General features: G+C 37.0%; 2 protein-coding genes and 1 non-coding gene across 3 annotated transcripts; 2 read left to right on the forward strand and 1 right to left on the reverse strand.

Annotated features, from left to right (window-relative positions):
- The first annotated feature begins 6470 nt into the window (after positions 1 to 6470).
- On the forward strand, positions 6471 to 6971 carry LOC112499954. Its single transcript, XM_025103215.1, has one exon. The coding sequence runs from the start codon at positions 6471 to 6473 to the stop codon at positions 6969 to 6971; it is 501 nt and encodes a 166-aa protein (XP_024958983.1).
- A 7949-nt stretch (positions 6972 to 14920) lies between these two features.
- On the forward strand, positions 14921 to 39145 carry LOC112499955 (U-box domain-containing protein 51-like). Its single transcript, XM_025103216.1, has 9 exons — positions 14921 to 15110; positions 15300 to 15391; positions 27900 to 28021; positions 28114 to 28287; positions 28766 to 29009; positions 29097 to 29198; positions 37539 to 37943; positions 38250 to 39023; positions 39134 to 39145. The coding sequence occupies exons 1-9, from the start codon at positions 14921 to 14923 to the stop codon at positions 39143 to 39145; spliced, it is 2115 nt and encodes a 704-aa protein (XP_024958984.1).
- Positions 15760 to 15832, reverse strand: TRNAA-AGC. Its single transcript has one exon. It is a non-coding gene; the product is annotated as a tRNA-Ala (tRNA).
- Positions 39146 to 72089: the final 32944 nt, after the last annotated feature.

A 72089-nucleotide genomic window follows, 5' to 3' on the forward strand; every position in this document is an offset into this window, starting at 1 on the left:
CATTTTCATGATTATTTAAATATAATAATCAAGAAAACCTGTTCATATTCCCCATCCCCCACCCCACCCCCACCTCCTCCCTACCTATAAATACCCTTCTTCAACCTCCATTTACTCTTTACGCCTCCTAAAACCTGCACACAGTCTTTGACGAATGAACTTACCTGCAACTTCCTACGCAATGGCTTCCTCCACATCACACGAGTCCAACAACAATGACAACCACGTTTAATAAACCGGCACCGACAGCCGCGCAATCGTCTTCCTCCCAATGAAGCCCAACAACCATGCCATTGAACTGCGAAACACCCTGTTCGACGACAGGTTTGCCGTCATGATCGAATTCTTCAAAAACTACATCCTTCAACAAGCATTGACCCTCACTGACAATGGCGTACCACTAAAGTACGTCCAATAGTACTGGCAGACCTGCGAATTCGACCCTGAAAGCCATAGAATAATGGGGGACATTGACGCCCCAAACGACATGATTTGCTCGTTCAAGATCTCGCGGGCAAAAGTATCTCGAGTACTGTGCATTCCCACTCGTCGAGAACTCGGATTGAGCAATATGCCGAGCCACCCACCACCTCCGACATTCTCCAGTTCATTCAAATGCTAGGTTACAATCGTGACCTACGCAACGCCTCCGACTTCAAAAAGCAACATTTACCGCCAATGTGGAACATGTTCTTCTCCATCTTGAACAGGGCCCTCACCTGCAAACTAGGGTCGATGGACCAGGGCAACATCAACATCATGACAATCATGTACGGACTCTTCTTCAACATCCCTCTCGACTATGCTTTTCTCATATACAATGAGATCCACACGACTGTAGTCAAGAAATGCAAGCTCCAGGCGACCGGCAAGCCCCTAACCTCTGTTCTGTTTCCTCATTTCCTAACTCTCTTCATAGGGGATGCGATGAGGAAACATGACCTCCCAGCCGAAGAACCATTCACCCCCGTCTTCAAAATGCATGGCCATCGACCCACTCTATCGAAGGAATGATACACCACCAACATACCTATCTCCAGAGCCATGCTCAGTGTCATTCCAGAGACATCTGAGATACACAGAACCTATGAACGCTCTCTGCTGTCCCATGAACCAAGGGCAGCTACCCCAGAGCGAATAGAGCCGTCCCCAGAAACAAGCGAGAGAGCACAGGAGGCATCTTCATCAGATGAAGATGATGATGATGACACTCCTCGTGCATCCCCCGGCCCTACTCAAACAAATCCCCCTCCCTCTTCCCAAAGGGCAACCACCACATCTACCCCTAGCGATCAAGGCCAAAGGGGTATTGAACAGGGACCACCCAGTCCAATCCCACAACCAGCCAGCCATCCAGAGGCCATTATTCAGGCCTCTGGAGATGATTTACCTGAGGAACCTTAATTTCCATCGCCCCTCTCCCAACAGAGAGGTGATGAAGACATAAGAGCCACATCGCCTCATGGCTCGACAGTACCACCCACACACCCAGAAGCATGTGTTGCTTCTGCCATTGATGAACCCCAAGATCGTTCAGAGCGATCTCCCTTTCGTGCACCACAACCCCCTTCGTTACTTGATCTAGCGAAGGGGAAACACACTTACTTCTCTTACTCGGCCTCTGAAGCCGAGGAAGAAGAAGAAGTTGTCGCAACATCTGGAGATAGCTCCTCACTTGAGTGCTATCAAGGACATGATGGAAGTCCTTCAAGGCCTACATTTTCACAAGGCATTGAAGGCACCTCAGGAGCAGAGGCTCAACCTGCAGCATCCGTTGTTGCAGGGGTTACCCCCATGGCAGAACTGGTCACAAAGGCCGAGTTCCAAGCCTTTGGTTGACTCAGTTCAGCGGTCCTTGGAAGACCTAAAACTCGTCATCCAAGGGATTGTTGACAACCCACCATCCATCGATACCACCACCCTTCAACAATCCCTTGGCACCMTTCAACAGACCCTTACCACCCTTGCCACCCAAACCCGAGACAATACCACCCGTCTCCAAATGCTTCAACAAACCGTCACCCAACACCACAACACCACCTCCTCCCTTGCCACCCAAAGAAACCAACTCCTCATCCACTCCATCGCCACTCTCACGGCCCAGGCAACTACGACCAATAAGAACCTAGCCTCCATCACCACCTAAATAAACACCATCTTCCAGACCCTTAACGCCCTACCAGCTACCATACTCTCCCAACTCCCTCAACAAACCCACCCCAAACAACTCCATCAATCGATGAAACCCTGGCCTCCCTCACCACCCAAATGACCGCCATACAAACCACCCTAACCCAACTCCCAGCCACTATACTAGCCAATATACCCCAACCTCCACCACCTCCACCTCTCTCTACAGGCCCATCCTTCGATGCAGCCTTCTCCTCCTTCACTGCAGAGGTGAGGAATCTCTTCGCCAATCTTCCAATCCTCCATCGACATCTACCACCACCTCTGTGCCACCGCCACCTACATCTAGCACGGATTTTGCCACCAGAGCCGATCTCCGAGCTCTGTCCAAGGCACTTATCTCATTGTTCAATGAGATAAGTGCAAAGTTTGCTGCCAGGTCGGTTGAGCCTACCATTGCGCTGAGGAAGAGTCTTACGCAATAGCAAGATCGAACCAACACTCTTCTTCGCACCATGAAACAACGGCACAACAAGGATCGAATGCACACCTTGGCCGACCACATACGGCTGTGGAAAAAGAACAGGTCCAGGGCCTCCTGTTCATCAAGTCACCCCCTCAAATGACGAAGGCATGAGGATCCAGACCCCGATGATCAAGGTCTCGGTCCTCATGAGGGGGAGAATCAGGCCACCGCTTCACAACCCATGGAATCTGCTGTACCCTCAACATCCCATCACCAAACACAAAACTCACCATCTCCACCACCCCAAACACAACAATCTCCATCAACCCAAGCAAGGAAACCAGAGGCTCAGCCCTCTGAAGATGTATTTAATGTACATGTTCCCCTTGCTACCACACCTGAACCCATCATGTTGAGTTCCTCAATCGATGAAAATCCATCCACCTCACCAACAGAAACCAACCCACCTTTTACTCCATCACCAACACCAAACCTACCATTAACCCCATCACCTACCCCTCGCGATACACAACCTTTCATCACCCAACCTAATGAACCTGAACCACCCCAAAATGAGCCAACCCAATAAACCATCCCATTGCTAGTCGATACACAACCCACGACCCAAATTCAACCCCCAATCGAACCAACCATGATGCAAGAGGACATTCCCTCTTCATCAAGGCACCCTCTGCAGAGCCTAGTCGATGAAATAATCGAGAACATGGAGTCGCTAAGGAGACGTCCAGAGATACCTCCCAGGGAACCCACTATGATGGAGAACATCCATCAATATCTATACCACGATCGCGATGAAAGCTTGTCTCTCAATCCTCCAGTTCTATCGCCATAATCCATGGACCTCCTACACCATCGGTTCATTAGACAAACTACCCAACCACCACAACTTGTCTTCTCAAACAATGGAATAAGGATGGTAATGGATATCAAGATGAGGACCTTCGCCAATAGAGCTATTAGATATATCGAGTACACGATGGAGAGAGCTCATGGTCAGGTCAGCATCTTCAACGACAATGACTTGATCAATTTCAACCCCTACGACTTGATCGACCTTTATGCATTCACAACTCAGAGACAGGATCAAGGAATAAGATTTGGGATGGCAAATAGAACGATAGTGAAGACGATGGAGACCCTGATGAAGCACAGATCCAAGTGTGAATTTTAAATTGCTCTTCAATTGGGTATCGAAAGACTCTCCTGCACCCCACCGAATGAAGACTTTCCTGGACTGCAGAAGAAGAGATATGCCTCTGTCTTAACTCAACCCGAGCTTGGACTTGTCTTCAAGAATGAGTTCGGGGTAAAGAAAATTTTCAAACTAACTAAAGCCTTCAAGTATTCAACTGATACACTTGAGTGGTTTCAGAAGGTTATCAGAGAGAGGCTGGGCATAACTCATGTGCCAAGAGAAGATGGGAAGCAACTCATTCATGAGATATCAACAGTCCTCAGCTATCGAAGACTGCTTCTGCGCTTTTGGGAAATATCTCAATGTAGATCATGATGAGTTGTAAATTTTTTGCCTTGATATGAAATGTCTTTTGCTTCCAGTATTGTAAGAATTCATCATCCAATGAAAATTTAGAATTTGATGCTTTTCTTTAGAYTAGTCTCTGTTCTTCAAAATTGTTCATAGATTAGTTTATGTTTGTTCTTTCATTACTTAGGGGGAGATTGTTAGACCCCATAATTTATAAGTGCAAAAGTAATGAAGAACAATAAGTGATGAAGAACCAGAAGACTGATGAAGACATTAAGGCAGAATTGACCAAGTCTGGAGAAGAACCAAAGGGTCGATGAACAACCAGAGATGCGATGGAAAGAGCATCTTCATCACCCCTCTGGTCAACAACACTTAGAGTTTTCTTCAGCAATTCAACCAAAGGCACACGATGAAGATATAAGGATAAGGTTGAATCATCATCCCATGAAAGACAGCAGGAAATGACAAATTGACAGCTGGATTTCAAGTTTATCTTAATTTATAGCTTATCCATAGTTTAGATAAACTTTATCCGTTAGTAGAAGATTAGCTAAATAGTCTCACTAGATAGTTATCTTCTAATTAGTCTTCTAGTATAAATAGGTGATTAGGCCTATTGTTAAAAATGTCGTTTTTACGTTTTTCATATTGAATAAAGTGAAATCATTGGCACTCAAGATTATTCTTTGAATGTTCATACATTGTTCTTGAGTGTTCACCATTTTGTTCATTAAAACACTATAATTTGGTTATTCTTAACTCGATTATTAGTGTTATTGAGAGATCTGGGATCAACATCTTGTTAAACTCAGAATCTAGTTTATCATATTTTTCTTTAAGCTTTTTAAATTCCCTCTCATTATATACTGCCATTTTCAGAAATAAGATTGATCACAGGATCAAATGCATTGAAATCAGTTCAAAGAAATCAAAAACGATTAAGCTAAAAAACAAATCAGAAAAACAAACACAAAAACTGTTGAGAAATTAGAAAATCAACGAAAAACTGTCAAAAATCAGTAAAAACAGTCAAAAAACTGTTAGAACGGATAAGAAACAGTTTACGCGATGCAAAACAGTTCAAGAATCTCAAAACAGTTAAACACAAAACAAAAACAGATAAAAAAAATGATCCAAAATAAATTAAAGAAAATAAAACTCAAAAAGATACAAGCCCAAGATATCTAATGTGCCTATGACCGAGTTACAACAAAACTGGACAAAAGATCTCTGTTTACAATCTAAACATTGGTAAGAAAGAATTCCCAATTTCTGTTTACAATCGGACGACTTCAAAACTTGAGTAAGATTGACAGCAATTCTCATGTAAATCCACAAGCTCCTTTGCAACTCCTTTTTCTAACCTCCCTCACCATTAGATGCAGACCCTGGATGGTATCTAGCTTTAGCAACAAGCTCATTATAGTCTTATCATCCCCTTGAAGCCTTTTGATTTGTGCGATTAAGACTCTAAAATCGACAAACGTGAGCGATTTACCCAAATCCGGACAAGGGTTGATCGATGTAGATGAAATTCGGAGAGGATAATGTGTGATTAGGCTTATGATCTTCGATGAGCGATGACAAGAGCTAAGTAAGAAATCGATGTAGAAAAATAAACTGGATGGACTTAGATATGACAAATGGGCTAGATGGGCCTCTTGAACGATTTCGGAAACAAAAACAAAAAAACTAACAAAAAATTTAACCAAAAATGGATCAAAAACACTGGTTTTAAAAAAATCAAGAACACAAAAAAATTTCAAAACACAAATTTTCATCAAAAACACGAAAAACAATGATTAAATTGTAAATCTTTGTGTATAACAAAGATTCACAATGAGATTATGCACAGATTGATCACAAATTTAACACAAAAACACAAATTTTTAAAAAAAATTGGATCAAAATCTCAAAAAAAATAAGAACAAGATGAATATTAAGAAGAACACAGAAAAATTTCAGCAAAAAAAATTCGAAAAACCGTGATTTCTTCTCCTGATTTCGAGCAAATCCTGCTCTGATACCAATTGTGAGTCCATAATCAATCAATCTTCATTAAATCTTCAATAACAATGGCAGATCTAGATTTACAATCAAGAACTTGAGAGGAGAGTTGAAAGGATTTGTCAACTTAGTCAAACTTTCATAAACGTATAGAATTTTACAAATGAGCTCTTACCTAAAATTACACTAAGGGGCTGTTTGTTTGGCTCTTAATGGTGACATTAAGAGCCAACCTCTGAATCGGTCAGAGGTGAAATGTGTTTGGCAAAAAAAAACAGCCCTCTTAATCGTTACACAGACCTCTTAACCATTTTGAGGGTGGGGGGCTACTCAACCATTCAGATTACCATTTCTTCCATGAATACCCTTCCACACCCTTTACCAAGTAGCCGCGCCCATCGTCTCCCCAAGTCATCGCCTTGCCGGTTATCGCCTTCCCCATCTTCTCCGGCGCCGGTGTCGTCAGTCGCCCTTTCCACAGCCCCTTCGTCTCCCCAAGTCGTCGCCTCGTCGGTTCCCGTCCTCCATCTTCGTCGTCGGTCTCGCTTCTGTCAGGTATGTCTCGCCGTCCTTCCTGTTTTGTCGTCGGTCGTTAGTCGGTTTAAGTCGCCGGTCGCCGGTCTTCAAATCCCTCCCCCCACCCCACGTCGCCGGTCTTCAAATCGCTCCCCCAACCCTACGATCGTCGGTCTTCTTCTTCTAGCAGGTCTCACGTCGCCTTCTTCCAGCAGGTCTGTCGTCGCCGCTCGTCGCTGCCTCTCGTCGCCGCGTCTCGTCGCCACCTCTCGTCGCCGCCTCACGTCGCCGTCTCCGGTCGCCTTCCACAGCCTCCTTACTGCTGCATCCTCTCCTGTCTAGGGTTTGGTTTAGGAAATTTTTAGCATTTTTCTTTGGAAATTGATGGTGTTTGTTGCTAATTTCATGTTTGTAACAATGTTAATGATGATTGGATTACCAACATTTTGCAATTTCTTGAGAATTTGATACTGAGATATGAAGAACAACATCTTTTCTATATATCCGGCAGTTAGAATTGATTGTATTTCTTGAGGGTTAAAATGGTAATTTGTTGTAATTCAGAGAACAATTACCAAACAACCTTGTTTCATTCAGCACTTAACCATTCTGAGCCTCTTAGCCATTCTAACCTCTTAACTATTCTGAACTAAATCATTCATCAACTGCCAAACAGCCCCTAAGACTATCTATATATAGGGTCAAAGATGAACACTTCAAAGTCAAAGTCAAAGTACATACAAAGTCAAATACGATGTCTATTTTAATTATAGACAATAGTAACTTTCAAGACGAATACAATTTAACACTGATTCTCAGTCCTAACATTTCTGAAATATACTTGATTCTTAAGGAATTACAATGCATGTTCAGCGATCACTGAACAGACTCAGTGATGATCATTGAAACTAAATACAGAGATAGTACACTTCGTAAGGTAAAAATGATCATTATCAAATCATTGAAAGAGATGATCTCCGACATTTTAAAAAAACTAATTAATATTTAGTAAATTATTAAATAGTATCTAATTATAATTATAAAAAAAATAAATTTTAAAATAACTATTATTTATTAATAATTTATTAATCAATATTGGTCCTTAACATTTGCAAACTTTAACGGATATTGTCCCTAAACTTCAAAAACTTGGATATAATTGGTCCCTCATGTTTGTCATTTCATAACGATTTTGGTTCCCCCTCTTAATGGTTTTTAACATCTTCGGTTAAGTCCAATTAAATTAAAGGTATTTTAATTGTTTTAAACATGTTTATGTTAAATTCATCGCCACCCGGTTGAATGAGGGGTATTTTAATCATTAGAAAAATGTTTAAAATGACTAACTTACCCCTGGTTTAATTGAACTTAACATAAAAAGTTAAAGGGTGTTAGGAGGAGGAACAAAACCATTATGAAATGACAAACGTGATGGACCAAATCCGAATCTTCGAAGTTTAGTGAAAACATCCATACATCCATACATTCATATGCATACACATATAGATATACACACATAAACATAGACACATACCGATGATATCATATACACATACAACATATATATACATAGATCCATCATTAGCAACCAAAACATATACATGCACAATATACCTATATACACATATATATACAACATATACACACAGGTACACATATACATATACACACATACATGTATAATGTATAACATGTGTATACATACACATACATATATAGTGTATAACATATGTATACATATACATATGTACACATACACACATAGCAAATTATAGAAATATCAAAGTAAAGTTCATAGGGATACAAATTTTTAAAAAAACATAAAAACTTGTTGGTGAGAATCCATATCCATTTAGGTTGCGGGATAATGATAAAAAAGAGGGAAGGGATAATTTAGACGTAGACATTTATTTAGAAAAATAGGAAAAACACAATATTTTTTCATTCCATCGGTAAATTTTACAATTTCCGACGGACTATACGACTGATTGAAAAATATTTTTTTAAAAAGAAATTTCCAAGTGGTTTTTGGTGACCCGTTGAACAATCCATCGATGATCCATCCGAAAATTTGCATGTAATCCGTCCGAAAGTGTAAAGTTCACTGATGGATTACCGACGGGATTTGTTTTCGTCAGCAAAAATAACAACGGGGGGTTTCCGTCGGTGATTCCTTGAAAATTACTGACGGTTTTTTTATCAGAGAAATTCGTGAGTGATAACTTGTTCTCTAGTAGTGGTTCTTTGCACAACAAATGATTTATGTTATTAGATAGTTTTCTGCATATGTCTTGATTAGTTGCTTATTATCACTACAAGAAAAATGACCTTCAGAGAAGGTATTGTTTTGTACTTAAAAGTCTTAAAAGCTTATCTAAAGCCTTTAGATAAACTTTTCAATTTTGTCAAAGACCTTCTCTGTGTGACGGTAGGTGAAGGTTTCAGAGAGGGTTTTCGGAGGGTGTGTTTTTGTTAGCCTTTAGAGATGCTTAATTGAGGCTTTAAATACACTTTTAAAACTTCTCTAAAGGTTAGTCAACTTTTTATTCAAAGCTTCTCTAAAAGTATATATTAGTGACACTTTTCAAGTATTTGTGACGGTTTATAAGAGTTACTAAAAGATCTCAATCACATGATCTCTAATGAAGAAGGTTCTACATCGAAACACTTAAAAGTTTCRATGCCAAAGTCTTCATCTCGAACATGGTATCAGAGCCGACGGTTGGATCAAAATCARCGGAAGGATAAAAAAYGGAAGCAAGAACAAACAAGGAGGAACTCGATGAGGATTCTGCAACAACTTCGCGAAACACGTACACGAATCAATGGAAACGATAAGACCGCAAAGTGTCAAAGCAGTCCATTCAACTCTCGTGAAAAAAGCGAAACTAGGCCGAAGAAACCAACATGCTATCGATGCATGTTGAAGGGGCATTTTGTGTGGGATTGCCCAAGAAAGATGGCATCCTCGAGGCAGAAAACATCGATCCTACAAGCAACGAAAATCGGAACAAGCAACAAAATTCGAAGTACTCGAACTCTTGGTCCGTTGCTGCCTTATCAACAAACACACACACCGAAAAAATGGTCATAAACGGAGATTATTTGGTTATAGGTACGGATATGGGATCTTGGAACARCATTTGGTACGTAAATACTCAAATCTCTAAGCACATGTCTCCTACAAAGGAGATGTTCGATAGCTTTAAGAAGTGTCTCTTCATCAATGATGAAGAACGTCACTTTGATCCTATATATGTGCATGGTATYGGTGAAATAAGTTTAAATACGAACGAAAGAACGTATGTCATACCTTACGTATCATTCGTACCAGAAGTTAACATCAACGTTTTGAGTATGAAGCAACTTATACTTCAAGGTTTCGAAGTTGAAGTAAGTGATTTGAAGTGCAAAATCACTCATATGTGTGATGATTCCAAGAAAGAAACAAGAGAAAAGAAGGAATTCGGGAGTACGAATTCGAAGAAATGTGACAAAGGGAAGAAGCAGATGATCGAGGAAGAAGAAATCGAGATTTGTGGGAGTTTTGTGCCAGTACATATTAAAACTCTCGATGATTTTACCACTTTCATGATTTTGGTCAAGTATGACCGAATTGCTTATGCAAATAAGCAATTTTTTGAAAAGAAATTCAACGAAGCACTAGTATGGTTTTTTAAGATCAAGGACAATGAAGAAATCATTGTGCCACCGAAGGTTTCGGGACTGGAAGTGTGTCTATTCGATCTTTACAAATCGATCTTAGGTTATGGAGGACACGAAATCATCACCGTGAATGGACTTTCGAACGAGATTGCAGAGAGTTTTGGTTTTCCAGAATGTTATGGTGAGACATTTAATAAATTGTTTATAGATTATCTTCTACACCCACACAAATACTTTATTTTTGCTCAGAAATGGTACGGAAGGTACACGAGTATTAAGAGTCAGAAGTTCGGGAGTGTACCCGACAGGACTCAAGACACAAAGGGTTGTCAGGTTGATGACGGCGTAGGTACCTCGGATGGTAGATGGACCAGGGGGAATGGTCAGGAAGACCGAAACGCCACTAAGACATCAGTTCAACTCAAGGACAGCAAGGTATCAGAAGGTGTGCAACCAGAAGACGAAGACCCGAACATTAATAAATGTTACTCAGAGGAAAACGAAGACCCGAGTATTGATGGCTACTACTCGGAGGGAGACAAGGAACCAAGCGATGACTCAGTTGAAGGTGAGGATTTAGTGATCATACTATGAAGACTCAATATTTGAAGCTACCTAAAGACGTTTTGACATTTAGGAGGGAGATTGTTGGAATTGTTAAATGTCAAAAAAACATGGATTATTTTTATGTTTTATTTATTGTTTAATTATGTAAGAAAAGGGTGTCATGGGACACGTATTATGCATGCATGTAAGTTAGTTATCAGGGAAGTTGTAGAAATCGGTTATGGCATCCCATGCCAACTGACGTTATGCTTATCCTTTGCACCGGTTCATCAAGTATATATAAGGATCAGATGCTTCATTGTAAAGATAGTCTTCATATATTAAAAGTTGGTACTCTTCCCAAATCTAAGTTCTTGTTCTATACTCTGTGTGTGTGTGTGTGTGAATTCAATGGGTTCTTCAACTTCTAAAGATCTCAATCACATGATCTCTAATGAAGAAGGTTCTACATCGAAACACTTAAAAGTTTCGATGCCAAAGTCTTCATCTCGAACAGGAAGTTGATAGTTATGATCTCTAGGTACATTGCTACTTCTACATATAATGTTTGCCAAACGTGTTAATAATGGGCATTTTAGTCGGTTTATGCCATCAAACTTCCAATTACCTTTTTGATCATCTTCTTTCCCTACTCGGATTTATTTCTCTCATTAGCTTAAGAACCATTTTGATCTGGACAAAAACTGTACAAACAGATTAGATACTTCATAACACCATCAAAGTTGTGTGTAGACATACTCYATCACTAACTATTATAAGCCCTAAAATATAACATAAAGTGCATTATCTGCCTACTACCTCAAAATATTAATTATGGCCACTTACAATAGTTGTTTTACAACCAAAATCATCTCACAAACAAGTTATCTAGTAAGAGATTTGATATTCTCTAAAGAATTGAGCGAACAAGTTATCTCTGAAGAGCAACCAATATCACTTTAAAAACAGAAATTGGTTGGTTACTTGTTAGAGCAATCTATGAGATGAGAGATTCAGCAAAAAGTCTACATCATGCAAAAAGTAGAGTTAGTATCATGTCTAACAAAAACAAAAAARWTTCAAACATACAAAATTCATATCTAAGCTACTGACAAGTATTTCAAACAAAAGAAAGCCACATACTCAAAAACTTTCATTTCACAAAACAAGAATGAAAGACTTGCTATAGACTTGCCAACAAAAGACCTGAATGATGCAGTATGCCAGTCCTAGCATCATGAATAATGATTCACAGAAAACAATTGAGATGAAAGGTGAAAGGAGATATATTCTTGTTCTCCGCTTCATATGCAATTGAGAAAAGAAAGGAAAAGGATATTAAAGCTCTGGTGATCCTACAATGACTAACAGCATAACCAATATCAGCAGCAATCAAATGATAATTCTTAGTTGTAAAGATCAAGGGAAATAAACTAGTATCATTCCACATCAATAGGACAGTGTAGATGAGTTCATGTCATACAAACAAGTCCCTTTTTGGTTTCATAAATTCCTTATCATTTATAATAACTGATGACTTTTCCACGGTCATCCTTTCTAAACTAGCGAGATACAGGCTATTGACACATATCAACCTACCCACCTGCTGATGAAGGAGATAATAGTGCACAAAGGAAAGAGCCTTTTTGCAGCAAATCTTCACATGTCTTAATCTCTAATACATCTTTTAAGATATGCTCTGTGACTTTGTCAATACCTCCAATCTGTGAAAGAAACAATCAATTGTAATTACTCGAAGTCGGTAGAAAAAAAATTGGAGATCGAAATCAATAGATATAGGAGAGAAACCATGAAATTGTAGAGCTCTCACACCCTAATTCCAAGAGAAATCGAAGGGAAATCAATGAAATCGGAAGAACTCTTGTGCCCTAATTCGGAAAATCAATGATATCTTAGAACTTTTCATCGATCTCAGAGAACGTATAAGGTTGATTTATTAAAAAAAATAAAGACCCTTTTAGATACGGTTTAGAAAAGTATAAAATAGTAATAAAAACTTTTTGTTTAATTTAAAAATAAAAATAAAATATTTTATCCTTTAGAGACGGTTTTAAAAGCGTTACTTAAACTTCTGATTCAACTTTTAGAGACATTTTACATAAAAAGCGTCTCTAAAAGATTTAGCGACGATTTTCATAGCGTATTATTTGGTTCAAAATCCTACTCTAAAAGTCATTATACCTTCTCTTACAATTTTCATTTTTGTCAAGTAATTTCTTCCCTAAAGGTCACCTTTAGATACACATTGAAATCCTTCTCTAAAACTTTCTCTAAAACCCCTTTCTCTTGTAGTGTATTCGTTCACATTTGCTTCGATGCTACTTTTAATTAGGATGTAATATAAATTTTTTGTTAGTATCGTTTTGTCTTAGAGGACGGTTAGGCAGTCAACATGTTTATCAAATCACGGATCTGACTAAGGTCTGACCGAGATGTTGACCAAGATCTTACCGAGACAACATCACATTCATGCTTACCTGAGTAAGATCCATTCTTTCCATTGCTGCCCTTTTTTGCGATTAGGTTTCACCCCTGCTGCGTGACATTCTCCTTCTCCTTCATCGGTCTTCCTCCCTCACTGACTCTCCTCCCGTTGCCGTTTGGTGATTCCTCCTCCATCGTCACTCTCGACACTCCTCCCATCTCCCTCGTCGGCCTAGTTCTTCCTCATGCCGCTGCTCGAAAAGGTGTAATTTATTTACTGATGGATTTGTCGATCTGATCGATTTTACTAATTTCATTACATTTGTTGGTTTTTTTGTTTTCTTGCTTTATCTTAAATTGTATAAATCTTTTCTTCATTTGGGTTTATGGGTCTATGATTTTCTGGGTATACACATGATATATATATATATATATATATATACACATGATATATATATATATATATATATGTTTTCATATTGTGCATCTCTAATCTGGTCATTGATTTTCTATAGAAAGTAAAGGAAAGGAACCCTCTACACAGGAAGGTACATCTTGAGTATGCAACCTATGCCAATTACAAGTGTTTAGAAAATCATAATGTTTTGTTGTTCTTCTGGCTAGGGTTAATTAGCTATCTTTCCCTCTTGTTCTTATTAAAATTGTTTTTTGTTTATTTTTTGAGATTAATAGGGGTTTAATGATTAAAGGGAAAAAACTATAAATATCTTACTACTTTTGTTGGTCATTTTATTAAAATAAGGTTTTAATGATCATCTTATTGTTGGTAAACACTTACCAAAAGCATTTGGTAAACACTTAATTACGAGAGATAACATTTACTCGGTTATGCACACTTACCCGAACAACATTTATCCGGTAAGAGTTGGTAAATGACCACCTACCTACTTTTTTGTCTAGTTGGCTTTAAAAGAATAAATTTTTACTTGGTGTCTAATTCGTAATTGTTATTTTGGATGGAGGTTTAGGTATTGATTAATTATTTTTATGACAAACCAATTACCAAAAAAAATATATGTAATCTAGGGGTTATAATCACACCGGGAACCAAAACCAAAAGCCGGATTGAAGTTTGGGAAAGCCGTTGGTAACTCGAATCTCGATACCCCGTCGGTAAGTTTTACTGATCCACTTTTTCTAATGAAAGCCGTCGATAATGCCGTTTCCAACGTTTTACCGACAGTTTTTGCCGTCAGTTATACCTTATTTTTTAACAACCTAGCTAACTGAGCCGAAGATAACAGGTCTCTATCAATATCATGATATGACTTTTTGATTTTATCGATCTAAACCAAGGTGTATCTACCATATTATTAGGTAATTAATATAAGAGCAATAAGCAAATTATGTGTTACGAAGTCAAAACCCTAGATTGAGATAATCAAGGAGAGAACACATTTGTGTTCATTTTGTTTGACGTGGAATTTCGCTCTCCGTACAAAAAAGTCTCCGGAACATAAAAAGAACCACCGATTCTTTCATCTCTTCGCTTCATCATTCAATGAAAATTCTTGGACATGATGCATGGTAGAGACGACCACAATTTGTTGGTGATGCAAAACCCTGATTAATTTGTTATGAACCTCAGCGATTCGAGTCCAACGATCAAGATAATGATTCATACCTCTTCCCATGAAAATGACGGTAGCTTGGGCATGCCCAACCCCCCAATGAACCAAGTTGCCGTTGGCATTGATGATGATAAGCATAGCCCTCATGCGGTTCGATATGCAATCGACAACCTCATGTTTAACAATTCGTCGATTCTCCTGGTTCATGTTAAGGTGCCGAGATTCAATTCTCGTAGGTACCCTCTCTTTTTTCGTCATTTTTCTCGAACATCTCATTTCTAAGTTTTTCTAATATACAATTTTGTTGATTAAATGCTTCTATATTTCTGAGATAATAACATGTTCTCTATTCTTACGACGGGATGCTACTGGAAACAAAGATTACCGGAAAATGAATAATATTTTCAACGACTTTTTGCAGATGTTTCGGCTGGGAATGGAAAATACGAATCAAGTGATTTCGAAACACAACAGCTTTTCAATCGTTTTCGGACATTTTGTACACTAAAACAGGTATGTATTCAGAAAAATTTACTACATTGTTTGGTGCAAGTTCTTTTATACGTAAAAGGCTTTTGAATGTTGACTTAATTTGTCCATTCAAGAAATTTTGGTTAGGCATTAGGGAAGGAGTTGGTATAGGTTATTTGCTGCTTTTAGTTCCATGATCAATTCCACATACATACCTTCTGATTATTTGACTTTATGTACCATTTATACTTGAAGGCAGATGAAGAAAAATACTCCAGTTGATTGAATTATCAACCAGCTGCAATCTCATATAACAGTCCAGACCATTCAAAGTTCAAACCCACTTTTACAATAATAACCTCTTATGTCTTTTATCTTTATTCCACTAAAGAGAAAGGAACTAAAAATAATGGAGATGCGGGGTAACGAACCCCGTACCTCTCGCATGCTAAGCGAGCGCTCTACCATGTGAGCTACATCCCCGTTGCAGACCGTTCAAACCTACTGATCTTATTTTTAAAGTTTGCATACTTATCAGGTAAATTTAGTGGTTTTATGATGAGAAAGAACATATATATATATATATATATATATATATATAAACTCAACAGATCAGTGTATAGTAGTCTCCAATTAAACAAGTGAAGATCAAAATTTTTGATCATACCAAGTTTTCATGAGACTGATTAATGTAGAGCAAAAAGAAAATGCATGTCATACTAACAATTCACAAAGATATCACGAGTAGCCACTTCTCCAAGCTAGATCCTATACCAAAATACCAGAAGCTAGTATTATGAAAAAACCTGATGACCAAAAAACCTAATCATGGAGAGCCTGAAAATTCATCTAGGGGGTGTATAGAAACAATGTAAGATAATTCAAAAAAACCCTTTTTAAGTATATATATTATAATAACATATCTCCTAAAATAGGTGTAAAAAAAAGTTGAAAAGCGTAAGTGAGCTAAAAAACCTAACTATTTTTATATTTATGCAAACAAATACAAGATGTATGTAGATAACCATGTAAATAAGAAAAGCCCTTTGAAATACATAAAATTTATTGTAATAAAATGTGTATTCAATAATATAAAACATGTTTATTTTAGAACCTTTAGAAAATTTAGTTTTTATAAACGAAGAAAATATTATTTAGAATCCCTAATTTATATTGTAGATTATTGAGAGTGAGGCTAGAATAGTGAGACTCTCCTTGTATAGATTCTTGTACACGGTTGCTTGCAAATGAATCAAAGAGATAATTACATTCTTATCCGCAAATGTTACAACCCCATAAATGGTAAAATTATCATCTCTCATCATGTTAAATGGCAATGCCTGAAGTCGTTACCTTATCCGCAAGGAGGGGGATGCCGAAGGCAAGACTAATGACTAGAGTGAAGTTGTAACAAGGTAGCCGTACTGGAAGGTGCGGCTGGATCACCTCTTTTTCAGGGAGAGATAATGATTGTTGGGTATTTTGGTTTGACACTGCTTCACACCCAAAAAAAAAGGGAGCTACGTCTGAGTTAAACTTGAAGATGAAAGTCATCTTTCATTTCTTGACAGTGAAATAATACCAAGCTTATGAGCTTATTATCTCAGGTCAGAACAAGTTGATAGGATTTCCCTTTTTACGTCCCCATGCCCTTTGTGTGGTGACATGGGGGCGAAAAAAGGAAAGAGAGGTGAGTCCATTTTTCCTTTCACTCGTCTTCATCCTCCTCCTTTTTGCTCTTACTTCTTTCTCGACACCAACCCGTCACCTTTGCTTTCCTCTCTCTAAAACCCACCAACTCCAACCAACCCCTCCCCCTTTCCACTTCTTTGTCTACGCCACCCAGTCCCCCTCACTCACACACTCAAACTTCCTCTACTCAAATCCCTCCCTCACTCATGACCCCAACCAAGACCACCACCCCACCCGTGACCACAGCCCCGCCCCCCTCATCAATACCCTCCCAAACCGTCCCTCCACCCAACGCTCCAACTGTCTCATCCACCTCACCAACTCAACCTCCCATAACTGTTTCCACTCACCATATGACTACCCAGGCAAAATCCGACACGTTTAAACCCAAACAACTCTTTAACCTCTCATCCCTTACGCAACCCTCACCCATACCAAAAATTCCCAAACTCGCTATGTTCGATCCAAATTGGAAAGTCATAATGTGTGACAAATTTACCGCGTTAATTGAGAATAAGACGTGGGAATTAGTTCTTCATCCATCCGATACTAATATTATTTGCTCTCTGTGGATTTTTCATCACAAATACAACTATGATGGATCTTTTGAGCGGCACAAGGCCCGTCTTGTTGGTCATGGCAGGTCTCAGCAAGTAGGCATAGACTACGATGAAACTTTTTAGCCCCATGGTTAAACATGCCACTATCTGGTCAGTTCTCAGTCTTGCTTTATCTAAGTTATGGTCAATTCACCAGCTTGATGTATAAAACGCTTTTTTGTACGGTAAGTTAAATGAAACCGTTTACATGCACCAACCGATGGGTTTTAGTGATTCACACCATCCTAACTATGTATGCCTATTGAAGAAATCGTTATACGACCTTAAACAGGCTCTACGTGCATGGTACCAAAGATTTGCTGATTATGACTCAACCCTCGATTTTTCTCATAGTAAATGTGATCACTCGCTTTTTATATATCGTCAAGGGAACGACATCGCTTATCTCTTATTATATGTTGAAGATATCATTCTCATCACATCTAGTGACCATCTCTGTTCCACTATTATGCGCTCCCTAAGCTCCGAATTTGAGATGAAAGACCTCGGACCCCTAAGTTATTTTCTTGGTATTGTTATTACTCGCCATAAAGATTGCATCTTTCTATCCCAACGGAAATACACGAAGGAAATAGTTAAACAAGCAGGTATGACTTCTTGCTCCCCATACACTACTCCGGTTGACACCAAGGCCAAAGTCTGATCCGATTCCGAACCCCAAATTAGTGACCCAACTCGTTACGCAGTCTTGCCAGGGCTCTACAATACCCCACCCTTTCACGATCAGATATATCATACACTGTTCAACAAATATGCTTACACATGCACGATCCACGAGATGAATATATGAGTGCGCTAAAGTGCATCATCCGATATATTCAAGGGACTCTCAATTTGGGCTTACACTTATACAAATCATCTTTTGACTCCCTGATTTCTTATATCAACGTTGATTGGGGAAGATGTCTTGATACCCGTCGATCCACATCTGGTTACTGTGTCTTCCTTGGGGATAACCTTATCTCATGGTCTTCTAAACACCAACCCACCTTATCCTATTCAAGTGTAGAGGCAGAATATCAAGAAGTTGCAAACGTCATTTTAGAATCTTGTTGGATTTGCAATTTATTGTTAGAGCTACATTATCCCATTCGGAAAGCCAATCTAATCTATTGTGACAATGTCAGTGCCATATACTTATCTGGCAATCATGTGCAACATCAAAGAACTAAACATATTGATATGGACATTCATTTTTTCCAAAAAAAAGTCTCCAGTGGAGAAGTTTGTGTACTACATGTCCCATCTAGATACCACATTACCGATATATTTACAAAAGGGGTTCCGCACATCCTGTTTGATGACTTTCGCACCAGTCTTAACGTACGAGAACCTCCTGTTTCCACTGCCAGGGTGTGTTAGCAATATTGTATTTATAGTAAATATCATTTAGAATCCCTAATTTATATTGTAGATTATTTAGAATCAGTGACTTATTGTTACTTTCCTAGAATAGTGAGGCTCTCCTATAAAAATTCTTGTACACTGTTGCATGCAAATGAATCAGAGAGAGAATTACATCCTTACAGTAATTAAGGTTTGGGACTATATCTAATTTTATTTTTGATATGGCTCCAAGGTGGCTCTGCCCCTACATAAAATTTAATATAAAACAATTTGTGCATTCAATTTTGGACATGCAGTCGTTACTACCATGATACTTTATGGATTGAACTAGGATCCCTCCATAGCGAAGCTATCGTTCCCCTAATCTGTTAGTTTGTTAAACGAAAGAAGAAACCAAAGGACCCTTAAGAGTTTACACCTTGATTTTGAGAATTATTTAGTTGGGTGAGAATTATGATGGTTCTAGGGTTTTTTTGTTGTTGGTATTGATGTTTGTGTTGATTATTATATCATAAGATCTAGGGTTCTAGTGATTTGGTTAGGCATTGCTTCTGTTACAGGTATTTTGTTGCGATTAGGGTTCTGATAAAAAAGCTCGTGAATAGTTGATAAAAACTGACAAATCACATGACTAATCACTAGGAATGTTTTTTTTGGTAAAGGGTTGGAACACAAACAATTTTTATAAAGAAATAGACACTTAGAAAAGGGATGGGCAACCCATCACAAAAGGTTACCCAAGAGATGCTACAGAAACATTGCTAAATCAGGTCTGGTGCTATAACCTAAATTGTTAACAAGAAGCCAAATGCTCTACCTAGCAATCATAGTTCTATGAACAAAAATTCAAGCACTCATAAAAGGATATTTGTAATGCGATCCATGATTCTTATGGATGAAATAACCATCCCCCAAATATAACTACATTATGATGGTTCATGTACTGTTAGAAATACCTCGCATTGGTATATACACAAAAATGGGTATGCATATTGGCCAAAAGAGAGCACAAAATATCATCGAATCATAACCCACACAGTACTGGTCAGAGAGTAACTAAAACAATCATATATCCAACCCCATCTGGTCTGGCAGCTAACAACTCATGACTAGTTTATGACGATCTGAGCGTGATCCTTAGTTTATTACGGTTTGAATGATGTGCAGTTCATTGTGCATTATACATGAGTGTAAAACTGTATCTTTACTCAAACTAATAGAACCATTATAGCACACATGAAGAATACGAGAAAGTGTCCATCAAGGTTGGAGAGAGATTTTTCATCCAAAGTACTTGTGCATATGCTTGAGCTGCCACGACATTCCACTTTGGTTGTGGATAAGACGACGAATTGTTGCTTCTTAAAAACAAAGAATAAGGAAAGGCTAATAAAGGCACAAACTCCACTAGTTGTCTTTATATCCACAAGAAATCCATCGAGTTCCAAGTCCATGAAGCATGCCATGTCTACATCCATTGCTTTTGGATACCACAAACCTGGTTAATTGATCCATTAATATATCATAATATACACTTTACGACCTCATAATGGCACACTTTTGGATTATCTTGAAAATGAGCACATACCAAATGTACCTTAGCATTCTTTTCTTATCAAAAGAGTCGACAATTTCATTCCTAGTTAACTTAATATTTGGAGTCATGGGATCATCCATCGCGATTAACATCTTAAAAGCACCTTTTTTAAGCATATTTGTATATATTTATATTGATTAATAAAAATCTCATCATTATACTGTTTATTAGCAAATCCGGGAGAAAATTCAAATCAAAATCGTATTCATTTCAAATTCAATATGCATTTTGAAAGCAAATTCTTTACAAAATCTAGCATTTGTAGAACCAAATATAATATCATTCACATAAATTTGTACAACAACACTATCATCATTCAATTTCTTAGCAAACAAAGTATTATCTATAGCTAGTTCTTAAAAAAATTAAACTGGGAGGTAATGAAATGCAAACTGTTGCATTTATAAAATAATTAAAAAAGCATTTTTATATCAATTTAAAATAACTTAATGCTTTTTTGCATTAGCAATAGCTAAAACATCCTAATGGACCTAATCTAGCAACTGAAGAAAATTTTCATCATAATCGATGTCTCCTTGTTGATAATACCTGCTCGCAACAAAACATGATTTGTTTTGAAATAGAAACATATTTGTAAATATGTATTTATGTTTTACCATAAATAGGTGCTAAATTAGTGATTAGTGATAGCTAGAATCATGGTACCTTGTTATTATATATAGGTTGTCATTATCAATAAAAAGGCAAAAATCAAATTCTTTCATGGTATTAGAGCCTTGGAGTTTTCTTTCTGATTTTTTCCTACTGCACTCTTCTTCTGAATCCCCAACCATGTCAACCTCCAACTCTATCTCCTCCAAGTCTTATTCTCATCCAACTCTCTGGCTGTTTCTAATATCAGAAACAACATCTCCATCACTCTCGAATTGGATAACATTCACTACCGCTACGTGGAAAAATTATTCAAGGTTCATGCCAAATCCCATCAGGTTCTACATGATATTCTTCCATTGGTCGTCGATAAAGAAAAAGAACTGAATACTAATAAGGAGCTTGAGTTATGGTCGACTCTAGATGCTACTATTCTTGGGTGGATTTTTGCCACCATTTCCTTTGATATTCTTCAAACCATTATCAAGCAAGATTGCATGGCTAAAGTGGCTTGAAATCGCTTACGCAATATCTTCCAGGATAACAAAAACTCTCGCGCTATCACACTTGAGTAGGATTTTTTCTTGTACAATTATGAAGGATGTTCCTACCGCTTCGACCTACTGTCAGCGCCACAATGAGTTGTATGATCAACTCAAAAACGTTAGGGCACCAATCTCTAATGAACATCTTGTTCTTCAATTGGTCGTTGGACTCATCGATGGTTATAGTGGGTTTACAACATTGATTTGACAAAGCAACCCCTCCCTCATTTCTGTCAAACAAGGTCCATGCTCACTCTCGAAGAGGCCGAGTTGCAGATAAAGGACAATATTCTCTCATATGTCGTCGATAAAGCAAAAGAACTAAATACCAATAAGGATCTGGAGTTATGGTTGACTCTTGATGCTACTATTCTTGGGTGGATTTATGCCACCATTTTCTTTGATATCCTTTAAACCATTATCAAGCAAGATTGCACAGCTAAAGTGGCTTGAAATCGCTTATGCAATATCTTACAGGATAACAAAAACTTCCGCACTATCACACTTGAGTAGGATTTTTTCTTGTACGATTATGAAGGATGTTCCTACTACTTCGACCTATTGTCAGCGCCTCAATGAGTTGTATGATCAACTTAAAAACGTTAGAGCACCAATCTCTAATGAACATTTTGTTCTTCAATTGGTCATTGGACTCATCGATGGTTATTGTGGGTTTACAACATTGATTCGACAAAGCAACCCTTCCCTCATTTCTGTCAAGCAAGGTCCATGCTCACTCTCGAAGAGGCCGGGTTGCAGATAAAGGACAATATTTTCCCATCGATCGTTGATAAAGAAAAAGAACTGAATACCAATAAGGATCTTGAGTTATGGTCGACTCTTGATGCTACTATTATTATGTGGATTTATGCCACCATTTCCTTTGATATCCTTCAAACTATTATCAAGCAAGATTGCACAACTAAAATGGCTTGAAATTGCTTACGCAATATCTTCCAGGATAACAAAAAGTCCTGCGCTATCACACTTGAGTTGGATTTTTCTTGTACAATTATGAAGGATGTTCCTACCGCTTCGACCTATTGTCAGTGCCTTAATGAGTTGTATGATCAACTCAAAAACATTAGGGCACCAATCTCTAATGAACATCTTTTTCTTCAATTGGTCGTTGGATTCACTGGTGGTTTTAGTGGGTTTACAACATTGATTCGACAAAGCAACCCCTCCCTCATTTCTATCAAGCAAGGTCCATGCTCACTCTCGAAGAGGCCGGGTTGAAGATAAAGGGCAATATTCCCGGATCCACCATGGTTGCTCGGGATGTTGTTGACTTAGAACTATTTTCGGACGTTTCACCTTCTCTCGCCCTTCCTTCTACAACACCCAATTCGCAGTAAAGAGAAAAATCATGGGGGTCATACTTCTGGTGGTCGCCTAAATGGGAAAGGAAAAATTTGTGGTGGTTAGCATGCAAGTGGTCTATAGGGGGTTCAAACTCCACATCTCCTCCACCATAGACACAACCTTTGGGTGTTGGAACCAAACAACATTGGGGTTGGAACTGGACTTGGGAAATAACCCCATGTCCTTACCCCTCCACTCCCACTCACAATTGGGTTAGGCCCAATTTTAATCCATCCAAGCAGTAGTTGGGTATTTTTAGGTCGAAGTTGTACCAAGCATATTTGCAACCGCACCTCCTTCTCCAACCAACATTGAGGTTGCAATGCATACACTTAGCCTTAATCCTTCACCCCAACGCTAATTGGTACATGGATACCGATACCATATCTCACATGACATCCACGACAAGTAACATCACATTTTATTTCAATTCGAGCAATACTAACGTTATACTTGTCGGTAATGGCCATCCAATTCACGTTCGTGGTTTCGGGTATACACACTTATCTCCACCGCACCCCCATTGTTTTTTAAAAATTTCATCCATGCCCCTTGTTTGATTAAGAAACGAGTCTCTATTAGACATTTTACTAATGATAACTTCGTTACTGTTGAATTTGATCCTTTTGGCTTTTCTCTAAAGGATTTTCAGACGGGGATGCGTCTAATGAAATGTGAAAGTCGAGGCTAATTTTATCCTATCAAAATTTGTATCCAGTTTGGTCATGCCATCCACTTTGGCTGCCATCGTTCTCGTTCTTTGGCATGCATGCTTAGGACATCTGAGGACGAATGTTTTTAGTTCGCCTGGGGAACACAACTTAATAAAGTATAATCCACTTCTTGATTCACACCTGTGTTAGGCATGTTCTCATGGGAAACATATTACGTTACCTTTTGTTGCTTCACATTCTTACACATTAATGCCATTCGATATTATTCATACCGACTTATGGACCTCTCTGGTTGTAAGCTCTTCGAGCTCTCAATATTATACGCTTTTATTGAATGACGATTTAAATTTTTTTATAGACATTTCCATAGAATAGAAAATCTGATGTTTATTCCACATTTCTAAAGTTTTATGCGTTTGTATGTACTCAATTTGAAAGAGACATAAAAATTGTACAATGTATTAATGAGACGAAATATGATAATCAAAAATCTCGAGACTTCTGTAACACTAATGAGTTATCATTTCGTTTTATTGTCCTTACAATTCCTCTCAAAATGTGAAGGCCGAGCATAACATCCGTACTATCAACAATATTGTTCATACCTTACAAGCCAATGCTTCTCTCCTGTCGTCTTTTTGGTACCATGCACTATAAATGGCAACATATCTTTTTAATATTCTCCCAATCAAGACTATAACCTATCAGTCTCCTCTAACAATTCCATTTAAAAAACAACCTACTTATTCTCACCTAAAGGTGTTTGGTTGTTTGAGACCCCCTATTTCCTTCCACCATCAACAACAAACTTCAAGCACGCTCCACTCCTTGTGTCTTCTTAGGCTATCCATGAAAACAACATGGATACAAATGCTATGATTTGGCCTCCCGTAAAATAATCATTAACAGTCAAATGTTATTTGACGAAACACAATTCTCATTTTCCAAATTACACACACCCATAAGTCGCTCCTACGAGTTCCTCGATTATGGTTTAATCCCACACACCATCGGTCACTATACCCAACTGTCACACTCTTTGGGTCCTCTTTCCATTTATGTCTAGTCACCTTCAAGTCCTTAACATCCAAACTCATCATCCAGCCTTCCTTCACAACCTCCCGATCTGCTGTCTCATGCGTCTCCAGGATATCCAGGACCCTCACCCGGCTGTCCACCCATGATTTCATCAATCTCGACAACTTTTGAACACATCTACGCCTAGTCCCTTCCTTCACCATCTCGTCGTCCTGTTACGTAGAGTCAACATGGCATCTTTAAACCAAAATCACAGTTTAATCTTCATACCAACATTACTAAATCTTCTCTACATGTTAACCCTGTGATGGCCCTTGCTGACAAGAATTGTAAGATGGCTATAATTGATGAATATAATTTATTAAAAATAGGATGTCTGAATTGGTGCCCTATCCACCTAGGGTTAATATAATTTTTTCCATGTGGATTTTCTCTCATAAGGAAAAATCTAATGGTTCCTTTGAGCGGCGTAAAACTCGTCTTGTAGGTGATGGCAAAACTCAACATGTGGGCGTTGATTGTGGGAGACATTTCGTTCGGTTGTTAAATCATCAACGATCAGAATAGTTCTTGGCCTTATCTAAAGTTTGGCCAATTCATCATCTCAAAAAATTCTTTCTTACATAAAAACCTCAAAGAAATAATATATATGCACCAGTAATCGGGATTTTGTAATCGGGATTATTCGACTCATGTATTTCTGTTGAAGAAGTCTCTGTATGGACTTAAATAGACTTCGCGGGCATGGTACAAAGCTTTTATGGAAAATGTTTCTTCTCTTGGTTTCTCTCACAACATGTCAGACCATTTCCTTTTTATTTTTTGTCACGGGAATGATATGCTATCTGTTGTTATACGTTGATGACATTATCTTGACAACATCATGAGATATTTTTTGCATGTCCATTATTTCTCTTTTAAGTTCAAAATTTTCTATGAAGGATTTTGGTCCTCTAAATTATTTCTTGGGCATTTGCGTCACACATCATCCTGGGGGTTTATTCAATTTCAACGCAAATATGCCACTAAAACCATCCTTCGCTCAGCTTGAGACAAAGCCCATAATGAGTTCCAATGAGAGTCATCCGTACTTGAATCCCTCTCATTACCACAATCTAGCATGTGCTCTTCAATATCTTACATTTACGCGACCCAATATTTCTTATGCCGTCCAACAAGTGTGTCTGTTTATGCATGATCCCAGGGATAAACACATTAATCTCTCAGAAGAATTACCTGCTACATCCAGGGGACGCTTGACCATGGCCTCCATCTTTATTCCTCATCTACCTCCACTCTCTTCTCTTATATAAATGAAGATTGGGGTGGGTGTCCTGACAAACGACATTCGATCTCAGAATATTGTTTTTTTGCAATAATTTGGTTTCATGGTCGACTAAACATCATGCTGAGTTGTCTCATTCCAGCATCGAAGCTTAGTATCACGGAGCTGCGAACGTTGTCTTAGAATCATGTTGGTTATGAAACCTATTGCTTGAACTTCATTGTCTAATCCAAAATGCAACCTTGGTGTACTGTGACAATATTAGAGCAATCTATCTCTCCGAGAATCCAATTCAACATCAACACACAAAACATATTGAGTTGGATATTCATTTTGTTCGAGAAAAGGTGGCTCATGGCCAAGTCCATGTCCTCCACGTTCTGTCTCGCTACCAGATTGCCGACATCTCTACAAAGTGACTTCCTTTGGTATTATTTGAAGACTTTAGGAACAATCCCAATGTGTGTCCACCTCCCAGCTTTGACTGCGGGGGGAGTAATAGACACATAGTTGTAAATATTCTTTATTTATGTTTTTACCATAAATAGGTGTTAAATTAATGATTACTGATAGCTAGAATCATGCTACCTTGTTATTATATATAGGTTGTAATTATCAGTAAAAGGCAAGAAATCAAATTCTTCCACTATGACTCATCATTCTCATCTACCTTGTTTTAATAACACCTTTTATGCCTATAATAGGTATGGCTACTAGGAAAAGGTAAGTCGCATACATTATTCTTAGTAAATTGATGTAACTCCCTTTACATTGCTATAATTTAATCCTCATCCACTACTAGAAAAAAGTTTGTCTTTAATTCCATCTAAAAGTTACTGTCGGTGAAATCTTGGTCGGAAAAGCATTTCCGACAGAGTTAAAACTTCTGGTGGTAATCTGTCGGTGTTTGTGTTCATGACTAGTGAGTAATCACAAAAATATTGTGTTTGTGTTCATGACTAGTGAGTAATCACAAAAATATTGTGTTTGTGTTCATGACTAGTGAGTAATCACAAAAATATTTTGTTTTCATCATCATTGAAACTTTGATTTTTAGTAGTGTATTCTAGCCCCTCTTTGTGATTTTTGCAACTCTATGGTTGAGAAAATTGCATGAAAAGCACCATAGTTATCAATTTTAGATCATATGGTTCTATAACTTGATCTTATTATGATTTGATATATGGTATGACTTCTCATTGTTCTAATTAAGGTTAGACGAGAGTTGGATTTTACATGTTGGAGTTGAATCAATGATTTGCTCATTATGGTTTGAGTAGATTGTAAGTTTAATTGTCCTATTGATAACTTATTCTTTACACAAATTATCATCCACTGAAAGGTGCATTAGGTTTAGAAGGGCTTCATCAAAACTAACAATTAAGAATCTCTCAATAACCATAGTAAAACTGTTTAAAACTCTATACAGTTGTATTTTCACTAAAAAATAGAGATTATACGACCAAAGTGTAATCTCACAACTAAGCAAACTATCTATCGACAATGTGATGCTCTCACTCACTAGAATGCTATCAAAATGTTTCTAAGGCTGTGTTTGATATATGGACTCGACAAGACAAGACATAAGAAAAATCATTGTTCCATGTTTGGCACAACATGAGACATGGAGAAAACCCATTACTCTATGTTTGGCTTAGATTTACTTTTCTTTACTAAGTAGAAACCCCAAAGCAGTAACATAATGCATTGTATGCTCTATATTAAGGTAAAGCAATATGATCAATTACAAGTAATCATATTTGTGACTATTTCAGATTCCTGTGACAAACGTCTTGCTTATTGATAATGACGTTCCTAAGGCAGTTGTAGCTTATGTCAGGGAAAATAAAATCGAAAATCTAGTGCTTGGTGCCTCGACAAGAAGTGGTATAGCAAGGTTCCCCTCTGATCTCTCAATCTCTCTCACACACACCGATAGCACCACACATGCACATACACTAAGTTATTATTAATGTAAAGTTGTTACAGGAAGTTCAAGAGCTCTCATGTGCCATACACGATAATGAAACGTGTCCCAGATTTTTGTTCCGTGCTTGTGATTTCAAAAGGGAAGGTTGTAGAAAGGCGGTTAGCAACACGAACTCTAGTCAATCTTTCAGCTCCGCCTAAGTTATCAACATCTTCTAATCTAGAAGAAGACAGGTACATATAAAAAATGCAACTCTATGGGTTAATGTCCTCTGATAGTAGAAATGAAAATAAATGGGAAACATGTTTCTTTCATACTTATCAAATTGTGCTGCAAGCTGAAAGCCACAAAATCATTGCTCTAAAATTTTCAAGATACATGCAATTTGCATCATTCATCTTTTCCATGAAATCTGCATCATCCATCTGTTCCATGGAATCTGCATCATTAATCTGCTGCATGCTAAGGGAACTAAAAAAAGTAGGCACATGTAATTGCTCTCTAGCTATAAGTTCCCTTCCATCTGATACTTTAAAAACATTGTTGTCATATGTCTAATAATGTTTCACGAGTTGGTAATTTTTCCATAGAGAAGGTTTGAAAGTTATATCTTAATGAATTAGCTTGCAGCAACAGATCGGTTAAACATGTTTTGAAGATTGAGATTATGTTATAATTGAAGTTTCAAATTTCCATTTTCTGGGAGAACAGGCCAGCACCTATGAGCGGAGACCATAAAAATTCACCAAATACGAACAGGCCACAGAAAAGTACCGGCACAGTGTCAACCGAAAATATTGAACTTCCTAAAGGTGGGAAAAGTCCTAGTGCATTGCTAGGTGTAGAAATACCAGCTACTGTACCCTTTGGATCAATGGATCTCATAGGCCATGATTTGGATTTCAATTTGGCATCAAACTTTAATGAGAGTAGAAGTTCAACATCATCATCACCGGTAAGTACAGATTATAGGCCACAAAGAAAGAGCTTAACACTTTAAATATCTGGATGTTCTACTAAATTTAATAATTTGTAATTTCAGAGTGACATTGAAGCCGATATGAGAAGACTTAAACTTGAGCTAAAGCAAACCATGGAGATGTATAATGAAGCTTACAAAGAAGCAATTGCTGCCAAGAAGCAGGTAAGAGGCCATATGTTGTGTTTATAAATCCATTGATTGAGTGCTTGATTATGTTACTTATATACTAAATTCTCATCAAGTGGGTAATGAAGTCCATTAAGAAACATAATCAGAAGGGAGAGAGTAACTAAAGCACAAATACAATTAACATTGCATAGTTCCTAGAATGCAAGTTTTGGATGAACTTTATCTAATTCTTGTGTGGTGTTTTTGTTTTATATGGTTTCGGATCGTCTATAACCCTAGAAGATATTACCTGAGACTTCACATTGGAGTCTATGCAATGTTAATACTCTAAATTATACTCTAAATTATATAAACTACAATACTGTATACTTATTAAGGTAGACAAATAAGCGTATTGTTGTGTTTATTATTCAGGGATGACCTTGAATATACGAAGTCTAAATATGGAGTACAATATTCACCCATTGTCCATAACCAGATAAAAACAATAAACACAACCAAATTGTTGCCGATGGTGGATCCAGAGAAATTATCATTGGGGGAACCATATAGAATAAAATAGTAATTACCCCCCTCCCAAAATAAATATCTACAACTAAAAATGCACACAATTTTAGGAATTTCTATTTGTTACATTTTTTAATATCTAAGAGGACAATTTTACCCTTAAATATAGAGGGAGAAATGTTCTACATCTCATGATTAAGGTTATGATGTAGATCAGTTAGCCCAAAAGATCGACGAGCAACGAGACCAAGCAAAGCCACGACAACGAGCCGCACCTTGACCCACACCGGTTGAACCTTTGATTATTTTCAGATTTATTTCCTTTTCTTTGCTTTATCATTATTTAGTAATTATCTAGCTACCACAATTATCTAGCTACCATAGTTATTAGTTTCCTAGATTAACTATGCTTCTTAGCCTATTTAAACAATCCTTATCCTTGTTAGTTATTCATTCCATTATCAATTCAATAAAGCTTAGCCTTTTTTTCTAGAATTCTTACGAATTCTTGTTATTTTCCTAAACCATACGCTTGTAAGGTTTAATCCCTTTTCCGGGTTCCGACGATTGTCAACCCTTCCAGGTTTCCTACTGCGTCAGTTGGTATCAGAGCACGGAATCCCTATCTCTTTTTCAACCTAACGATGGGAGATAACTAGCCACTCACTCGAGCAGATCTTGAAGGTATCACCGCGGCCTTCAACACTCTCTCAACACTACTCTCACCACCCTCACTACCACCTTCACTGAATAAATCGGTGCCTTAATCGACGACTGGCGGAGAAGAGACAGGCACACTGATCGTTATCGGCCACCTCGTGGCGTCCAACCCCGTCCCACCGCCAATTCTAGTTCAGATTCCGAAGCTGAAGAAATAGCTAATCAACCACACAACGACCCCGACTACCGGATGAAAACCGACATCCCTTATTTCAACGGGAATGAAGGCGCGGAAGAATTCCTTGACTGGCAGATCGAGGTCAACAGGTTCTTCGATATCATGGAGATACCGGAGCACAAAAAAGTCAAGATGGTCGCTTTTCGCCTAAAAAGCACAACCGCTGTTTTGTGGGATAAGCTAACCACCCAACGACAGCGCCAACGAAAAGGTCCCATACGCTCTTGGAGGAGGATGAAGCAGTTGATGACTGAACGGTTCCTACCAGAGGATTACGAGCAGATCCTCTACTGAATATATCTGGATTGTTCACAAGGACCCAGGTCCGTGACCGAGTACACCACAAAATTTATACGTCTCTCAAACCGGAACGAGATCAGAGAAACAGATCGACAACGAGTCGCTCGTTACATCAACAGGCTGAAGGGTTCCCTACAAGAAAAAATTGGCCTTAAAACCGCATGGACCATAACCGAAACATCTAGTTTGGCGATGAAGGCCGAACTGATGGAAAAGTCTACCCGAACCGCCTCCTATCGAAGGTACTCTACTCAAACTCCTTTCGACACCTCTAGTTCCATCGCTAATAAAAGGAAGAGTGTAATAGCTAACCCTCGCGATCCTCCCAAAAATGCCACCCGCTCGAAACAAAATGGCCACGCCAAAACCCAACAACTCCTACGTCAAGCCCACCGGGCTCAAGTGCTATAGTTGTGGACAACCCGATCATCATTCCAACGAGTGCAGTAACCGGAGGACAGTCAGACTTGTAGAAGAAAAGGAAAACGACGATAAGGATGAGAACGAAGGAACGGAATTCACAGAGGAAGATTTCGAGGAAAAGGTGAGCATTGTACTCCAGCGAGTCCTACTATCACCGGAAGAGGGGCAACGGAAAAATATTTTCGTACCTACTGCTCCATCAACCGTAAAGTCTGTAACTTGATCGTAGACAACGGAAGCTATGAAAACTTGGTGCCCTAAAAGTTAGTAGATCATCTCGGTCTACCAACTTCACCACAATTCACCATACTCGCTCGGATGGGTAAAGAAAGGCCCTCAAATCCGCATCACCCAAGTATGTAAGGTTCCACACTCCATCGATAAACATTACAAGAAAGAAGTTTCTTGTGATGTCGTCGAGATGGACGCTTTCCATATTCTCTCGGTCGAGCATGGCAATACGACAACGATGTCACATATCGAGGAAGAGACAACGTCATGATCTTCCGATGGGGCGAACACAAGATCGCCATGGCAGCTGTTACTTCAACCACACCCCGAAAAAGAAAGGTGAGAACTTTCTGATCATCACCTCGAACGAGCATATTCTTGAAAAATCGTTCAAAGAAACCTAAGTTTGTACCCCGATCGTTGTAAAGGGCTTGAGCAACGTCGAAAGATTGGAGAGGGAATTTCGAAAGAAGTGAGCGGGATACTCAAGGACTTCAAAGAGCTCACCGTCGATGACTTACCACTTGAGCTACCTCCCATGAGGGAGATCCAGCACCAGATTGATCTGATTCCCGGTGCCAACCTACCGAACCTTCCTCACTACCGCATGAGCCCAAAAGAGAATGAGATCCTAAGCGAGCAAGTCGAAGATCTCCTACGAAAGGGTTTCATCTGTGAAAGCTTAAGCCCTTACGCCGTGCCCATTCTCTTGGTACCGAAGAACAACAATCAGTGGAGGATGTGCATCGAGCCGCACCATCAACAAAATTAACATCAAGTATCGGTTCCCGATCCCTCGCCTAGAGGATATGCTTGATGAGTTAGCCAGAGCTAAGTTGTTTTCGAAGATCAATCTCCGTAGCGGCTACTACCAAATCTGAATCTGACCAGGTGATGAATGGAAGACGACGTTCAAAACGCCTTTCGGTCTCAAATGGCTTGTCATGTCATTCGGCACCTCCAACGCTCCAAGAACCTTCATGAGAAAGATGAACCAAGTCCTCAAACCCTTCATTGGATCTTTTGTCATTGTGTATTTCGACGACATCCTCATCTACAGCCGTAGCAAGGAAGACCACTTAAAGCATCTCCATAAAGTTTTGTCCGTACTCCACGAAAGCAAACTTTATATCAACCTCAGGAAGTGCACTTTCTGCACCCACAAACTTCTGTTTTTGGTTTTCATTGTCGAAAGCCGGTATCGAAGTAGATGAAAAAAAGGCACCTGCGATTAAAGAATGGCGTATTCCCCAAAACGTCTCGGATGTCCGAAGCTTCCACGGTTTAGCAACCTTTTATTGAAGGTTTGTAAAAGATTTTAGTACAATCACCGCCCCTATTATTGAATGCTTGAAGAAAGGAAAATTTCAATAGGGACCCGATCAAGATCGCAATTTCATTGCAATAAAAGCCAAACTCATCGCCACGCCAGTACTTGCACTTCCCGATTTCGACAAGGTATTTGAAATGGAATGCAATGCCAGTGGAGTATGAGTCGGAGCGGTTTTATCGCAAGAAAAACGATCGATAGCGTTTTTCAGCGAGAAGTTAAGCAAGGCAAGAAAATTGGAGCACTTACGATCAAGAATTCTATGCTGTCTTTCGAGCTCTAAAATAGTGGGAGAACTATCTCATACAAAAGGAGTTCGTGCTATTCACCGACCACCAAGCCTTGAAGTTCATCAACAGTAAAAAGACTGTAAGTAAGATGCATGCACGATGGGTGAGCTATTTGCATAAGTTCCCCTTTGTGATCAAACACAAAGTGGGAGTCTTAAGCCGAGTAGCATATGTACTAAGTCGGAGAGCCACGCTAATGGTCACACTCTCCCAAGAAATTATCGATTTCGAAAGCTTAAAAGACCAATACGAGGAAGATGGCGACTTCAAAGAAACATGGTCCAAATGCGGGAAAGGCATACCGGTGGACGATTACTACCTCAACGATGGGTATCTCTTTAAAAGTAATCAATTGTGTATTCCTAACTCTTCTCCACGTGAAAAGTTGATTAGAGACTTACATGGAGGAGGCCTAAGTGGGCATCTTGGTCGAGACAAGCCGTCGCTAGCATAACAGAGCTATACCATTGGCCGCGTTTGAGGCGTGACATTAGCGCCATTGTTCGGAAATGTTACATCTGTCAAGTCGCCAAGGGCCAAAGTCAAAACACCGGCCTTTACTTGCCTCCGTCAGTTCCAGAAGATATATGGCAGGACTTATCCATGGATTTCGTCCTTGGATTACCCCGCACTCAAAGAGGAGTCAATTCAATCTTTGTCGTTGTGGATCGTTTCTCGAAGATGACAGACATCATTGCTTGCAAGAAAACCGTCGATGCAAGCAACATTGCCAAGTTGTTCTTCAAGGAAATTGTTCGCCATCACGGAGTTCCCATGACAATCACTTCCGATCGCGACACAAATTTCTTAAGACACTTTTGGGATTACATTGTGGAGAATGTTCGAAACATCACTTAACAAAAGTGGCACTCCTCATCCACAATCCGACGGCTAGACCGAGGTAACGAAATCGCACTTTAGGCAATATGCTCCAAAGCATCTGTGGAGACAAACCCAAACAATGGGACCTTGCCCTCCCACAGATTGAATTCGCTTATAATAGCGCAACCCACTCGGCGACCGGTTGCTCGCCGTTCTCTCTGGTTTACACTTCAGTTCCCAAACATATCGTTGACTTGATCAAACTTCCACGAATCCCGTGGACAAGTATTACAACAGAGAATATGGCAAAAGATGCGCACGCAATCAAAGAGAACGTGAAAGTTCGTCTTGAAGTAGTTGGAATGAAGAACAATGAGTTAGCCGACAAACACTTACAAAAGAAGATCTTTCAAGAAGGTGACGATGTGATGGTATTTCTCTAGAAAGAGCACTTCCCTAGGGGCACTTACGGAAAGATCCAACCAAAGAAGTATGACCCATTCCAAATCACCAGGAAGATTAATGACAACGCCTATGTTGTCGCTCTCCCTGACTCTTCCACATCTCCAACACCTTCAATGTGGCCGATCTGTACCCTTACCACGAAGATGATCCTATCTTACATGAGAACTCGGGGTCAATTTCTTTAAAAGTGGAGCAGACTGATGTAGATCAGTTAGCCCGAAAGATCGACAAGCAGCGAGACCAAGCAAAGCCATGATAGCGAGCCGCGCCTTAACCCACGCTGGTTGACCCTTTGATTATTTTCAGATTTATTTCCTTTTCTTTGCTTTGTCATTATTTAGTAATTATCTAGCTACCATAGTTATTAGTTTCCTAGATTAACCATGCTTCTTAGCCTATTTAAACAAGCCTTAGCCTTGTTAGTTGTTCATTCTATTATCAATTCAATAAAGCTTAGCCTTTTTTTCCAGAATTCTTACGAATTCTTGTTATTTTCCTAAACCCTATACTTGTAAGGTTTAACCCTTTTTCCGGGTTCCGACGATTGTCAACCCTTCTGCGTTTCCTACTACGTCAAGTTAGAATAGAGAAAGTACTAATATATAGGGAGAAAGTAGACATCACTTTTCAAAGTGGACATTAATTTTGGGACAAACTAAAATAATAATGTAAATACTTATTTTGTGACAGAGGGAGTAACTAAAAGATACGATTTCATTAAAAATAGTAAAAAAGTTGCCTTTTACAACTGTATTGTGTGTCTTTTCATCTTTTGGAATTGACTAATTAAATAATCATTTGTAACATTGAGAAGTGTTTCTATAGTACATATTAATGCAAACTCATCACATATTTTGTTGTGTACATTAGACTTCAAATGCTTCATGGCAAAAAAACATTTTTGGGCTGTTGAGGTAGTAACTGGCAAAACCAAAGTCAACTTCAATAACTAATATATTAGAGGGAAAATTTATATGCTTTTTTTGTTTCCACCATCAATCTAGCAAGCTCGGAAATACCACTCAGATTGACAATCTTTCATCTTGACGTACAATCACATAGTACATGTTAAGTTATTTATCTAGTGGATCATTTCCATACGATCAAAATTATAAGGATACAACTTACTCAACTTCAATAACTCTAATACGTTGAATTGAGACAACTCAAAGCTATTATATTTGTAAGCAATATTTTGCTTACCTCACTAAATCGATCCCCAAAGTCTTGAAGTTGAATGTCCACAACAATGTTGAAAATATCAAACACGTATAATGATTGGTGATGTTGGTCCTTTATCTTCCGTTTTTATAGCATTCTGCAATGTCAACAACTTAATACCATTTGCTTCACCTAAAGAATATATTTTATTCAAAAGTGAATCAAACCTACTTTCTCTGAACTTTTGCAATAGTTGTTAGATTCCTCTTACCAACGAAACCAATTCTATGATATCTTGATCATTTTTCAAAGAGCCCGAGATAATAAATCCTTGACCTCTAAAATATGAAACGTCAAGTGCAAATAAATCAAAAAATAGAATGCCTTCAAATAAGTTAGAATACCAATTGCTTAAGTGCAACTAAAACCATTATCGCCACCCTCTTCAACATATTGAAGCACTTCAACAACATTCAAGAACAAAGCAATCTAGCTCAACATGGTGTTGCAATGGGAAGCCCATCGTGTATCTCCAACTCATATAAGAGAAATCTTTTGCTGCAACTCGCTTCCAGTTTCAATTTCACTCTTAACAATTTCTTCTTGTACTTAGTTGTTGCAACCTCCAAGTCGATTCATATCAAATTATGCACTTAGTTGGCCCTTGACCTTGTAAACCTCTCCTATACTTTTAACTCCAAATGGCATGTCATCCACATACAAGAGCAAATAAAGCACCAACCCACATCATCATTCTTCTTGTAATAAGCCTAACTATCATACATGCACCTCTTCAAATTGTGCATGGTCACAGAAGCATTGAATCTCTTTCACCGTTGGTCGATGTTTTTTTTTTGTTATTTGTTAGTGATTAAAGTCCGACATTGGCTCCGGTTCATAGTTTTGTTCAATAGAGGGGATATTGGAGCAAACAACTTATGGATGCCTTGAATCTGATTATGATTTCGTGTGAGATTTTTGGATCAAGCAGGTGGAAGTTGTATTCTTGGTAGTTGTAGTGGTACCACGACAGAGGTTAAGTCTATGGTGAGGAAGGAGCAATAAGTGTTGATACATTTGATTGTTGATTCACTATTTATGCTTAGTTTCATATTAGAGTTAGATTTTAGTTCCCTTCCTAAGTCTTGCATTTTTATCATCAAAATATGGATGCTTGGGTTACGGCTTGTAAATGTTACAATTGTTGTAGCTCTGATCGCTACCATATGTGGACGTCGACTCGTCGAGTACCGACGAAAAAAATATTTCGGTTGTTTTATTGCTAAAAAATGCTCCCATAATGGATGGCGAGCTCAGATGGATCTATCATCATTTCTCATTTGTTTCCCAAATTTGATGATTTACAATTCATGCTCAAGATGTCATTGGAAAATTCTCCATGCTCATCTTGAGGGGGCTATTAGAGTATAAGGGCATAATAGTATTTTTCACTTCTTGGTTAGGTGAGTGCTACAGTAACATACATAGATACATACATATATATATATACATATATACATATATATATATATATATGTGTGTGTGTGTGTGATGTAAATCATTTGTTACACAAGTTAAACGAAAGTTTATTTTTCATTTCAATGATATCTAAGGATCGATATGCTCTTGATGTCTTCTTGAACTTCCAGATGATCTTTTCTGCCTCTAGTACTCCAAGTTGTTGGTGGACACTCTCAAGGTGATCAATATTATCAAGTTGTCCTTCAATCTAGACATTTAGAAAGGAACAATCTAGAATACAAGAAACCCTTTACAGATCTAGATATTTAGAAGGTGTAGAAATTGTCCATGTAATTAGTTGGTATTTCTAGCGGTCTTTTGATCAAACTAGCTCTATTGACAACTTTAAAAGTTTGAAAAAATATGCTTTAATGTGAATCATAATCTTTATAAAGTCTGATTTTAATGCATTAGAAAAATTTCAGGCATCAGAACTCCATCAGTTCCAAATGCAAGACGCTTGTAGGATTGAGCAAGCACGACTTTCTGAAGAGGAAGCTGCCAAGATTGTTGAGATGGAGAAGGCCAAGTGTAAAGCGGCCATGGAAGCTGCCGAGAAAGCAAAGAAGCTAGCTGAGATAGAAGCAAAGAGGAGAAAGCATGCAGAACTGATGGCTGAGAAAGCCAAAAAGCAATCGAATAACCATGTTTTTTACAGAAAGTACACTATTGAAGAAATTGAAGAGGCAACTAATAACTTTGAACCATTATTAAAGATCGGTGAAGGTGGATATGGTCCAGTCTTTAAAGGAAAACTTGATCATACCCCTGTTGCCATTAAAGTTCTTAGACCTGATGCTGCACAAGGGGAAAAACAATTCCAACAGGAGGTATGATGTTTTCTTCTATTCTTTTCCAAAGAATACTTGCTCTGTGCCATTATGGACATATATTTATCCTTATTTTTATCTTTTGACTAAATTGAATACATGGCATGAGAAAGTGATCACTGAAAGGAATACCCAGGGCATGAAAACGCATGTTTTGGTTCTTAGATGGGTTAAATTACATGTCACTTTTTTTGTCCTAATTCAGTAGTATTTAATAAGGCTCCATGGGAGGACCCAATGTAAATAATGTCTATCTACTTCTCTATCTCTTGTGTTTTTACAGAGTATCTTTCTGCCATGATTCAGGTTGAGATCCTATCTCGTTTGAGACATCCGAACCTGGTCCTCCTTCTAGGAGCTTGTCCGGAGTATGGATGTTTGGTCTATGAATTCATGAACTATGGAAGCTTGGAAGACCGTCTATTACGTAAAGGCAACAGCCCTTCTATACCGTGGGAAACTCGATTCAGGATTGCAGCTGATATTGGAACTGGGCTTCTGTTCCTTCACCAGGATAAGCCAGAGCCCCTTGTGCACCGTGACCTAAAGCCAGGAAACATTCTTTTAGATTGTAATTATGTTTGTAAAATTGCTGATATTGGATTAGCAAGACTAGTCCCACCTTCTGTAGCTGATAGTGTGACTCAATATTACATGACTTCAGCTGCGGGAACCTTTTGCTACATTGACCCCGAGTATCAACAAACAGGTATGTTAGGGGTTAAGTCTGATATATACGCATTAGGTGTAATTTTACTCCAAATTATCACTGCTAGGTCCCCAATGGGCCTAACACACCAAGTCGGGAGGGCTATTTCGAAAGGAACATTTGCAGATATGCTTGATCCAACGGTGCCAGACTGGCCTGTTGAAGAGGCGCTTAGATTTGCAAAGCTAGCACTCAAGTGTGCGGAGTTAAGAAAGAAAGACAGACCAGATCTTGGATCTTGTATTTTGCCAGAACTTGACAGAATTAAAGATTTGGGAATGAGTAGCAGATTAAGTAAAGATGACAATCATAGACCTGTGCCTCATTCTCGAGATCCAAGTCCAAGAGAGAGCTCACCTTATTCTTACCAGGTTAGCAACTTGTTCAGACGACTACATTTTCTGATGTTTTCTATGTTATTTACAACCAAATTAAATAACTTAAGGGTTAAATCTGTTTACCTATTATAATGCATGCATAGCTTGATTCTTGAATTCAATTCTCCCTAATCCATTCTCACGTATGCTGTTAACCTGCTCCTTTTTATCGAGCACCCGCGCCCCTACAAAATGAGATTTTTTTAGAAAACAACCATTAGGACAATTATTTAAAAAACACCCAACAAGAAAAAACCATTAAGAATATAGTTGAATTTACAATCAAATCATATTAGAAACACAAAATATATGTTGCAGAAGAGTGTTGTCACTAAATTGCAGGAAGATTACTGCAATTAAGGGCTGTCCCATTTGAGAAAAAAAACAATGCACACATACACAGAACAGAGGATTAATAATTCATCATGTCTATTGAAGTTCAACAATTTACATATATACAAGACACATTATAATAGTTAATAAGCTGTTATTTAACTACCCTTAACAGTTAATTATTACCCACTAACAGTTATTAAGTCTAGATTAATTATGCCACTTAACACTTCCCCTTAAGCTAGACTTGAACTACTCCCAGCTTCTCCTTCAACTTGTTAAAGTCACCGACTTTCAATGCCTTCGTAAATATGTCAGCTATCTGATCTCCAGTTTTGCAGAAACAAACTTCAACTTCGCCAAGCCTGACTAATTCCCGTATAAAGTGATATTTGATCCTCATATGCTTGCTTTTGCCGTGGAATACCGGATTCTTTGTGAGTACAATTGCTGATCTATTGTCACAGTATATCAATATAGGCTTCTCCTGTGGGTGCTTAAGTTCACTTAAGATTCCTGTCATCCATATCGCTTGACAACCTACAAAAGAAACACTCATGTATTCTGCCTCGGCTGTGGATAGGGCCACCACTTTTTGCTTCTTAGATTGCCAAGAAATAGCACCCGATCCCATGATGAAAACGTAACCAGATGTACTTCTGTTGTCATCCATGCTTCCTCCATAATCACTATCACCATATGCAATCAGTTTGGGATCGTTTACCTTTTGATACCGAATCCCGTGATCCGTCGTTCCTTTTACGTATCGTAATATCCTTTTACCGGCTTCCCAATGGCTTTGTCTTGGTGATTCCATAAACCTACTAATTAGACTCACAGCATAAGTAATATCGGGTCTAGTGGCCGATAAATACATTAGGCTTCCTACCAAGCTCCTAAACATGTCGAGTCTGTTATTTTCTTTTGGATCTTTCAATAATTTTAACCCAACTTCCATTGTTGTAGAGCTTGATCCAGCGTGCTCCATATTGAATCTTTTCAATATATCATGAGCATACTTCCTTTGTGATATGGTAATTTCCTCCTTGCCTTGCCTAACCTCGATACCAAGAAAATAGTGCAGTAACCCCATATCGGTCATCTCGAATTCAGATTTCATTGAACTTTTGAAGTCTTCTATCATAGTAGGACTGTTTCCCGTAAATATTAGATCGTCCACGTATAGGCAAACAATCAACAAATCACTCTTTTGTTCCTTGACGTAAAGTGTATGTTCGTAAGGACACTTCTTGAACTTGTTCTTCATAAAGTACTCGTCTATACGGCTGTACCAAGAACGCGGTGCTTGTTTTAGTCCGTATAGTGCCTTCTTCAATTTACATAATTTATTCTCTTCATTCTTTTTGATATATCCTTGAGGTTGTTCAATGTAGACTTCCTCGGTTAGGTACCCATTCTAAAATGCGGATTTAACATCCATTTGATGAATTTTCCAAGCATTTTGTGCCGCTAATGCAATAACCAGACGAATGGTTTCCAAACGTACCACCGGAGCAAACACCTCATTGTAGTCTACTCCAAACTTTTGTTTGTAGCTTTTTACAACCAAGCGTGCCTTATATTTCTCTAAATCTCCATTCTCCTTCAATTTTGTTTAATAGATCCACTTTACTCCAATAGGTTTATGACCATGTGGAAGAGTGACTAGATCCCATGTATTATTTTTCTGGATGGAATCAGTCTCTTGATCCATAGCTTTCTTCCACTTACTACTTTTCATGGCAACTTCAAATTCCACTGGATCCACATCAGCAAATAATTCGAAATCAACCAAATCTTCATGATCTATTCTTTGTGTATTTCAATAAAGATCATTTATACTCCTCATCTTTCTAGGTATTGATTCAGGAGAGTCAAGAGAAGACAACGATGATGATGATGATGCAAAAATAGGTGTTGTAGGTTCTGAATTTAAGGGACTTATCATGGAAGAAGGTACCAAATTTGTATCAACATCGGCCTCATTGTCTTGACATTGAGTGTCTCCTTGTACATCGCTAATTACTACAGAAGTTTCATCTTTGTTGCTGGAACAGTTCAACGCCTTTTCTTCAACAAAGATTATGTCCCTACTGATAACGAAGTTGCTGGTAATCGGATTGAATAATTTATATGCTTTGGCAACTTCACTGTAACCAATGAATATACACTTTTCAGATTTATCATCGATCTTACCACGTTTTTCTTTTGGAGTGTGTGACTAGGCAATACATCTGAAAACCCTCAAATGAGATACGCAAGGCTTGTATCCACTCCAAGCCTCTTGAGGAGTTATGTTTTTAATGCTTCTTGTGGTTGCACGATTTAGAATATAGATGGCACAGACAACTGCTTCTGCCCAGAACTTGTGTGGTAATCCCTTATTTTTTAACATACTTCTTACGAGTTCCATAATTGTCCCGTTTTTCCTCTCCGCGACGCCATTCTGTTGTGGCGTGTATCTCGTGGTTCGTTGGTGTCTTATTCCATTGTTTCTCAAAAAACTTTCAAAATAATGAGAGTTATACTCTCCCCCACCATCTGATCGTAACGTCATGATCTCATAATCGCTTTGTTTTTCAACCATTAATTTGAATGTTTTGAATACATCAAACACTTCAGACTTTTCTTTGAGGAAATATCCCCATGTTTTCCTGCTAAAGTCATCAATAAACGTAAGAATATAGCGGCTGCCACCAATCGATGCGGTTCTCATAGGCCTGCATACATCTGAATGTACGAGTTCGAGAGGTCTTGATGCCCTCCAGGCCTTGTCTCTTGGAAAAGAATCATGTGAATGTTTTCCTAATGTGAAGCCTTTACATATCTCATCAGTTTTGGTGGTGTTTGGCATCCCACGTACCATATGAGTGTTGCACATGTGTGATAAGGACCCAAAATTTAAATGTCCAAATCGTTGGTGCCATAGCCATGATTTATCAGATATAGACATATTAAATGAAGACAAAATGTCCTTGAACCTTAAAGGAAACATTTTATTTGAAGTCATACGTACCTTGTCAAGTGTATTACCTTCCACATCCTTGATTAGGCAAGCACCATCTATAAAGTGCACATCATATTTCTTCAATAAYAGTTGTCCAACACTCAGAAGATTGTGTTTAAGTGCTGGCACATAGTACACATTTGTTATCCTCTTAACCCCATTCTTTGTTTTTWMSRRRAWWWYMMCMMYWMCYTKRAWWTYMWKSYTYCKKTYYTYMMCMGKTYYYMMYTYMMYWWKGRRRRKWWYMWYCMAWKKYSMMMAMMATTTTTTTATTACCTGTCATGTGGTTACTACAACCACTGTCAAGATACCATATCTCATCTAGAGATATATCTTGTTCTTCACGAGCCATAAACATCATATCATCATTCTTACTTTCTTTCTTGTACATGAAAATTGCATCCTTACCCTCTTCAATTTGTTTGTTTTTGCAAAATCTRCYGGTGTGACCATATCTTAGGCATCGGTAACACTRTACTTRAGATAGAGGTCTTCCTCGTCCTCTTCCTCGTGAAGATCCCTCACCATGATCGTCTTGAACATGCTCTCCAAACGAGCCTCTTCCACGTCCTCTTCCTTGTCCTTTCCATTTAATAAAGTTTCATCCTTTTCCTTTTTCATTAGTAATTCCCTTTGATGGATTATGTGTTTGAAATGCCTGATCAACTTGAGGCATGTCAAACTGTTTCATTCGTAATTCATGGGACTGCAGTGTTCCCAGTAGACTTTCTAGGGAGAGTGTAGATAAGTCTTTGGATTCTTCGATTGCTACTACAACATATTCAAACTTTCGGGTCAGGCTTCTTAATATTTTCTCGATGATACGTTTATCTTCAATAGTATCTCCATTCAATCTCATTTGATTTATCAAGACAATCACCCGATTGTAGAACTCCTCAATTGATTCAGATTCTTTCATTCTCAAGTTGTCTAATTCACAGCGTAAGGTTTGTAAGCGTATGGTCTTAACCCTATCCTCTCCCCGATAGGTCTTGTATAACATATCCCAAGCATCCTTCGTTGAATGTGATGTTGAGATCCTCTCAAATATGGCCTCATCTACTGCTTGATAAATGAAGAATAATGCTTTCCTATCTTTTTTTCTTCTTTTCTTCAGTTTTGTGGTTTGTTGTGCAGTCAAACCCGTTTGGTTTGATGGTTCGTGTACACCATTCTCGACGATGTTCCACAGATCTTGAGAAGTTGGGGCTGTGATAGATTGTTGTTTTGAGAAGCCATCTACGATTTTTTTTGTCAATTCCTTCGCACGGTTTCTATCAATGAACCGTGACTCTGATACCACTTTGTTGCAGAAGAGTGCTGTCACTAAATTGCAGGAAGATTACTGCAATTAAGGGCTGTCCCCTTTGAGAAAAAAAACAATGCACATGTACACAGAAGAGAGGATTAATAATTCATCATGTCTATTGAAGTTCAACAATTTACATATGTATAAGACACATTATAACAGTTAATAAACTGTTATTTAACTACCCTTAATAGTTAATTATTACCGATTAACAATTATTAAGTCTAGATTAATTATGCCACTTAACAATATATGATATTTATAAACACAAAAAGATTAAGATATCCTAGGAGTACAATATATTTACCATGAGAAATATAATTGTTGTATATATAAATAGAGAAATATCGAGACAATTTGTCTAATATGTCATTTATTATGGTGAGGAAGAAGTTTATTGTTTTTACTTTAAAAAATATGTAACTTTTTCAATTGATATTGTCAAAAGTGATATTGAGATGGAAGAAAGGGAGAGCCGGTGAATGGCCTTGCCTATAAGCATAAAGATTCCAACCAAATGTATAATAGCTATTATCATCATATTTTTCAGATTATAATCGATGGTTCCAACAGATTCGTCAAACTATGTTTTGCTTAGCATAGGACTAATGGTGGATTCACATGGTGTTTCCGAGTAGGGTGTTACCCGCGCAGGGAAATATTAAGCACACAACAAAAAAAGTAAGTCTTAGGAGCGCTGGCCGCCATGGCCCGGAGCCGTAGCGAAAGCGAGTGTTCATAGGAAACCTAGTAAAAGCATAGCACAGTAAGAAGGAGAGGGAATCATAGAATAGAAACTTCCTTTTAAGGTTGGTAAATCTGGACCAAAAAGGCTATTCATTTGGTAATGCGAGTTAGGATGGTTCCATCGCGAGCCTTGACTAAATAACTATGAGGTCAGCACTCGGCAATCAATGAAAATATCAAGATAGGAAGCAGTCATTATGTGATCTTTGTCAGTGCTAAAATAGATAGATAGAAAATTGATGTGGAAGAAGGGTCATAGTAAATATCACAATGCCATATGTGAACAAAATCATCCTACAAATAAAGGATCTCCTACTGCATTAATTAGTTCGTTTATACACCTCCTAAATTTTTTCATTTCCAGGTTTTTTGACTTGTTTTCCGTAGAGTAAGCAAGCCACGGACACCTTTTTATCATTCTAACAAAGAGTAAAGAACTGCAAGTGAGGATATGAAAGTGTTGTAAAAAAGAGACCCCTTTTTCCTCCAAGGATAAGTTAAACTTATTATTTTATAAGGTGATGCCTATCTTCTTAAAAAGACACTGTATTTAATTGATCGAAATATGGAACGATGAATGTGAGGAGATAGAATCAGGATTAGAGTTGGTCCACTAGTCTCATTGTATAAGTTTATGTTCATGTTCATGTTCATTGATCGGTATATATCATTTGTAATACACTCCCTAATCCCAAATATTTATGTTGAACAAAGGCTAATTGTGAGGAAGATGAAATAAGAGATAGGGTCTGGGGCATCTGCAGGTAGACTATGGATTTTCTGGCATGAAAATGAAACAGCTATAAGATCTGTAGCATGTTTTGGTCCGCCATCACATCCTAAACCATTTCTTAAAGTACCCATTTTATACAAGTGATAGATATCGCTTAAAAAGTAAAACATACTTGAAGATTTCCATAGTTAACCTATTGCTCACAACAGTTTTTATGATGTTTAAGGTCTACCATCCATAGTTATTGATCATATCTTGAACTTCATATAACACAGAAAAAGATGATCTATCTTTATTTCATTAAGCTTATATATAAGATCAGTAATTGATTTAATACCATATAAAAATGATATGATACCTTGAATAGTCTTGGAGCAGATCTTAAGGTTACTTGTTAGTTCAAGTTCGAGTCATTGAAATTATCGATTTGCAAACTGTAAAAGAATGATCCTTCCTTATTATCACAACGCCCAAAGCCCCGAGAAGCCTTGGTGCATTGGATAAATTGGACAATAATAAAAGACGAAACAGTGTGTGGTCTCTAACCTACTGCATTTACTTAGGAACGAGTTGGCTCGTATGATTTATAAATACGTGCTAGTTGAATAACATAATCTTATATCCTTGTTTCTTTCAATCTCAAATTTAACGACTATACTCCTTTGATTTAGGAGAGGGAGTACAGCAGCGCTCCAGCGTTTCCTCCAGAGAAGACTGATTTTGAATCTGGTTACAGAACGGAGAGCTAACGACCAAGTAAAGTTAGTTTTCTGCAGTATGAAATGTATAATGATGATCTGTTGACATATTCCTTATGTTTGGTACCTAAAATTCTATGTGTCCATTGTCATGCTCAATTCTGATCTAAATTACAATATTTCTAGTGTCTGATGATTACTAATTCATGAAAAACGTGTACAAGTTTTACTTGGGCTGTGGCGTCAATGCTTTATCGACCTCATGTATACGCTCATGAAAAATCGGTGAGTTGAATTTCACTCATCTCAGGTGCGTTGTCGCGCCGGCTCACAAAATAAAATTCAAAACTCCCTAAAACAAGACATTAAAGTTGAAGATTCTTTGGAAGGAATGGAAGTACCAGAAAGGATTTGATGCACAATTTATGTCCTTAAGGAAAGGATATATGTTATGCATACAAAGAAGAAAGCATAAAGGTGTCACGGAACTTGTTCCCATCAAAAGATGGATTGTCCAGAGAGAAAGGCATCCTTTAACATATTTACCAAAATGCATTGCTCTTGGAGTTTTCTGAGAAATACTATATTCTTTTCTCTACATATTCTATTCAAATTCCTTTTTTTTTTCACCCATTTGCAATCATTATATTAATTATATGATATTAATTTATATCATCTATTTTTGGTTCACAATTTTTATTAAAAAGTATTTTAGATATACTTTTTTTTATTAACCTGAAAATCTAACCCGCTAAGCGAGCAGGACGACCACCAACAGAGTCATCACATTTGAACCTCCGTGGTCACAAGGAAGGGGATTTTGGATTCACACACTTTTAACCTTTGGAGTCCAAACTCAAACCAATCGATGGATCACCACCCGTGTAATTAAGTATTTTAGATATTTAAATAATTCTAGAAAGTGTTTCCTTGCAGTGCTAAAACTAACAAGTTCAGAATAATATATAGATACAAGTAAATGGATTTATTCAAAAATGATTATTTTTTTCCTTCCCCACTGCCACTGGTCCTGCGTTATATGGTTTTCATATCGGTGGTATTCTCTCGACTAAAAATAATATACAAGTTTTTATTATCTTACTGTTCCGTAAAAGTAGCAACACTCCCAAAGGACATCGAAAAGTGAAAGAGCTCATTACCTGCACCCTTGATGGGAGTACTCTATAAAGTCACAAAGCAAGTGAGTACCATAAGTTTCTCACCACCACCACCACCATCCACCATCCACCATCCACCGCCACCGCCACTCTTAATTTCTACATTCTCCAAAGTACTACCTTGTAAGCTCATGGAACAACTCCATACTCTTGCCTTTTGTTTCCTCTTGGTATTCATATTTGCTGGAGTCGCATCATCACCGACACCAGATGCTAATTTACTATGCATAAGTGAGTGTGGCACCTGCCCTGTCATATGTTCCCCACCACCGCGGCCAGTTGAGTCAAAGCCGCCACCATCACCTGTTACCTCAAAGTCGCCACCATTGCCAACGCCTGTTGACTCCGAGCCGCCACCATATCTAACTCCCATATACGATGCAACACCGCCACAATCTTACTCTCCACCTACACCTCCACCTCCACCTCGCCCACGGACAAAGTCATGTCCACCACCATCTTACATCACAATGGGGACCAATGCACCTCCACCGCCGCCCAAATTAGTGGTAGTCCCTTCGACTCAGATCCCGGCCGGTGGTGGCATTGGACAAAAGAATTACTCGTACCCATATTACTACTTCTACGCCTCAAAGGGTGTTGCTTTTTCTCTTGAGTTTTCGGGTTTTCTTATTGTATCTTTTCACATCATATTTCTTTTTTTTGGTTGATAATATATATATGATGAACCTCGAGTTTACATTTTGGTTTCAAGAAAATGTCTATCGAATTTTTTTGTAATTATCCAAGTTCATAGTGAAATATAAGTGTTATTCATTGCAAATTATCATCTACTTAGGCGCAGCAGTGGGTGTACTTATGCACAACTCGAGGGCTATTTCGGGCCTCTCTCGGGCCTTACAAGCTCGTTTTGAGTAAGAAAAAAGAGGGATTTCTGGGTCCACGACCGGCTTTGGGTGTGAAATAGACCTAATTGTAGTTTATGTTATTGTTTAGATTTTTTTTTTTGATAACCTGGATATCCAACCCGCTATGCGAACCGACTAATTCATGACCACTTGTTTTGCTAGATTTGTGGTTATCGGAGAAAGTTCTTGGAGATATATACTCGGTTGTAAGTTTTCGGTTATTACTATTGTTTTGTATTGGTTTTAGGACATTACCTATATGTGTCTGTTACAAACAAAATAAAACAACAAACCAGACAAAATCTAAATTACGACTTATATAAGTTCACTTTGGTTTACTTGTTCTTCTTATATCTCAATTACAGTTCAGTTCAGAACATACTGTTTGCTATTGGGCTAGTTTTATGAGGCTTTTTGGTCCATATCTCTTAACCCATGAACGGTCCAGCCCAGCTTTAGGCATAGAAGGCCCATTATCGTTTTTTATGTCTATCAACATCAAGTGGTTTCTACTAGATTGATTCACCTAGCCAACACCTTTATCCATTTGCCAATTGTAAAATATATAAAAATGTTATGGTATCTTTACATTTTCACTTATACATTTTTGATAATTAAATTATCATCATATAATTATATATCTACAAGAGTATTAATTACATTGTCTTTGTCTAATTTTAATAAAAAACCAAAATTTACATCAATGATTAATTTATAACAAGATTTTGCTACTAAAAAACAAAGTATCATCGACAACAAATTTCTTCGGCAATTCGTCATTGGTGGCGTCCGGCCATTCTCCACGAATTAGCCATGAAAAAAATCCGTTAGAAAACGATAGGTGGGTAAATAATACAAATGGAACATGCTAACGGATAAAAACAATTAAATCCCTTACTAAATTAATTTTATACTTTGAAAATAAATCATTAAACCATAGATTATTAACAAATTAACGGTGGATTTTTGTATGGACATTAGCAATGTATTACCGACGAATTATCTTTTCTAGGGATGCCCTTCATTACCAATGCATATTTCCATCAATAAAACTTCTTTTTATGCAAAAGGTTGAGTATTGGCAACTCCCAACTGGTCCCATTGCACACGACACCCAACCTCCAATTAAAGAATCAAGTGCAACTGGGCTATCTAAGACTCACCGGTGGCAAGGTGCATGAGGGGGTTCGTACTCAAATCCAAGACTAACGGATTTTTGAGAAAACATCTCCTTATCCTTTAAGCCAACTAGGCTACACCCTAAAATTTCTTTATATTTGATGATAATTTAGTGACATAATATTGAGTGGTTCACCATTAGAAAACAGGTGTATTACCGACACCTTCACCGACGGCCATTTTCCATCGGAAATTTCCTACGGATTATCGGCAGAAACCCCACAAATACAATCCCTTGAAGATACGTCACTAATTCTCGATGGATTAGCGACATACACATGGTTGTAGCTAATTAACGAAAAATTAGCAACGGAATCCATGAATATCAAAAAATGAAAATCCACGTGTTCGTAATTGGCGACGGATTAGCGATGGACACGCAAATTTTCATCTAAAAAATCCAGGTCGGTAATCCTTCAGAATTCACGTGTCAGTTGCTAATTCGTCGGTCATTAGCGAACGCATTACCGATGGAAGTATTTATTTTTCTTGCTTTCTCATGTATATGTGTTATATATATCCATTGGTCCGTGTTATATGTGTACATGTGTATGTGTTATGTTGATCCCATATCCACAGCAAATCAAGATTAAAGATGAGATTGAGAAATAAGATTGAAGAACATGATGATGAAATTGGCCAATCTCTTATTCAACATGAACAGAAATACAAAGCTCTCTGATCTCTAATTGAATCTCATTGGAATGTAGAATAATGAACTACTGGAATTATCAACTCTAATTCTAAGTCCATGTCGCCTAGTTATAGGTGACATTTACATTGAAAGCCCGATACCCTTAAGCCCAATTACAATGATATTACAATACAATACAAAGTAATTGACTTTATAAAACTTTTAAATACTTAGGACTATTCTAGTCCTAATAATCTCCCCTAATGTTTTATAAAGTAAGCATCTATTGAAACCTTCAGATCTTCTCCCCCCTGATTTATTAAGAAAACTTTGGTGTGCCCGACATGAAAGAAATCTTCAAGCTCCCCCCCTGAATAAAGCTCTTATTCTTCAATTTCAACTTTAAGGTAAGATCCAATGTGAGTTCAGCACCACTGATTGCATAAAGTACAACTATAACTGCAGATAACTCAACACAGTCCGTAACCTCGGAATTATTGATGCTCCACAAGCAACTCATTCATCCAACTATTGTGGATAGAAAATAGTGTGATTTTGATGATATTCTAGTGCAAACAGTCTTATAACAAAGAATCTCTCAGTAAACCACGAGTTGAATAAACATGCAACTTAAGAACTTGATCTTGGAAAGCGCACAAATTGGGGTAACAAGATCGGCTTGAAGAACCAAAGCAAACACCTTTAACTTTATAGACCCATAGAGAAGAATCGACATTAAGCACATGGCTTCAAGAACAATAAGTCAACTAGACAGATAAGCCGATTTCCTTCAAACTTTCAGAAAAACTAAAAAACCAGAATCAGATCCAAATATCCCAGCCAAAAGAATGATTATAAGCACTCAGAACTCTTAGATCACAACCATAACATCAGATTAATGATTGTAGACTATCAAACCTCTAATTGATCAGATTAGAAGAATGATTGTGCACACTCAAAGATCTGATAATTTTCAGAACCTCCAGAACACTGATTGCAAATCTTCAAGACCTCTAATTGATCATGTCAAAAGAAATGAGTAAAGGCACTCAATGGTCTAGCCTCTTGTAGAAAAACTCTAGAATAACCATTGCAGATATTTAAACTCTTGCTAGTCCAATCAAATACAGAAACCAATCAAACAGTTTTGAAATCCTTTCAAAACTATTTGATTGGTTTCTGTATTTGATTGGACTACGGTTTTAATCAATAAACTCCAAATATGTTGACCAAAAAGTCAATCTTGACAAACTTCTTGTTGATGCTCTTAAAGAAAAAATTGATAAAATACCACCATAATCATTAAGCACAAGGTGATCTACACAAAAAAAATTCATTAAGCACACTTAATAAGTACGAAGAGTCAAATTTGAACAAGTACTCTGGATGGGCGATGAACACAGATTTTGTCATCTTATTGCCCATGCCATAGGCGAAAAGAGCATGAACTCGTGCATATCGCACACGCCTTGGCCGATAAGCGAGGTTATCGCTCAGACCTTTGGCGGTGAACGATGTTATCGTTCAAACTTCCTCATCGCACATAATATAAGGATCATCGCATGAAGCTTTGGCAAATGAGAGGGTTATCGGCCAACATTATCGCTCAAATGATTAAGTAACACGACAAATTGTTAAGGAAATGTCATCGCCCACCAAACTCTTCATCGCCTGGTGTGTTGGGCGATGAGGACCCTTATCACTTAGAACATGTTATCGCTCAAAAGTTATAGAAATACATCCAAGTCCAAAAGGTTTTCGCTCAACACAGTTTACAAGGCCAAGTCACAAAAACCAACCCTTTGGTCGATGAGCAGTCCTTTATCGCTCAACCAAGCTTCAGATCATCATCGGGCGATAAAAACCCTTTATCGTTCATCAAGAACATTCACCGAGTGATGAAGATAGATATGACAATATTAACCCACAGTTCGACCCAAAAATCAAAATTTATCACATAATGCCCAAAATTGATGATCAAAAATAGGTTTGAATCCACCAAAATGTAATTCCTTTGAAAGGAATTTGATTAAAACAATGAAATTAATGGTGAATTATGATCATTTTAAGCACAAAAAGTCGAACAGGAAGTCTGAGGTTAATGCGAGTACTGTTCTATTGAACAAACCAGAAAAATTAACTTGAATTTGTTGTAGATTGAATGATCATATCGAATAGATGATTCGATTCTATCCTCATACCAATTGTTGATCCCAGATCCACAGCAAATCAAGATTAAAAATGAGATTGAGAAATAAGATTGAAGAACATGATGATGAAACTAGCCAATCTCTTATTCAACATGAGCAGAAATACAAAGCTCTCTTAGATCTCTAATCGACTCTCATTGGAATGTAGAATAATGAACTACCGAAATTGTCAACTCTAATTTAAGCCCATGTAGGTGACATTTATTTATAGGTGACATTTACATTGAAAGCGGAATACCCTTGAGCTCAATTACAATGATATTACAATACAATACAAAGTAATTGACTTTATAAAACTTTCAAATACTTAGGACTATTTTAGTCTTAACATGTTATATGTACACATGTGTATTACATATGTTATAGTATATGTATGCATGTATGCTGTTATAAATGTATATATATATATATATATATGCTTGTATGTCTATGTCTGTATGTATATGTGCATGTATGTAAGGACCCAAAAGAAAATGTGAACCGGGAGAACCGCTCTAAGCCTTAATTTGGTTTTGATCACATGGTTGTAACTGGAATTTGTTTTTAATCATAAAAAGGGCATAATCGTCATTTTGATAACAATATTCACCAGATAAAACATAAAAATTCATTCACCAAATGGAACACACAGATTCACTATATGAAATACACTGATTCACCATATGAAACACACATTCATCATATGGAACACATATTAATTCACCACATGAAATCAAACACAATTTTTCATAAATATGCTATTTTACCTGATGAAATCCAAAACATAAACATGTTAATAATAAGAATATATGAACAAACCCTAATTCATTCAACCATCAAATACCATCACAACACATGTAGATTCAAATTAAACTAGAGCCTCAAACACAAACAAATCATTTTCATGGCATGGATCATTATAGTATGAGATTGTAACCTAACCTGAAGTAAAAATCCTAAACCATTAAAAAACCTCAAATCCTAAATAAAATCAAAACCTAATCTAAATCAAGAACTAAGAGATGCAAATCCAGAAGAAAAAGATTGTTTCACGGGATCAAGAACCATATCAAGGGGCGATTGTGGTAGATTTTTTTCCAGTGATTTTCGATCTTGATGATATGCATTCGATTTCTAAAAGTCAAATTAGGAATGGAAAAAATCTATAGGAGAGAAATCTCACTATGATCTCGAACTCTGTAGGAAAACTATTGGTTTTTTCGTTGATGTTTCTTCAATTTACGACTTTTCTCCGGTCTCCATCTTCGGTACTTTTATTTTACGACTCTTCTCGAGGTCTTCATCTTCATTTTACGACTCTCCCTTGGTTTTTTCTTCTTTGATCTTTCATGGAAGATTTCTTCAAATCTATGTAGCTGGTGAAGGATTTGGTTATTAAATCATTCATCTTGAGGGGAAGAGTTATAAGGGATTCAAGATGGAGTAGATAGTCAAAAAATATGGGCTATAAACAAAAACCCTAATGTCTCTTCTTTATTTTAAATTAGATGTGAGATTAGACAAAACTTTCGTTAATATTACAAAAATATCATTTTAATAACATTTGATAAAAACTCTTTAATGATTAAGATTAGTCCCCACGATCCTTAACCCTTTTACGTTCTCGTTTGATTACTTTATATATATATATATATATGAGATGGATATATATATATATATATATATATATTGTTGTACATATGTGTATATACAACAATATCATGTATATATGTGCTGTTTAGTAGCTGCATATGATGTATATATGTGTTATATATATATGTTGTATATGTATATGATATTGTCATGGATATATATATATATATATATATATATATACATATATACATATATATAGAGAGTTGGGTTCACGTGAGATCTGTAAGACCACATCTTGACATTTGAAACTCCATAGCAAAACATTGTGAAGGTAAAAGAAACTCGAACTTTCAGAGCAAAAAACTGTGAAAGTTACTTTCACAATTTTTGTTGTGAAATTTCAAATGTAAAATTGTGGTGTCATGAGTCTCACAAAAACAATCTGGTCTCATATGATACCATGTCTATATATAGAGGGATGATCGCGAGAGAAGCTAAGTAATTTGCGAGAAGGTGAGAAAAATATGAGTCACATAATCCATTAATAAAAAATAACATAAATAAAAAATAAAAATAGTTTTAAAATTTAGGATAATTATCATTTGAATTGGATAAATCTTTGAAAAACTAATTATATCTTTTAGATTTCTTTATTTCTTTAATTTAATAAATTCATAATTATTTTATAAAGTTTTATATAACTTTTTTTGTATATACTTTGATAATTTTTTTTAAAACTTTCATCAAATATCAAATGTGATATTTACAATTAATTCATAATTTTTTTCACCATTTATTATCTAATTTTTGGATTCATGTTTTGAATCACGTGTTATAAACTTCGTTTAACATATGATATATTACATATAACATATGATCTACTATGTGAATTTTTGTACATATCTTATATGATAATATACGTCTAAATTAAAGTGGTTTATTATCACATATGATAATATTTACATCACAAATAGATCTATAAAGGAAAATATACATAATCACATATGAATAACAAAAATATTTACAATTATTACATATGATTAACAAAAATATCTACAGTTATCGCATATGAATTGATCGTAGATATCACATGTGATATTTGATGAAAATTATGAAATTATTTTATCAAAAGTGTATCTATTTTTTTACATAAAACTTGATATAAAAAGGTCATTAATTAATTAAAATTAGAAAATAAATAAATTTAAAAGATATAATGAGATTTTTAAGGGTTTATTCAATTCAAAATGATAATTATCCTAATTTTAATATTATTTTTTATTTTTCATTTATGGTATTTTTTTAATTAATAGATTGTGCATATTTTTTCAAAAAAAAAAAACTCATATTTGGTCTATTACATTTGTCATTTCATAACAGTTTTGGTCTATCCTCCTAAAGGCAGTTAACTTTTTCTGTTAAATCAAATTAAATCAGGGATATTTTAGTCATTTTGAACATGTTTATGTTAAATTCATACCACACTGTTAAATGAGGGGTATTTTAGTTATTATAGAGAAATGTTTAAATGACTAAAATATTGGACCTCAGGAAAAAAGTTAACAGCCACTACAACAGGAATGAACTTTAGAGAAGAAATCTTCAGAAAAGCTTTTGTAAGTGTATCTAAAACTACATTATAGAGAAGGATTTAAATGACAAAATGAGAAATGTAACTAAAGGTTGGATGACATTTAAAGAAGAATTTATAAGCTAATTATACGGTGTAAGAAATGTTATTAACAATTTTAAATAAGCTTTTTATAAAAAAATGTCTTTAAGAAGTTGCATCAATTTTTAGGTACACTTTTTTAAGTTTCTCTAAAGATTAAGAAAAAATTTAATATTTTTAAAGTTAAATAAAAGTATTTAGTTACCCCTTAAAAATGTATCTAAAAGATTTATATTAAAAAATAAATCAAAATTAAATAAAAATATATGATCTAAAAGATTTATATTAAAAAATAAATCAAACATAAATAAAATATATATGGATACCTTCTCGTCGCTCAATCACGAGACTATATACATAGATGCCCCAAATCGATTTTACCTTTTGAGTCGCTATAATGTCCAATCTCGTTGATCTCATCACCATTGCTCGAGTCTATCGTCGAATCTTGTTGATCTCATTGCCATTGCTTGAATCTGTCGTCGCTCTTTGTCTTTCTCTCTGCATCGATTGCTCGAACATGTACTTGATTTCTATTTAGCGATTCTTCAATGAATATCGATTTTTGTTAGACCGACTTGTGAAATCCCTATTTGTTTCAACAGATTCATCATTAGCAGAATGCCTATTTGTTTAGTTCAATGTACATATTTCAAACCTGATTTTTTCAACAGATCCATCATTTTTTGTGTATATTTCACATATCTTCGGATCCTTTTTTTATTGCGTGGGATGGAGACTATTGTCTATACAAATTAAAATCGTATCACTTGTCTACTAAGCTAGTGTATAATGTGATGAAATTTTATGTATGATTTAATGATCAATTAGTGTACAATCACTTAATTAAGTCAGTAATCATTATGGATGTGGTGATCATTATGAAAATGAGACCAGGATACAGATTCAGCCAACCTAACATCTTGTTTCATTAATGAGAATTGCAGAAACCACACCATGGATCTAACAATACATATGTGTCAATACTTGATCAGTGTTATCATCAAGCTCACTATTACATAAAATTTAGTGGAAAGTAAGCATCTAATCACAGGACATCAATGTGAATGATCGATAAGCTTTCAAACATGAGCTCAAGTGTTAACCTGTGCCTAGGTGTTAAATTGCATAGACGTATTTCAAAATCTATCTTAATTCTCTAATCAATTCATATATAGTTACAATTAATCCTCAAATTTATTTTTATTCAAAAGTAAAAAACAATATATTTCTCAAAACCACATAAACCGTATTATAATTATATCAACAGAGACAAAAAGTAAAACGAAACACAAAAATGAAGATGTATCTTGCTACATTGCACGAATATCCTTCTAGTATTAATAATGATAATCATTATTTTTTATTTATTAATAATTGATAGTAATAAATAATAGTTAATATTAATAACAGATAATTGAAAAACATGACAAAAAACTCCTCATAAGTTACTCCAACTAGCATTTCAATAATTTAGATTACGTACATCCAAACGTGTACCGAAAAATATGTTTATAGTTAGCTTATGCTTGTCAAGTAATGTGATAATACAATATTCCATAAACATTTACGGGCCGTTTATTAAACATTTACTCAGTTAAGCGCTTACCAAGTCACATTACTTTAGCGGATGAATATGATAAGGACCAATAATCTTATCCGGTAAGAGCGAGACAAAAACCAAAAGTCTTACCCGGCAAGTGAGAGCCACGATTTTTACCATGGTAAGTGTTTACCGGGTAAATTGTTGCATACAATGCCGTTTTGGTGAACTAAAATCTTACCCGATAAGTAAGTGGTAGTATTAAATTTTACGGGTAAACACTAACCGGGTAAATTGTTGCATACAATATCGTTTTGGTGAACTAAAGTCTTACCCGATAAGTAAGTGGTAGTATTAAATTTATGGGTAAACCTTACCGGATAGATGTTTGATTAATGGCACCTTAGTTGAAGATTTGGTGTTAAAATTTACCTCTACTCAATGATTTTACTCGGTAACGCTAACGCAACTTGCACTAGTAGAACCTGGAATTTCACCAATGGAAATTTCTAAAGCAAATCAACTATGAACATCCGATGGAATCAATTGTATAATTTCAAAAATCCTTCGGAAATACTTGGAATTTTCCTGCGGAAACCCGTATTTGATTTTAAAAAATTAGTTTGTGTATATAATTTTCCGACTCAAAGCGGTGCATCAGTATAATTTTGGAGGAGGTGTCATGCTACGCTACAATACCCCTTGCTTATTGATGTGTCTCAATCATATCTACCGGATGGAAAATATTAGTAAATGATTATGGGCCTCTTTTGCGAGGTTTATAAGAACCAGGCTTTCGCTTATAACTTGGACACCCATCCTTTTTTAGATCGATCCTCGGTCCTAACAGTCTATGCATCTCTCTAACTCTATGCATTATCATCGGGGTGACGGGGTATGAGATGAATGCAATTGGGGTCTCTATGCTTGAGGCCTTAATTACCTTGATAGTTTAGTTATGCTACCTTGTTGGTTGTAATCTGCAAAAGCTTAAAGGGTTGATAAGTTCACTTATATGGAGGTGGTATTTTTTTACCATTAGATATGTTGGACCTTTTATCCACTTCGTTCATAAGTGTGATTTGGGTCTCAAAAAGGAAGTTCATAGTAGATATAGGGAAAAGAAATTAGATGAGGGTTTTTATTTCGGTATAGATGGGTTGCTAAAATTGTAACGGGTTATCATCGGTTAGGTTTTCCCTAAGTACATCTTGGAAAGACAATTTTGTTTTAAAATGGGTAATGCTCATTTCGTTTATCCTAATTTTCCGCTCTTTTCAATTAATTTTCCTAGAGCTTCCGTCTCCTTTATCTTAAAAAAGATCGTGTGGCAGCTAATATCTCCCTGTGTTGTGCTGCAGAAAAGTTGAATAATCTTGATCCACCCAAAAAAGATGGAAGAAATCACAACTTTTTTATTCCATTTCCAAATAATGATCGACCACAATCTCAATGCAACATCAACCAAGTCAAACTAACTAAGCAGAAAAGTTAACAGCCCAAAAACAAAAACAAGAAACTGAGAACTAAATCGTTGGTAAGGCGAAAAGATAAACCAGAATTCTCAGTGCAAAGTACAAAGCAACCGTAAAAGTAAGTAACTTGATATATATCAAGTTACTTACTTGAAAACCCCAAATTGTGTGAAAACCACGATGGAGGAGATCATCAAGAAGTTCACTTCTCATTAAAATGCTTGGAAAGGAAACCACAAATTCTATAGCTGTGATTCGTACCCTTTGGTTTGGGAGTAATTTCTAAGTAATGTAATGGAAAGAATTCACAAAAAATGACAAAGAAGAAACTGCATAAAAGCCGCCCCTCTATGCCTATGTGGCCTAGGTATGCAACGCCGCAGGGTCACATACAATATTATAGCGAAACACAAGCCTTCTAACCGGGGTGGCCGAACTTAAAGAGAATAGAAATGAAAAATGACTCCAACCCGTATACGCGTCGCTGCATCCTTGTTTGCAAAAAGATCTGTGTTGTGTTGTGTGATCCTAGGCTGCTTAGACTTTGAAGGACAAGACTTTTATGCAATTACGATTCGTTTCCATCTCGGATCAAATTTTCCTTAGGTTTCTTACCTTCGATCTTGCAATCCGTTGCTTTTGTCTTGTTTTCATGTGAATGCACCGCAAGTACATCAAATTAATGCATAAGCATGCGTGCATTAATTCTATAAAACAATTAAAAATGTCCTAAACGTTCTCATACACTTCAATCGCTATTTAGCTTTAGTCGAAAGCCAATTGGTTCTACATGTCTATTGTATTGTTTGATTTGTTTACGTGCAAATATAGTTTCATTTCCTCGGGTAGAAAACTCCATGATAATGGTGGACGTTCAGATTAGATTACATTTCGTTGCAATGGGAAAATGAGGAACATTGTTGGATGAAACAACACTGATGATGTCATCACAATCTTAGCAATATTGATCAGCTTCCATATGTGTCAAAAACAACATCGCAAGTTAACCCTCTGAAAGTTATCCAGTTGAAGCTTCCTGCTTCCTGCTTCCTGCTTCTACTTATAATTAATCCAACTTTGAATCCAGCATTCACAGCAAAAGAGTTTTAAGAGCACCATTAATTAATTGATGGTTAGCATTCTAAATTGCAAATGAATGTTTGAGGGCGTTGAAAAGCCAAATAAAATATGCTTTCAGTCTCAGACATTGATCTTGGAAATATAAGTAAATGTAGAAGTTTGAAAGTAGAGAGTTGAATAGAATTTAGGAGTTAAAATAATGTCTTAAACTTTGGATTATTCCAAAACACATATAAGAGACGTGCTTTTAAGAAAGATGTAAATTTGCTTCCTTTTGTTTTAATTTTAGAATCCAACAACCGGATACTTAATTATTTGGTTGAGTTTGTTTTTGAGTGTCACTTGCTTTGTTTTTCATAGTTTTCTTTCCCTACCTACTTCTTTCACTACCAAATGGAACACTTTTTTCGGAACGTTTTGGCGAACCGAAAAAAATGGCGCCCGTCATCATTTTACCAGCGAGATTACCGGCGGATTTTTTAGTTTACCCGTCGGAAATACGCCACATTTTTTTGAATTTATTTGAGAAATCTTAAATAAAATTAAAGAATTTATTAATTTAATTAAAATTTCCGGCGTAATATTTTGCCTCTAACATTTAAATATTTTTTTTAATAAAAATTCAAATTAAATTACCGGCAAAAATATCTGTCAGAAATTATTTTTTTTAATATTTTCCCCAGTTCCAGAAAATATATTCCTTTTTCTCTAAAAAAACCTATAAATCATGTAAATATGTGGAATGTGCCGGTAAGGGTGAGTTCGGATGTACTGTGCGTCCGCCCACGGTGCGGAAAATAAAAATGCTAAAATCATGAAATGACGCTAAACAAAAACTAAATTGTCAGGACCAAAATAACACCTAGTTGTTCTAAACAAAAACTAAATTCTTCCAATACTAATTGATCCAAAGCAAACAAACATTCATTACTGCGGCGACGATTGCGGCGAAAACTGCTGAGATTGACTGAGCAGCTTGACCAAAAGGAACCATCTCTTCATACTGTTTCTCCCGTCTTTCATCCAAATACCTGTCAATGCTCATCCTCTGTCCGCCGCTGCTCGTTTTCTTCCTGTAAATCTCTAAGTTGGGTCCTTAAGGCATGAATTTCCTATAAAAGAAAAAAAATGTTAAAATATTTTTAATATAAATTCTAAATCAAATAGATGAACATCATCAAACAAAAAAGTACACATTGGGCTATTAAAAGAGGATCGACATCCCTATGTGGATCTCCTAGTCAAGATCCACTTGGGATTTTTGTTGTATCCAAACCCAAATAAACGACCTTTCTTGCTTCCCCCAAGCGTCTGCTCCCACAATTCTATATCAAGTATGAGATAGGTGGAGGGATTATCACCGTACCTTTCTGTGAGACTCGATGAAAATAATCACCTTGTAGTTTAAAAAATACTACAAGTCAATTTCGATAGCATAACGGCTGTAAATATGATGTTTCCAGCCAAAACAATCATAATGTTTGCCCAATAAATGACAACCTAAACTAAGTAGTGATACATACAAAATTTCTAGCTTAGGGGATGTTAGGTTCATTTTGCATGAAGACCTATATGGATAAAGTTGTCTGTATGATAACAAATAACTTATTGATCAATTGTTGTGCTCAATAAACAGTCATAATGTCAAAAATGGTCATTTTACCCTCAGGTTATATTTTTGTTTGATAAAAAATTGAATGAATAACTTAAAAATGTTAAAAAATATCAATTTAAAAGTTTATTAAACCCAATTCCAAACCATTTCATTTCCAAAATATCGAACCCAAACCTAAATATCATAAGATTAAACCTTGATATATATATATATATATATGTATGATTTTATTAGTATATTTTTGAATTCTTTTTCCTTCTTGAAATCCATTCTCTCACCTGTTGCCATGAAACCATCAACAAAACCCATCACCTCCCTAACTTTCTATACCACCTCCTCTCTTTTCTAACTTTCTGTTTCATATATGATTTTTTCTCTTCTCCAACTTTTCATACCATCATTGGACCAAAACCTCCTAGAAACTCCAAAAGAGGCACAAGCAAGAATACCTAATTATAAATCAGCCTCAAGAAAGAAAAAAAACCCTAAAACGAGACTTGAGGGAAGATTAGCTGAGAGATATTAGAGAACGTTTTCCGGTTTGAGGAAGATGACCGGACAGGCAAAAATGGTTGGAGCGATCGAGTTTTGAGGGAAGATATCACAGGTTTGAGGAAGAGAAAACAACTTTGACATTTGGGGGAAGAGAGAACAACTTCGAGGATTTAGGGAAGAATCGAGAGACGGTGGTTAGAGAAATTGAGAAGTGTGAGTTTCTATTATTTTAGATGTAAAAGAGCTTTTAATGGAGGGTAGTTGGGGAATATTAATGGCTGAGGCCATAGCAGTAATGTATTTGAGCTGAGCGAATAAGCCTTAACCAAACAATCTTTTATAGCTGAGCGAACAAGCTATAACGCTTATACAGTCCATTAAGCCATAAACGAACAGTCCCTTAAACAATCCTAATGTTTCCCCCAACATATGACAACCCAAACTAGAAAGATATACATTTATACACTAAGATTTTAACTTAAACAATTCAAATGTTTACCCAACAATTAATGGCAACCCAAACTAGATAAATAGTTACTCAATTATAAAAGTTAAAGTAGATAGATACTTACCACCACCTGGCTACAAATAGAGGTCACGTACCCCCAAGAATCTGTAGACATGTCCCCTCCACTCGACCTCTTCTTATGTGTGTAATCAAATAGTTCCACAACGGTAGGTGGCACGCCGTCTTCTGCTTACATCTACAAAGGTCAAATAATACGAATATGTATAATTTTGTCATTTTAAAAATCAAGCTACTAAAGTAATGGGTTTTAGGTCCTACCAAGCGAGCACCATGCTTAGAAAATGCGATCGATCCACTGGTGTGTAGCGCAACTTGGCTATCACGGTTCTTATGTGCCATATTAGAAACAACCTTCCAAAGATAACTGTTCCAAATATCGACCATCTGGTTCCACACATGTGGAGAGATCCAGTTGGGGAGGAAGTCCTTCAACACCTTCATATCCGGGTGTAGGTTTCTTTTATCGTAATCGGTATATGTATTCTTTGCTTTCTCTGTAGCTTTCTTCCTTGTGGCATGCAAATTATCATTATACGGTTTTGCTCACTTTCTCCCCCATATCTCCTGAACCTTGGCGTCAAAACTCGGACCTCAAGTGTAAAAGCCCTGTGTGTAAAAGTTTGGTCGATTCAAGTTCAAAATAAAACTAGAAAAAATATAACAAGTTAAATATATACTACGAACTTGGAATCGCTCCCACGTACGACACTTCACCTCCTTAAGGACTTTTTTCTCAAGTGACCCATGGCCCTTCAAGCATTTCTCGATTTATCTTGGTGATTTGACGGATGATTTTGGTGTTATTAAAGCTATATAATGAATTGAATTAGTACCAATACAAAGAACAATTAATTTTATCAATTAAAAGACGATGTTGTATTTACTCTTTTTCACGGACGTCAATAACCGTTCTTTGTGCAAGAAGCGGCTCTAGAGTAGCGCTGCCATGACCAGACTAACGTATCTGGGTGTGCGAAGCACTACTAGATGCTCCTTCCGTAGCGCGGCTAGGAGTACTACCACTACTTCGACTGGTAATCCGAGTACGTGGCATTGTCAATTTTTCTACAAAGCAATGTTAAAACATATAACGATGATTCAAGTATACAACACAAAGTTAGATACCACACAACAGAAGATGCCAAACACAAACATTTTTTAGATAAGTTCATAAAGGTTCCAAATAAATAAGTAAACATGGAGCCAATAAAGATTTGAAACAACTAAACAAAGTTTTATAAGACTAAAATTAACATAGTATTCTATCATCCGAGGAGTGATCAAACAAGTCAAATTCTTCGTCGTCAGTGTCACTATCCGAGTCTTGGAACTCCTCTTCTTTGTCATTATTGTCGTCAACATGCCAATTGTCACGACAATCATTGGCAACTTTGATGTCTTCTTGTCTTATGACAAGATGGAGGGGTTCCTCCACATCTTCATTCCCCCCTATGGGTGTTATTCTATCATATTCTTGGAAGAATTGTTCCACGTCCATATTTTCATCGAACGGTACTTCAGGTGTACTTAATGCTAAGTCATAGACCTCTCTTCGCTTTATCTTCACCACAGACCACCAATCTTTTAAAGAGTTCGATGGATATGATACATAATAGACTTGTTCAGCTTGTGATGCTAGGATAAAACTGGTCGTCTGAACAAAGTCTTGATTTGTGTTTGACGTCCACAAGATTATGTTTTTTTGTCAACTTAGATGCTGTTAACTGTATCAAAACATGTATATCTGAAAATTGGGATAACACAACGTGTGGTGTCGTTAACTATATCATACCCATGATATTCTATATTTAAGACTTCATCCAACAATTCATAGAAGTTGGCCTCGTCATCTGAGTAACAAGAACATCTCATGCATACTGCACTATTTTGTGTGGTGTGATTTCTACCGTGAGCTAACGTGTGGAACTTATAACCATTTACAAATAACTTCGGGTGTCTCTGAACCATACTTATCGGTTTGTGTGCCAAAATCTTCACATGATCGAAAGTGGGGTCCGACCGAGACATAACCTATAGTGACAAATAAGCATGTCATTTGTAATATTTTATTAAGTACATATAAATAATGACTAATATAAATTCATATGTATACACTTACGTAGGTATGAAACTAGTCAGCAAAGTGATTACTTTTACGTTTTTCAAGCTCTACATCATCAATACATGGATCTCTACTTTTAATCTCCATATTGAAAATGTGTATGAACCAAAAGACTTCTTCACAATTTAGTAAAATATATGTGTGAGCCATGTGCATATCTCCTTTTGATAGATTACAATGTGTTCCAGCTTTATCAAATAATGCTCGACACGGAGTTTTAAATATCTTTAACGTTGGTCCAAAGATGGACAATCGGGGGCAAAATTCCTAGGCTCATGGTTTAGCCATGTCTATAATTTTGTTCCAAATTACAACGAGCAGTAGGTAGATAGTTCATTAACCAAATATGCCTCCACAATCAACCCTTCTACCCTTGCTCTATTTTCACTGTCCTTTTCAACGATCCTAAATGTGATACATCCATCGATATTGAACCAGACCCCCACTATTCCTTCACGTGCTAAATGAACCACAATGTGTTCCATGGAATCAAAGAGCCCCGATGAGAAGACTTTTTCCATCTTGCAGAAAGTTTCAAATATACTTGTCTGTAATTGAAGCAAGTCGTCAACGTGTAACACCTTTGAGCATATTGCACGAAAGAATGTGCACAACTCAGTGATAACATCCATATCGTAGCCGGTACCATCCCCTATATTGAAATAGAGAGCAGTCTTTACATGAACACGTGACAATCATGACTTTTGAAGCCATATAAACTACCATTTTCAACGTTTACTAATGCCCCTATGTTAGAAGCATAGTCGCCTGAAAATTTAATATTTGTCAACCATTCACCCACCTTTCCCACCTGTCCTTTGTTCAAGGTGTAGGAAGCTTTCAGTTTATAGATTTTATTTCGTTCTTCCCTTATATGCAACTCCGTCGATTGCATTATTCTTCTATGTCTTTCCTTGTGTTTTTGTTGTCCTTTGATTTTTGGATATCCATAATGGTGTGAAAAAGATTGTCAAACATATTCTTTTTAATGTGCATTACATCCAGGTTGTGTCGGATCAACAAAGTGTGCCAATACGATAGCTCCCAGAAAATGCTTTTCTTTACCTAATTGTGTTTTACCCCAAACCCGTAGTCTTTCTATATTGCCTTGGTCCAAGTGGAATTCCTTCATAAACCGTAGGAAGCATACAAACTTGTGCCCATATTTGCTCCCCGGTTAGCAGCGGTGGTGGATCAGCTTTTTCGTCATGTCTAACATGGAATTGATTCCTATCACGCATGAACGAGTGTCCCATTCAAAGAAACTTGCAATTATAGTCAAACCAACATGACTTCCCCCCGCTTCGTAAATGGAACGTACATGCATTACCCATGCAATATGGACAAGCTAACTTGTCATGCGTGCTCCAACCAGACAACATGGCATAAGCAAGGAAATCACTAACCATCCACAACTCCTCATTATGAAATTCGTCCTATGATAAGCATCATAGGTAACGACACCTTTAACGAATAACGCTTTCAACTAGTCGATCAAGGGCAGAAGAAATACATCCAAATTCTGTCTAGGGCTCTTCTTCCCGAATCAACACAGCTAGGTGGACATTCTAGTCTTTGATGCACATCCAAGGTGGTAAATTGTAGTTTGTAATAAAAACTAGTCATAATAAATACATATTTGAGTTCGAGTTATTAGGTTGAAACCATCTGTACGTAAATGCAGACGAACATTCCCGATCTCTTGAGCAAGATTGGGATGCATCCTTTCGAAATGTTTCCATACCTCCCCATCACTTGGATGTACCATCTTTCCTGAATGAGTCTGTTGATCATGGTGCCAAGTCATCTCATTTGCCATTTTCTTACACAAATATCACCGTTGTAATCTTGGTTTAACTGACAAATACGTCAACACCAAATTAGGTACCTTATTGTTTTGGCCAGTTGTCTTGTAAGGAGGCTCCTCATATGCTCGACAATTGTTATCATCAACATATTCCTTATAAAATAGCATGCAATGGTTTTTGCAAGCATGGTTCTTTGATTTTCAGAAGATAAAGTTGCTTCAACATCTTCTTTATCTCGTAAAAGCTACCAACCAGTTGTTCACCATCAGGTAGCATTTATTTTTACCATAGAAAGGTTATGATTATAGGTTGTCTCTGATACATTGCAATCTGCCTTCCAATTCAAAAACCTTACCGATGCCTGTAACTTTGAAAATCTCTGGCATCCTCCCACAATGGCTGGTCTGCAACTCATAACATTTCATAGAACCATTGTGCATGTTCATTTGGTTCTTGCTCGTCCCACATACTTGATGTACCAGTAACGTGTTGATCCATCACCGTTTGTTCAACACTATCAAACTCATTATAATCTTTGTCCACTATTGATTCTTGTAGTTGTTGAATTGCGGGTTCTATATCACCATGTGCATAGCAATGACTATAATTGATTATGAATCCCTTTCTTAACAAGTCTAGTTGAATCTTCTTTCTACTTTTAAACTTTTGAAGTTGACATTTCTTATAAGGACATCTTACCACAGATCGTTCACTAGAGAAAGCAACCTCTAAAAAACCCAACTACTCCGTCTTGGAAAACTAGACTTATAGTCTCGTTCCTATTTATTCGTTTATAAATCCATCATCTACCAGTATTAGTCGACATAGTTACAAGTTTATGAAATTGTATTATAAAAATAGAATGTTAAATGTACCTCAATTAGATTTATCAATACAAGTCCTAACCTTTGCCCAACAATTGGCTACCAATTTCTAACACGAAATATATCTCAATTAGATTTATCAATACAAGTCCAAACATTTACCCACCAATTGGCAACCCATTCTAACACGAAATATACCTCAATTAGATTTATCAATACAAGTCATAACATTTTCCCAACAATTAGCAAACCATTTCTAACATAGAATATACCTTACTTAAATTTACCAATACAAGTCCTAATGTTTGTCCAACAACTGGGAACCCATTTCTAACATGAAATATACCTCAATTACATAATTATAAATACAAGTCCTAACGTTTGCCCAACAATTCACAACCTGTTTTTAACACGAAATATACCTCATTTATATTTATCAATACAAGTCATAACGTTTGCCCAACAATAGACAACCCGTTTCTAACATGAATTGACCATACATTCATACATATTCAACAACAAAGAGGCCATACACACACTAATTTCTATGCTTATTCATACATATTCAACAACAACAAAGTGCCCATACATAAATCCATGTATACATACATATACAAACATAATTCATATACACATATATAAATTTACATAAATATACATACATAAATCCATATATACATACATACATACATATATACATACATAAATCCATATATACATACATAAATTTACATATATATATACATACATAAATCTGTGTATATACATATACATACATAAATCCATGTACATATACATACCTACATCCATATATGCATACCGGTGATGGTATCTTTGCCGGTGAGGGCAGATCTCCGTCGGTTGGGTGCGACAAAGAGAGGGAGAGGCGAGAGGGAGGTGCGACAGAAGTAGGGAGGTGCGATGGAGGGTCAATGGATGGCGGTTGCCGATTGGAGGTGCGATGGAGGATGGGGTGATCGATTTAGGTCGATGTGGTTTCGGTCGAAAATTTTATAAAATTAAACCTTTTGAATTTTTTTAAAAAACCGTCGGTTTTCATAATTTTTTTTTGAAATTTCATAACAAACTACAAGTAATCCGCTAGGATTATTATTATTATTATCATTATTAAAGCTCAATGGATCCAATAAAGCCCAATTAGCATCCGTTAAAGCCCAATAGATCCATTAAAGTTCAACTAACATCCATTAAAGACCAATAAATCTAATAAAACCCAATAACACCAATTAAAGCCAAATAGATCTATTAAATCCCAACAAGAAACCATTAAAGTCTAATAGAACCATTAAAGTCCAACTAACATCCATTAAAGCCCAATAGATCCAAATAAAGCCTAATAGATCCATTAAAATAGAATCATTAAAGCCCAACCAACATCCATTAAAGCCTAATAGATCCAAATCAACATCTATAAAGTCCTCAAAGTTAGATGGATCTAACTCAATGATAAAAGGAGAGGGTGTGGTCGCTGAAGGTGGTTCAGAGAGTAAAGCTACAGGAGAGTTGTTTAACTCCTTTGAATCTCTGATAAGATTTTTCTTCAACTGGTGAAATTGCTCATGATTAAGCAAAATCTCATAAAGAGTGCTAAGAGAGAGATTGGACATGTCTTTAAACATATTAAGACACATGGTATAGTTATCTCATGATTATGGCAAGCATTGTAGGAATTTTGTCAGCGTCTCAGACTTGGAATATTCTCTTCCAGCTGTTATGTGGTCAATAAGAAGACAGTTAAAGCGCTTGTGCACTTCAGACAAAAATTCAGTTTTTCCACAGATAAAACTTTCACATTGTCTCACCAGGTTTATCTTCCTAGACTCTTGTAGGTCAGATGTACCTTTATATTGAACACATAAAGTGTTCTACATGCATTTTGAGGTCATTAGCTTCATCATAGAGTGATATATCTCATCTAGAAGAAAATGGCTATTATAGATCTAGCTTTAGTATCTAGAACCATATTCTTCTTGTCGTTATCACTCTATTGATGAAGGAGTTTTGTAATCCGCCTTTCAGGATTGGTGACAGTCGTAGCAGTAGCAGGGATTGCTGGAGATATTGTGAACGAAACATAAGGTTCATTTTTAATATAATATGGAATCTCAGGATCCATACTTTCTAAGAATAGGGACATCCGATTTTTTCAGAGACTGAAGTTGTCTCTTATGAATTGGGGAGTTTTGGCAAGAAAGCCATTGTCCATTAAAGTCCAACTAGCATCCATTAAAGCCCAATAGATCCATTAAAACCCAATAGATCCGTTAAAACCCAACTAACATCCATTAAAGCCCAATAGATTTATTAAAGCCAACTAGCATCCACTAAATCCCAACAAGAACCATTAATGTCCAATAATAGATCCATTAAAAAGCCCAACTAACATTCACTAAAGTCAGTAGATTCAAATAAAGCCTAATAAAACCATTAAAGCCCAACTAACATCCATTAAAACCCAATAGATCCATTAAAGCCTAACTAGCATCCATTACAACCCTATAGAACAATTAAAAAGCCCAATAGATCCATTTAAGTCTAATAAGAGCAAATAAAGCCCAGTAGATCCATTAAATCCCAACAAGAACCATTAAAGTCCAACTAGCATCCATTAAAAACCCAACTAGCATCCATTAACGTCCAACTAACATCCATTAAAGGTCAACTAACATCGATTAAAGCCAACTAGTATCCATTAGGCTGTGTTTGGTACATGGGACGAGACAGGATAGGACGAGATAAAACTTACTGTCCCATGTTTGGCTCAGCATGGGATAGAACAAGAACCCACTATCCTATGTTTGGCACGACATGGGACAGGGATAAGAACTGGGACAAGGTGGGACAACATGGGACAAAAGAGGCTTTTTCTTGTTCCACCAAAAAAGGTGGAACAAAATGGGACAAGAATGAGATAGAAACTAAAATATTACTAATATACCCTAGTTTGATATATAACCTTAATATGATATTTGTTTTAATGGTCATCACCTCTAGTTTCGGCTGCCGCCACCACCACCGATGGCCACCACCACCGACACCTCCTCTTCCACTACAACAACATTCTCCACCGCCTCCACAACCACCGTCCACCAAATCCATCGCCACCTCTACCATAGTTGACCATCGACCACCACCATCCATTGCCACCTTCACTACCGCCATTCGCCACCTCCAACTCCTCCTCTACTACAACAATCTCCTTCACCACCATCCATTGCCACCTTTACAACCACCATCAGCTACCAACCACAACCACACATTACCACCGCCACTACTACAATTGACCACCTCAAAATCCTCCTATACCGCAACAACCTCCTCCATGACCTCCACAACCATCGTTGGCCACCTTCAACTCCTCCTCTACTGCAACAACCTCTTCCACACCATCGGTCACCACCATTCATTGCCACCTCACCTCCACCATAACCATCACGACAACTATATTCTCACTACATCATCCACAACTACCTCATCCACTGTTGTCAACCTCCAGCACCACCATACTCCACCATCTTCATGTCCTCTATAACCACCGCCGTCCACTAACCACCACTACCTCTACCTCCATAACCACCATCTAGTGCCACTACTACCATCGGCCACCACCACCTCCACCATAACCAAAGTCACCTCCACTGCCACCACTACTACCATCAATTATATCAAATTTTTCATTCAAATTTGGTACCATTATATATGTATGTATTCATTTATATGAAATTTGTGTACAAATATTTATAAATTAAATTCTTCTTTTATTATTTACTTTATTTGTGTTAACTATAACTATTATATAACATTTAAAATCATCAAATAACTCTTGGAGGTAGTTTGTCTAGGTCTGTCCTGTTCAGTCCTAGTCGTACCAAACACCAGACATACTCTTGTGATGTCCAGTCCTGTCCTGTCCAATCCTACCCTCTTGTCCTGTTCTCTCCTGTCTTGTCCAGTCCTGTCCAATCATGTCTGCATACCAAACGCTACCTTAAAGCCAACTAATATCCATTAAAACCCAATATACATCTATTTAAACCCAATAAGACCAAATAAAGTCCAAGACACAACAGATCCATTAGGGTGCGTTTGGTGCGCAGACAGGACTGGATAGGACAGGACAGGACAGGACGGGACAGGACAGGACAGGACAGCTGTTCAGCGTTTGGTAAGACAGGATAGGACATGATAGAACTGGTTAAAATGACCAATTTACCCTCAGTGAGCTGTTTAGTGTTTTTTCACTACAAAATGCATTCTGGTAACATTGGTCCTACTACCACTACAGCCCTAATAATTCATCAACAACAACAACAACATTCAGCAATCATAATCAATATAAACTCTCGAAATAAATCATAATACTTCATTAAAATCCCTAATTAAGTACTTCAATTAATCAAGTTGTTGGCGAAATCGAGTACGAAACCACYATCAAAATATAATTACTTACTTGCATGAAACAAGAAGAAAGGTATTTGAAGAGTTTCTTCAAATTCGTGATGTAGTTGCTGTAAGAAGCAGCGGCGGCGGCCATCAGGAGAAGCAGCGGCGGCGGCCATCGGAAAAGCAGCGGCGGCGGCCATCGGGAGTCGCCGTCACCGGTCGTCGGTGAGCGGTGGAAGCGATGGAGGAGAGGAGAGTGAAGGGGAAGAAGGAAGGTATGCGTATGAGGTTTTTGAGGGTAAAGTGGTAAAAAGTTTCTTGTTCTACTTAGTTCCATGGGTAAAGGGTGGACAACCTTGTCCCACCCTTGTTCTAGTTTGTTCTAGTTAGTCCCATATAAAACCACACCAAACATAGGACAATTGTGTTATGTCCTGTCCTGTCCCACCCTGTCCAACGTACCAAACGCACCCTTAAAGCACAATGGATCCTTTTATAATCATTGGTGACCTATTAGGTGTTGTGAGAAGACATGTATTGCATATATGAATATGCACTACACCAAATGTTGTCTTAGACTAAATTGCCTATGTTGCTTAAGATACACTAAGACAACAAAGGCTATTATATGTTGCCTAAGTTTCCTCTAATGCAACATATGGCTCTATGTTGCCTAAGTGTGACCTTAGGCAACATATAAATGATTCTATGTTGCCTCCATGTATCCTAGGCAACATATTAGCCTAAGTTGCCTTAGTTCAATGTTGGCCACTCATATTTTTTTGAAATCCGTCAAAGTTTACTTAGTCAACATATATTCTTATACTATGTTGCCTAAGGTAAAAACATAAATCCAACAAAGTTTACTTAGGCAACATTCCTAATTCTATGTTGCCTATGGTAAAAATTATAAATTCAACCCAATTTACTTAGACAACATATATTATTGTTTCTATGTTGCCTAAGGTAAACAAATTGATGCTTCCAAGGTTGACAACTGGCATTGTACGAAAGATTTATC

Source organism: Cynara cardunculus, assembly GCF_001531365.2.
Source record: "Cynara cardunculus var. scolymus isolate 2C chromosome LG 17, CcrdV1, whole genome shotgun sequence".
In the NCBI taxonomy this organism is placed as follows: Eukaryota; Viridiplantae; Streptophyta; class Magnoliopsida; order Asterales; family Asteraceae; genus Cynara; species Cynara cardunculus.

Bases quoted from the DNA above. Each gene is read 5' to 3' on its own strand.
- LOC112499954 (XM_025103215.1), top strand. From the start codon at position 6,471: ATGAATACCCTTCCACACCCTTTACCAAGTAGCCGCGCCCATCGTCTC.
- LOC112499955 (XM_025103216.1), top strand. From the start codon at position 14,921: ATGATTCATACCTCTTCCCATGAAAATGACGGTAGCTTGGGCATGCCC. The intron at 29,199-37,538 runs GTAAGAGGCCAT...GAAAAATTTCAG, and splicing joins CAATTGCTGCCAAGAAGCAG to GCATCAGAACTCCATCAGTT. The intron at 37,944-38,249 runs GTATGATGTTTT...GCCATGATTCAG, and splicing joins AAAAACAATTCCAACAGGAG to GTTGAGATCCTATCTCGTTT.